Source organism: Phascolarctos cinereus, unplaced genomic scaffold (assembly GCF_003287225.1).
Source record: "Phascolarctos cinereus isolate Bilbo 61053 unplaced genomic scaffold, phaCin_HiC Scaffold_4;HRSCAF=312, whole genome shotgun sequence".
NCBI lineage: Eukaryota > Metazoa > Chordata > Mammalia > Diprotodontia > Phascolarctidae > Phascolarctos > Phascolarctos cinereus.
This window is the reverse complement of record NW_027555847.1, coordinates 39,523,520-39,595,608: the sequence shown is the minus strand read 5'-3', so window position 1 is coordinate 39,595,608 and position 72,089 is coordinate 39,523,520.

Genomic DNA, 72,089 nt, shown 5'->3' with positions numbered 1-72,089 from the left:
GATGCTCAAGGGAAGATAGGAAGTCTAAAAATTCACCAGAACCTTCCAAGCTCACAAAATCTCACTCTGGCCAGGAAGGAGAGGAGATATTCTCCTGTTCTTAAGACTTTTTTCCCTTTAGGGGAATATCTCTTTGTCCTTTCTACTACCAGACATTTGAGATCTTTCAGTTCCAAATATCTGAATGGTTTTATACGGTCCCCAGAAAGTATGCCAAGTTTCTCAGACAACCCATATAGACTTCCTATCCCTAGGAGGTAACCAGGTGTTATTTCCACCTAATGAACAATCTGCCTGTATTCTCATTTTGTAAATAGATCAGGGATTCACATGCTTTATCTCTTGCATTAGGACCCTGTCTATGGGTAGCGTTCATAGCACCAGGTTCAATCTCACTTCTTCCTAGTGCTTGAAAGAGGACTTAATCCCACCCCATCTCCCATCCCTGATAAAATTCACAGCATTTTTCGCAGTTGGCTCTCTAGTCAAAAGGTCTAATACCTCCATCCTATGGCTAGGACAGCCACCTCTTCCTTTCTTAATCCTGGTGAGACAAAACTCTTACCTGATTAAGTCCAAATGCTTTCCTCCCGTGCTGTCAGGGATACCTTGCAGCTAGATAGAATAATTTATAAGAGCACTAGATTTGGAGTCAGAAAGCCCTGGTTTTGAATACTTGTTCAGATATTTAATGGCATTGTACAATGAGCAAGTCACTTAACATCTCTCACTCTCAGTTTTCTCATCTGTAAAATGGGTATAATAATAACACTTGTCTTACAGGGTTGTTGTGCAGGTTAAGTGAAATGAAATATATAAAGTACTTTGCAAACAATGTGCTGTATAAAGGTAATATATAATAATTATAGGACAAAATGTATTATTTTAAAATTATTATTACTATTATTTGCAGCCAGATGGCACAGTGAATAGTGTTGGACTTGCAGTCAGGAAGGCTTGAGTCAGAATCTGTTCTCAGTTACCTCAGCTATGTGACCTTGAGCAAGTCATAAACTCTGCTGGCTTCAGTTTCTGCAACTGAAAAATAGAGATAATAATGGTACCTACCTAGCAGGTTTGTAAGGAGGACCAAATGACATAAATGCTAGACACTTAGTACAATGCTTAGCACATAGTAGGTGTTGAATTAGTGCTTGATTTTTAAAATTGCCACCATCATTCTCTCATTCCTATCTACCTCAGTCATCGTTCTCCCGAAGTTTCACTGTCCCTTTCACTATTTCCTATGGACCCTTATTTTGTCATGTGCCAGCTTCCCTTTGTCCTAGGGTTTCTCTATTGCAATCCTATCAAAGCAGCTAGATGGCTCAGTGGATAGAGCACTGGGTCTAGTGTCAGGAAAACTTGAGTTCAAACCCGACCTCAGATACTTACTATCTGTGTGACCATGAGCAAGTCACTTAACTTCTATTTGCCTAATCTACCAGAGAAGGAAATGGCACACTGCTCCATTATCTTTGCCAAGAAACCCTCATATGGGTCAAGAAGTGTCTGGCACAACTGAAGAACAAGAATCCTATTATATTTTGGCAGTCAGCAAGACCTGGTTCTTCCCAGGAGATACTGTATCCCTTCACTACTCAGTGTCTTCCCAGATGGTCTATTGACATTGCTCTTGCTTCACTTTCCTCTCTTCTCAATTTAAGTGAAGCCAGAGTTAACAAAGTCAAGGACAGTTAACCCATTCAACTATACACTGTCCACTCTGTGGAATCCCTCGCTCTCTTGTCCTGTCACAGTTCATCCTTTTCTATACATTAACCCTGGAGTACTGTCACTGTCCTACCTTTTCCTCTCTTCCTCCTGTGCCACTGAGCAGTCTAAAGGAAATGACACAATCATCTTGACTGGGCCCATTAAAAAAGTCATGTCCTAACCCAAACTGATACCTTCATGAAACACCCAGTCTTTTAACTTTTACCTCATTGACTCGATCACAGACTGTTCCAAAACTTTTCTTCTTTCCTCAAGTCTTCCACTCTGCCTTTTCCCCATTCCCACTCAGCAGAGGGCTTTGAGTCCTATTTTACTGAAGAGACAATTACCTAAATATCCCAACACAATAAATAGAACATTATAGGCATTGAACGATTGTTTCTCAAACTGAAATGAACGAATAAAGATCTATACATTTGCCCAAGAGAATCTAAGCTCCTTAAAGGCAGGGATTATTATGTTTTTGTCATTGAATCCCCAATGCCCAGCATAGTACTTAGAGCTTAATAAATGCTGGTGGATTTGAAACAAATTAATAATACAGAAAAATAATTTGATCCAGAGAATCTCGTGTGTTTCTAGATGTGATCCATTAGTAGGTAAGTTCTTTTCATACCACAAACTTGACAGTGGGATGAAGGTAGACTTGAGAAAGTGGGATTAATTCAAACTATCTTATATATGGAGCTTGATGCTTTTTTTCCCCCTGAAAATCTGAAGCTTGTAAAATTTAATCAATGGAGAAGCAGGAACCAGACTTCCTGACCCACCCATAAATACCCCTATTCTTTACATTGTTATATAAATGGAAACTAGTTAAGCCTTCTGAAAGAGATATGAAAAAAGAAAAGCTATTGTTTTGGCAATGTCATCGTCATCATCATCATCACCCAATGACCAGCATTTATATAGCATTTACTATATGCCAGGCATTGTGCTAAGCAACAAACATTTTCTCAGGTTGATCTTAATGCCAATCCTCAGAGGAAGGTGCAGTTATCATCATTTCTTTTTACAGATGAGGAAATTGAGGCAAACATGTTAAGAGACTTGCCCAGGGTCACACAGCTAGTGAGTGTCTGAGTCTGGAGTTGGACTCAGGTCTCCTTAACTCCAGGCCAAGCATTCTACTCACTGTACCATCCACTGTCTCAAAGTGCTTTTTATGTATATAAGTCTCAGGTTGTGCTTTAGTGTTTTAGATTTTTGTTTTGGTGGATTGTTTGCTTTTGTTTTCCAGCAACAGCTGGCAAAACCATCTCCTTCTCCTCGGCTGGCTGCCTTCCTGAGTCTCTGCACAGCTTGAGTCCTCCAAAACCTGGCAATCACCATGTACTAGGGCCAGCTCTTCACATTCTCTTCCATTAATTTACTGAAAAGGCTACAACACGAATCCAAAGAAAGAAGACTGTGATTGAAGATATTAAACCAGCTAATGACAAATGTAAGCTGGTGGTATAGGGTCAGTACCTCAATAAGGCCAAAATAGATTCTCTCTCTCTTCCCCTCCCTCCCTCCATGTATATATATGTATGTATGTATGTATGTACGTATGTATATATATGTATGTATGTATGTGTGTATATATATATATATATATATATATATATATATATAAATCCTCTTCAGGTCACATAAATATGTATATGTATATATGTGTATATAAACATATAATGTGCCATTTTGAAAAGCAAAAGCTATCAGTATGTCATTGCAATAACACTGCTGGAATTCTTTATCTTTCTATCTCAAAAAGAGGGTCTTTGAATAATATCTATTTTAGTTTTTTGTTTGTTTGGAAGTTTTAGTAGACTGACACTTAGGCTCATAAACTCACAAAATCACAGAGTTTCAGAGATGGAAAGGCCTAGAATAGCCAAATAACCCAAATTAGGTGTAGCTAAAATCAGGAAGTACTGAGTTCAAATCTAGCCTCAGACACTAATGAGCTATGTGACCCTGGGCAAGTCATTTAACCTCTTTTTGCTTCAGCCTCCACATCTGTAAAATAGAAATAATAATAGCACCTACCTCCCAGGGCTATTGTGAAGATCAAATGAAGTAATATTTTTAAAGTGCTTAGCACAGTCCCTAGCACATAGTAAGTGCTATATAAACATTTGCTATTATTATCATCTCATACCTAAAAAATCGTCTGCACAACATACACGCTAGGCCATCATCCAACTTGTACTTAATAGCTTCCAGTGGAGGAGAAAACTCTCTACTTCCCAAGATAGCTGTTGTAGACTAGGTGTGACTCAAGCAGATCTTGTACTTTGGGGTCAAATTTAAAACAGAATGGGATCCTTGCAAGCCACCTAAGTGTTACCAAGAAGATGTTTACTTAGCCACATAGTATATAAAGAATGCTAAACAATAAAATGACATTGAAATAGGTGAGTGCTACTTCCCTGCAGCAATATTGGCCATGTTGGTCTGCCTGCCAGAAGTTTGAGGGAGTAGATGATGATTCCTTATGCAGTGGCTTCCATACTCAGGCAACCATGAAATGAAATCTGTAGTTTGGTTTATTTCCATGAGTAAATTTGGTCTCACAATGGTTTCCATCCCCTTTAAGAAAAAAAAATTTATTCTAGTCTACCTGGCAGAGATTGTCCTTTCCATAGCAGTCTTTTCCAGTTCGTGATAACTTGAGTTATTAGTATGTTTTCCTTTACATTACAGCTAATTTTGCCACGTCGTAGCATCCTCCCTCCTTCACCATCTCTAGTTATCTCTTCTGCGGACAAACAGAACAAATCTAATTTTTCTCTTACATGGTAACTGTTCAAATATGTGTAGGAAACTCTCATATTTCCTGCCACCCAACACTCTTCCCCATAGCAAATATGCACAGTTTTGTTTAACTGATACTCATATGGCATTAACTTATTCGTTATACCAACCACATTTTATTGGATGTCTTCCTCAAAGGTGGCTCTCAGGGCTTAATGCTAAACTTTGTATCTTGTCTGATCGTGGGATTAGTGCTTGAAGGGACCTTAGAGATTACTTAGTCAATTTTTTTTTATTTCACAGGTGAGAAAACTGAGGCCCAGTGAAGAGGAAGTAACATGTTAAAAATTAAAGCTGAGCTGGGGCTTAAACCCAATTCCTTTAAATCTCAAGTCTAGTGCCCGTTCCACTTTATCATCCTGACCTTATTTCTTTCAGTGCGTAGGGTTAATAATCTAAACATGACCACTGATTCTGCTTTTTGGCAATCAGATCAATTTGTCCTTTTCATTCAAATAAGTGGGTAATTTCAAATGCAACATTCTACAGTCTTATCAACCATCAAGATCAGAAAACATCAGATTGACTATTGGGGGAGGTACTAATTTTTCATTTTCTGTTAGAAGCAGAGCCATTAGTAGTTATTTATTCCTTCATTTATTAAAACCTCATCTTTTATTGGAAGCCTTCCCTTACTGCTCTTAATTTTAGTGACTTCCTTCTGCTTATTTCTCATTTATCCCTGTATATAGCTTTCTTTGTATATGTTTGTTTTCAGGATGTCTCCCCCATGAGATTGTAAGCTCCTTGAGGACAGTGACTGTTTCTTGCCTCTTTTTGTAACCCCAACACTTAGCACAGTGCCTGACACATAGGAAGTATTCCCTAAATATTAATTGATTGATTGATTATTTATTTTCTTGGGCAGCACAAGCTGTTCCCAGATCAAGTGATATAAAGCATATGTAAAATGATTTGTGTAACCACCTCAGGTTATATCACAAGGTCACTCTTTGGGAGTCTACTTCAGAGAGGAGAGCAAAGCTGGCTCAGGCCAGAGAGGTGTACATGCCAGGCTGTGGCCGACAATTGGAGTTAGTAGGCTATCTGGTAGTTCCTTAATTTAGCTATTGTAATGCTTTTTGCTATCTAAGAGCTGAGCTATCTTTTTGCTATCCTAATGAAGGACTGAGTGCATTTTCTTCACCCTCAAAGGTTATTAGCCTGGGACAAAGTACTAGCAATCCCACCCAGGTTGTGTTCTGAATAAAACTTACAACCTAGGGAGAAATCAGGCTTTTCCAGTGTGAGAAAATGGGACTAATAAAGGTTCAGTAAACAAGAGCAGAATTTCACTTGGAGTACTTATCTAACTCAGCTGGAAATAGCAGCACTAAAAGTAGGCAGGAACTCAGTGTTCAAACCCCCATTTGGAAGTGGGGAGTGTTTTTTTCAGTAAATGTATGCACCTTTGGGGTCAAAAGAAGTCTGATTTCAGACTTCAGGCTGCCTTGGAAGAGGTTTGTGAGCAGTTCTTCTGGCTCTCAGATTGCTATGTGTTGTGTAAATAAAGTCTTGGTACTTTCTCTTTGCAATAATAGTGTGCTATAAGAGTTAATGGAGGGCAGAGAGGAGGGAAGTGGGAATATGTCAAAGTTAAAGAAGAAAGCAGAACAGCTAAAATAGAGAGTACACTTCAGTCCTAGAGGCCTATTCAAAATGCACCTTCAGCACCTCTTAGATTTGTTCAGGTGGGGAGAGCAGCTGGTCAAAAAAGGCAATTGAGAAAGGGCAAAATAAGCAAAGATAAAGAAAGAAAAGGGAGGAAATACAGAAGGAAGGAAGGAAAGAGGGAATGGCGAGAGAAAGGGAAGGAGAGAGGGAGGAGTAGAATGGAAGAAGAGAGGGAAGAAAGAGAGGAAAGAAAGAAGGCAAGAGGAGAAGAAGAAATGAAAAAGGAAGGAAGGAAAGAAGCAAGGAAAGGAGAGGAAAGGAAGAAGGGAGGAAAGAAGGGAAATGAAAGAAGGAAGAAGGAAAAGGATAAAAAGATGGAAGGAAGGAATGGAAGGCGGGAAGAAAGGAAGGAGAGGAGAGAGAAGATAGAAAGGGAAGGGGAAAGGGAAAGAGGGAGGGAGAAATAGAGGAAGGAATGAAGGATGGAAGGAAGGGGAGAGAAGAAGAAAGGAGAGAAGAGAGAGGGAGGAAAAGAAAGAGAGAGAAAAGAACACTGAATTTTCCTACCTTAATGTCAATGCCTTTTTTTCAGACAATTGTCTTTCATAATTGTCTAAGCCACTTACACAATATCTAATTTCCAAAACTGATCAAGAAATATTTAGTGTACACAAAGCATAAAATCTCAGAAATAAAATCATTTTTATAGGAGTAAAATGCTAAACATATTTTAAAATATACATGTATTTTAGGGAAAAAATGGGGTTGAGGACAGCAATGTGAGGACCAAACATAATAAAATGTTGATCAACTGTAATGCTTATGAATTGACGTATGCTGGCTACCTTAAGAGTTAAACAGAAAATCAATTTTGATTCAATCTTTGTCACTGGAAAAAACACTCTTTCTGAAACGATATTTTTCTATTGTCTTGGCTTAGTAAGTGAGGAATAGTAAAGGCAATTTTATCTTTGACCATTAAGGATCTGATACCATCTCAAGGTCATAGTTATAAATATCAATTCTTATCCCTCACTTCAGATATAGAAGTTATAGGAAATTGGGTTGAATGTATCTTCACCCAAGCATGTGCTCTGGAAGCTGTTTGTTTCTGTTTCATTTTTTGATTTTGTTTTAATAATTTATTGGGGTTAACTAATTTTCATAGCAATTCTCCCCCAAGAACTTCAGCGATTAGAAAAATAAAATTTAATTGAAATAGAATTTCCCTTCCTTGAGTTACAGAATTACTTATTCATTCAATAATGATCTTTTATGTGTTAAGTGCAAGACAATCTGCTAGAATTGTGGAAATATAAGCAAAGAACAGACAGAACCTTGCCCTCATGGAGCTCATGATCTCATACATAATTTACATGCTTAAACAACTAGGAAGTGCTATCTATGAGGCACAAAGTATGCTGGAGATTTAGAAGAATTCGCAGGGCTGAAGGGTATTTGCATGTTGATTGGGGACTCTGCTTGTATATCCTACCTGGAGTCAAAGAAACAAATTTCTGATGGTGTAAGCTTCAGGTCTGTGGAAAACAGTGTAAGTGGTGTAAGTACATAAGTAAGCTTACTTATAGTTGGTCACTTCCAGCATAGTTGGAAGACAAGGATATCTTTGGCCATCACCCTGCTCTAGACCATAGTATTATGCCAACAGCCCACATATGACTTTTGTCTTGCCCCCAGACTTTGATGACTGGAGGAGAGAGTGAGGCTAAGGACTTTGTGAAACTCTGCCTCATGGAAATCCAATTCATGTGCAAGTCAAAACATCACCCTCATAATGATGAATGAAGGATGAACAACTGTGACTACCAATAAACCTGCTTCTATGTCTGTAATTTCTGCTATGACCGTGCAGATTTTTTTCTGTGCTTCATTTCCCCTCAACATTGGACCTGCATTTTCTGAGCCACATTTAATTGAAACAATAGGAAATATGTGGTTTTAAAATTCCCTAGAAAACACTTTAAACAAGACACCTTTTGATGTTGATGCTTTTCCAGCTTGAGAGAAATTTCCAAAACCAGATGCCATTACCACCAACTAAAATGGTGATTCCTTCAAAGGATTAATATATTGATTTTGTGTCTGGTTGCCACACTAATGAACCAAGTCATCCAGCTTCAATCCCTTTGGGTACCAATGAACATTATCCCCTTCCAAGGCCCCATCTGTAACCAGAACTCAGCCAGTAAATTTGCCGAAGCATGTAACATTTAACTTTGACACCTGGCTGATCCTACTTATCCTTTTAAGATTAAATAGGTAATGATTATAGTCAGAATGGAAACCAGGTAAGAAAGTGTGGAGGCTAGTCTGGAATACTCTTCAGGGTGCAGAAAGACAATGTCTCTATATATAGAGGACAGCCCTCTTTGGAACTTCTTATGTGAATGAAATGAGTACATGTAACACTTGGGAAAAGCTTTATTATTTTATCTTGGAATAAAAATACAGGTGGGGGGCAGCTAGGTGGTGCAGTGAATAGAGCTCTGGCCTTGGAATCAGGAGGACCTGAGTTCAAATCCAGCCTCAGACAATGAACACTTATTAGCAAGTCACTTACCCTCGCCTCACCAAAAAAGCAAAAAAAAAAATACAGACAGGAATTATCTGAATTTGGCCAGGTGTGGGAACTTCCTCCATCAATGCATATTGCAATTTGTTTTTAACAAAGTAAATGAATCTAGTGATCTATTTGAGGTATGCAGAAATTACTGAGTTTCTTGGGGTTACATAGTTATCCAGGGTTAGAGGCTGATTTGGACCTCAGGTTTTTGTTTGTTATGTCAGTAACATAGATTCCAGTCATTGCAAGATGGACAAGTGTATTATGGTATGACAACACCACAGACTATTCATATCCTTAAGGAATAATAGACATGGTAAATTCAGAAAAATATGAGAAGACTTGAACAACATGACTCAGAGAGGTGAAAGAGGAGCCAAAAGAACAGTGTGTTATCATGACCATGAAAATGACTTAAAAGAGCAACAAAACTAAAACCAAAACCAATGGGCATTATTTGTATAAACTTATTCTAAGGAAATGCCATTTCTTCAGTGGAAGACATGGAGGGGTTAAATATCTGGCTCCCAGTCACACAACAATCACGTGATTTAAACCCAGGTCTTGCTGACTCTAAGCACTGCAGTAGTCTGTCCATTGCCTCTCTCTATCTATTTGGTTGTAATTAAAGCACACATGGTTCTTTTAATTTGTTTACTTATGGATTTAAGAAAAAAATCTGACACATGCTTAATGATATGCATAATTACTATTGTTTTGCATGATAATTATACGTGAATGATAAACAGTATACATAAATTGCTAAAATGAGTATCACTTTTCACAAACTGAAAGTTGTTTTTCTTTTCTCATTTCAAGTTCTACAATCCCTAAATTAGTGCTTATACTAAATTAGTGCCAATAAAGGCAGTTTCCCTGATCCCATGAATAGTTCCATGAATAGTTTTATCCTTATCACATCCACACAAATGCTCATACAATAAAAGTCAGCAGTCCCATTTCTGAATGTCCAACAAGCCAGGTCTGCTGTGCTAAAACTTCCACACCATGGCCAACAATGAAGTCATCGCTGCTGCTCCTTATCCCAAACCATGCTGTGTGTCACTCCAGTCAAACTCAAATAGAAAAGAGGCTAGTAAACCATGCAAAAGGATGCTTGCAGGCATATATTGACTTAGAAATCCACATATTGACATTATCTATATTTCATTGCATTTTTATTTGTTAGATGTTTCCCAGCTACATTTTGATCTGTTCCTGGCTACACTCAGGAGTGTTGTGGCTCTGTCTGATGCCTTTGCCCTAGGCCTTTCCTTTGTCTCTACTCTAATCCAAAGGACCAGTGGACAACCAGTCAAGTGGTTCTCTGCTTCCAGATCTACATATTAGAACGTTCAAACTGGCACCACAATCTCATGGATAGTCCATCCAGAGGATGGCAGCCCAGTCACCCCAGAGTGATGTTCTCAAGCCAATTCAATGACATTGGGGAGTGAAAGAAGAAGGCACCAAAATATGTCTTAAGAAATTTGCTTTTTCTTTTTTTTATATTTGGCAGATGTTTTATATGAAGCACCCACTGGGAGCTGTACAGTGTTAATGATAAATTGTAAAAATTTGTTTCCTTTCTTCCTGATTCAAATTTTAGATAAGACATAAGTCCAAGTGTGTGCATGAACCAGTTCTTACAGACTCAAAGCCAATGGTTAAATTTTCAGCATGAACCTGAGACCTCAGAAATCAGGAACTACAAATTAGCTTTGATTTATTGTTTGCTTGGTTTCTACAAGAAATTAGTGAAGAAAATATTACTAATGGAGATTAAACTTAGAAGTATGTTGTAAGTGCTTTTTTCCTCCCTGGAGAACTGGTTGTTAAACACTTACCAGCACATCCCTGAATATCTGCCTTCTCCTTTGGAAGCTTATGATCTAGTGAGGGAGGATGAAATAAACAAATACCTCTCCTACAAAAGAAGATATTGAAAATGGATAAGAGCAAGTGGTCTTCAAGACCTGTTACAAGACATCACTCCTCTCAGAAACCATTTATGGCAGGACATTGTACCCTTCACTGTGTTTTCTAAAAACAATATATTTTTTTCAAACTAAGCATTCATACTCCTGTGAAAATTTGGGGTGGTAGTGGTAGTGGTGGAATGGTGATGCACCTACATATCTCTTTATAGCCCAAGGAATTTTAAACCCTGACAAGACTGAGATATCACATTCTCAGAATGTCAGTAAGATATCTCACACAATTTGGGTATTCCACCTAACTAGCATTACTTGCTATACTGATTTTTTTTCAAATATAGATTATTTTAGATAATAATTTTCTAGATGTTTCTTTTACATTTTTTGCCATCTTTTGTATTTATCTGAAATCAATTCCCACGTAGTGAACAATCTTATGTCAAAAAGAAATTTTTATAAAAACCCAAAACATCTGATAGATAAAACTTATTTGATAATGTACGCAGTATTCTATTAGATTAGACTCTCCACTGTGAGGGACTGCTATGACGGACTAAATGTGTTTTGTTAACTTTTCTAAAGAACCTTTTTTTCTCATTTCTTAGAGCTCAGTTTTTACTGATCTTTTCATTGAAATTGTCTTCATTCTGTATATTATTCACTTGGTGCTGCTTATTTCATTTGGCATTGATTCACAAAAATCTTCCCATGTTTCTCTGAATTATTCATATTTGTCATTCCTTACTATGCAATAATATTCCATCACATTCACATATCATAATATTTAGTCATTCCCAGTTCTTTGCTACAGGGCATCCACTTTTCTTTTATGATTTAACTGGGGTTTATCTGTTGTGTCAACACAAAATGTAACCATTTTGCAAAACTATTTATAGAATTGAGGGAGACACAGACACACACGTGTAGAGACACAGAGACAGAGACAGAGAGGGACCCATTTTGATTCTTGTCTCTGACTCTAAATTTGTATTTCAGATGAACTTGGCAGCCATTTTATGATATCCTGATTGCTCTTTCTTATTCTGGAATTATGAATAAATTCTAAATTGCATTGCTCAATCCTCTGGTTTAATTTCTCCCAGACAGATTTTTATAACTGAAACATTATTTCTCAGAAAAGAAGGATGAATTCACAAATCAACCAAGAATTTGTTTGTGGCTGGCTTTCCACAGTGCCTCCAGCATTGGTTATTTCCGGCTTTTGCTGTTTTGTCCAACATATGTAACATATAGATGACAGACAGATTAATAGACATATGTTAGAGGAAGTTTAATAGCACAGTGGATCGCACTGGACCTAGAGTCAGGAAGACAAGTTCAAATCTGACCTCACATATTTAACTAGCTGTATGACCTCTTTTCCTCAGTTTTCTCATTTACAAAATGTGAATAATAACAGCACTCACCTCCCAGGGTTATTGTAAAGATTAAATGAGAAATTATTTGTAAAGCACATTAGCACAGTGCCTGGCACATAATTGGCACAATATGAAAGCTTACCTCCCCCCCAATAAATAGATAGATTAGCAAAGTTCTTTGTAACCTTTAAAGCATAATATATAACATATGTATAAAGTGTGCAACATATTATATTATTACATATTAATATTACATTATATTATTACATATTAATATCAAATTTAAAGTATTGATTAAATTAATTCTATTTATTATTTTACAATCTTTCATCAGAACAACTACATTAATAGTACTTGCTATTTATTTAAGTTAACTTATTCTTGAATGACCAAATTAATATATTAGTAATTTCTAAAAATAATTTAATAGCTTGTGTCACTGGGAAAATGTTACACGTATTGCTTAGATGTGCAAGGGACGATGGCTCTTTCATACCATTCTATTACACTGAGCTACCTTATAAAGTTATTGAGAGGAAAGCTCTCTTAGCCTGCAAAACATTATGTATATGTAATGTGTATATATTTATATAATATGTGCATATTACATGTGCATGTGTGTATAAATACACATATGTATACATTTTACACATGTATACATATATGTAAATGTAGCCCATAATATTGTGCCAATGACACTGGCACTAAATTTAAAAATAAAAAGTTCTTTAAAAAAAAGTAATGCCAATTTTTATGTATTACCTTCTAAAAAAAAAAAGCTCATATAGCATCTACCTCAGGGCTTATTTGTCCATCTGGCATTAGTAGGTTGGGTCTCTAGAGAGGTGGCTCCTACTATTTTCAGGTTTCTAAGGGTAACGTCACAGATGACTATCCTATTAACAGTAGCACATGAGCCCCTATTAGTGTGCTTTTCACTAATAATTATCCAATGGATGGTTCTTTAGCAAAGACATTTTACTCACTATAAATTACTATAATTTTTTTTGCAGGGGAGAAATGAATGTGGCCGAGGTGGGGGGGGAGTAGGCACACATTTAAGGTGAGATTGTAGTGGAGCACATGTTTAGGAAACACATATGACCAATGCAATGAACAACTCCCAAACTACAGGGCTTTAATGTCTTATCTGTCTCCAGAGGATTCGCACAGTATTTTCTAGGGGTCATGCTATAAACTGCTTGCTCCCTATAAAGTGCACTGTCTTAAATGATGTGCCGATTTACTGTCGGGCTGGGTCATACAGGCTGATTGGTAGCTGCCCTGGTTCCTTGTCAGTTTTTATCGAACACAACTGTGCGAGCTACTTTTCTAGTGGGCGGAGGCTGCCAGATAGGGCCAGGCAGACAGCTGTGCTGCTGAAGTACGAATTCTGGCCAGGAAGATTACTTGACTGCTGCACTCTCTTCAGGGTATAGGGTCTGTCCTGGACACACTGACCCACTGGACAGCCTGGGCTCACTCTTTAATAGGCAGCTTCAATCTTTTTCCATGTTCATCCCCTGGCTTTTCCAGTTGGTGCTATGTTCTCTGAAATCAGGCAAAGTGTTAAGAGTCCTCTTTTGGACTGTACTGTTATAGTTCTCTGGCAATAATCCTTAGTTTTAAGATCAACTAAAACCTCTTCCCTTTGACTCCTTCAGAGCCTAAACTCTAAGACTGTTCTTCCCTTCTAGGCAGGACATTGGAGCTGTCTTCCCTTTCAGGCCAGACAATCCTTCTGGATTCCAAAACCTCTTTCCTCAGTATGACACTCTACCTAACTGGTGACTGATTCCATTCAGTCAAGTTATACCTTTCCTCCTCCTTTGTGGATCTTAGCTAAGTGAGTGGTTCTAAACAAAGTTATAAAAGTAGTCTGGCCTCTTTAAGTGAATACTTTCTCACTGGCTTCTTCAAGTATATTGATCCATTCAAATAATAGACATCATTCCTGGGGTAGGAGATATTTATTTGCATCTGAAGGCTTTTTCTTTTACCTTTCAAAATCCCTGTCCTTTAACAATCCAGACCTTTAGCTTTTGTTATAGTATCCTAGCCACAGCCTCGTATACTTGCTTTCTTCCTTTACTCTTTTATATTTATATCTGAGGGACTAAAGGTGGCAATTGGGGAATATGAAGCTTAGAAATCATCAGACTCTCTTCCAAATTCAATAACCTCTAGAAAACTCTGCCTGGAGTGCTATGATTATTCAAGTTAGATGTCAGCAGGTTGATAGTCAAAGGATTTATCAATTTGTGAATGGCTAGTCCAATTCAGTCACTGAAGTATTAAGACTGTCCAAGAATGTGACTGAATTCACTTATTTCAATCTTGAGCCAAATAAGCTCCTTCCATTGTACAATCAACAGGTCTCTGAGGAATCAATTATGATAACAATAAAAAAAAATTTTAACCTAAAACGGTCAAATTTTCTGCTTTGTTTTGCCAAAAGTTTTTGTTAGATTATTAATTTGACTAGAAAATTGGCTTTTCTTCATGTAGTGGAAATAATAACAGATTAAGAGTTAGGAGATCTTATCCCAGTTGTGCCTATAACTCTGCATTAACAAGGCTTTTGTACACCTATAAAATAAAGGACTCTGAATGAGATAGTCCTTATAATGCTTTCTCCCTCTACTAGAATATAACATCTCTGAACCACTAGTTAACACTCGTCATAGATAGCAGAAATTTCCTAGGCAGGGTAGTATAGTCTAGAAATCCCTGAATGAAGAGTCAGAAAACCTGGGTTCATGTCCTACCTTCAGCTCTTACTTAATGTGTGACCTAAGGCAAGTCATATGATCATAGGCCTCATATCTCCCTGACTCCAGGCAGAACTTTCTATCTACTGGGTCACCTACCTGCCATCCACAAAGTTCAAGGAAAATGCATTCTAATGGTGAAAGACACAAATAGAAGATGGAAAGCGGATAGAGAAGTAGGGAGAAATTCAGAAAGTGAATGGAGCTAGGAGAGAAGTGAGCATGTCTGGGTCCATTTGAGAAATGGTTCTATGACATGTACTGTTCAGTCCAGTGACACTGACCTGCTGGTTCTTCCATGAACAAGACACTCCATCTTGCAGCCCAGAATTAAATTTCAACTTCCTTTAAAAGCCCACCTTCTCCAGAAAGCCTTTCCAAACCCTCTCTTAACTCTAGTGCCTTCTCTCTATGAATTATGTACTTTTTCTCCTGTACATGACTTGCTTTGTATTTACTTGTTTGCATGTTATCTGCCTCTTCTCCCCTGTCCTCTACCCACCCACCCCTATTATTTTGTAAGTTTCTGGAGAGCCCTGGATTATCTTTTGCCTCTTCTTGTGTCCCCAGCATTTAGCACAATTCCTGGCACATAGTAGGAACTTAAAGAATATGTATTGATTAATTAATTGATTAAAATGATGATCTGGGCTGAGAAGTCTCCATCAGGAAAACAGGCTTCAGGGTAGAAGTTTCTCCAGAGTAGGAAGATGGCTGGTGAGAAACAGAAAAATACAGAGTGAGGGAAGTTGTATGTAAGAATCCTGCATGAAAATATTTGTCTGTCAGATATTCTTTAAAGGATCAAGACTAGATTTAGAAATGAAAACCACTTCAGATGTCACCTAGGGCATCACCCCTCTCATTTTGCAGCTGACAAAAGAGAAACCCAGAAAGGTTCAATAATAAGCTTAAGGCCACACAGCCAGTAAGCAGCAAGATGAGGTCCCCTCTGACTCAATCGAGCACTTTCTCCACCGCCCCACTATGAGCTGATGTAAGACATACATAGGGCACATACCTCTGTTTGGTTATATCCAATATTTCAATGACAGATGAAACTGTCTGCCATGGGCAAATGGGCCCTAATTACATTCTAGACCTAGGCAATCCCAAAGCTCTTTACCAGGACTACTCTTCACAACAGTCTTTACTGCTTTAAAGAGGAAATGTTTTGTCTAAGTTGTCCTCGCTGCAAGCTGGCAAACAAGACTCCTAATAAGGTCACTGAGTCGCTCTCCAAAATCTCCAAGGAGCCTCCTGGCTCTCACATTCTTGGAGAGATAAAATCAAGTGCTGCCATGGGAAAGAAAAAGAGGGGAAAAAGTGGTTAAAAGGGCCATTAAGGGCAAAAGTTCCTTCTATTTGTATCAATTTCTGATTATTGTCTTGCCTACAATATACTGGCCTCTGAGCTTGACATTTGTATGTGTGTGTGTGTGTGTGCGTGTGTGCGTGCGCGCCAGTGTGCGCATGTGTGTTTGTGTGTCTGTATGTCTTCCTTCACGGGGAGTGTTTACATTGTAATGATAATTTAAACTATGTGTACTTCCCAGTGCCCTTAAGAACTTGTTATTGGAGCTAATTAAAGTCCTTGTTTGCATTCTCTCCTACACTCTCTTCTGGGTAAAGTTCTATCTCTCTTTTGCAGGCCCAAGAGGAGGGCCAAGTAATTTCTTTGTTGTACTTTTCTCCCTAATTTTGAGTTTTTTTACCATAGGGAAGTTACATTAGCATAATACTTCCCAAGTATCTTCTCTACTTGGCTATAAAAACAAAGATTTTTATAGTTTCAACCACATATATGATTTTTATAGTTTATAGTTTCAATCACATATATGAGGTTTGTTGGGTTTTTTTTTTAAATAAGACAAGAGATATTTGATTATCTAGCTGATACTATTTTTGTCCTGGGACAGATTCTGGGTCATATGGGAAAGAAATAGCGTTTGTTGAGATTAAGGACTTACTGGAAGCAGGGTGTCCAGTTCCCAAAGATTTTAGCAGAACTTATGGGTTCATAGGTAATGGATTTAGAGCTGGGGGCAGGGATCATAGAAGTCATCACCTCTATCTAGGAAATTCCAAAGACACAGAATCTTCTCTTTTAAGCAAATGAAACTTTGATTATCAACTGCACATAAAGAGATCACTGTTAGGATTCCCTGTCTCTTGTTTATGCTTCAGAAAAATGAGGAGAGGAGTAATTTCTGTTAGGATGAAAAGTGATAGCTCCACCCAATTGTCAAGACTTCTATTGTGGTTAGGGGATGAGGTTACCCACCTCATCCCACCAAGCTTCAATTGCTATTTGGAAGTCTTTCAAGGTTCTATTATCAAGTCTTTCAGACTCAATTTCTATATAGTACATTATGCATTGTTGTTCTCATTACAACTGCTGCTCAATTTTTTTTCCCTAAGAATTGGAGATAAGCTTTGAAATTACAGTTTAGTTCTGTTTCTAATTGTCGCACAACAACATTGCTGGTAAATTACAACCCAATAAAATAGGATCGCCTCAGAAATTTTCATGCAGTTAGGAGTTATGAGCAATGTTCATTAAAAGCTTTAATCAGGGGAGAAAAATGATGCACTAATGCCATTTTCTGCTCTTAAGAAAAATCTGAGAATACTTTGTAGAGCTCTTTGTGAATTAAAATGGGCTTTGACGCAGATTGTGTTTATATTTCATGATTTATTTCAATATTTGCTGGGGAACTGAGCAAGGAGGAGAGGGGAGAGACTGAGCAAGTAATCTAATTCTTGTAAGGAAATCCCAAGGCAGTGATCTTAGAGTTGCCTAGGGCATAGCTAATACATGTTAGAGGCAAGGCTTGAACCCAGGCCTTCAATCCTGACTTTCTAGTCAACACTTCCCATTTAGTGGTTTAATCCTAGAAAATTATGATTGTATTAGCCAGATAAAAACATTGACTTTTCTGTGACCTTTGGAAATTTGAAGAGCAGGAAAATGATATAAAGGACCTATTGAAAGGTCATATCTGCTTCCATCACTTGCTGAACTTAAGAAATAAAAATAATAATTCAATAGATACCCTATAATAACTTGAAAGTAACATTTCACAAGATTTTAGAATTTGAGACTCAGATGGAACCTCAGCAGCCATTTAGTTGAACCCGTATGTGAAAGGAATCCCCATTATGACATCCTGGACAAAAGGTCATCCAGCCTCTTCCTGGAGAAATCTAAAGAGGGAGAAGCCACCACTTCCTGTTTCGAGCAGCTCTCGTTTTTAGGAAGTTTCTCCTGATATTCCCCTGGCTTTTCCTTGACAAAATTGGCCTCTTTGTCATTTCTCTCCATTACTCCTTAGAGTCAAAAAGAATAAATTTAATCCCTCCTCCCCATGATAGTCCTCCAAATATTTGGAGACATCATGTCTTCCCTGAGTCGTCTTCTCTGTAGGCTAAACATGTCAAGTCACTTCAACTACTCCTTACATGCTATGTATTCAATGTTATTCACTATCCTTGCTGCCCTTCTCTAGACACTCTCTCACTTCACAGTGTTGTTCTGCATTGGGCCTGACTCAAGTCAGACCACTGGTAGTTTTTGGTTTGATATCAAAACAAAATATGATGCTTGTAGATCATTCAGCAGTTAGCAAACGGAGATTTACTTAACCATAGCAGGAGAAAAATAATGAACAGGGATATATATTGAGGACAGTTTGACTTGGTACAGTTGAGCAAAACTCACTTGATAGAGCTATCTATTGTGATCCAAAGCTAAGCATCAGAGAGTAGGCCTTGTGACTCCTTTGTACGCTGAGACCAGGGCGTGATGTCAACAACGTGAGCCTTCAGTTATCTGAACCAACAAAAATATCAACAATAATAAAATATCTTTTATGAAAAAACTCACCTAACTTACACAGGGGCAGGGCAAGGGATATTGTTGCTCCTAACACAAATATATTTCTGAAATCATGGTGCCCACAACTGGATAAAATGCTTTAAATAAGGTCTAATGATTGTGGAGTACAGTGTAAATACCGCCTCCTTTTTCTTCAATATTTCACCCCCTTAAAATCCTTACTTAATTTACTCCATGGGATTCTTGAAAGTTTCTTTGGGGTTGATTTTTCTTTGGATCTTTTTTGAGTGAAAAATTGACTTCCAATATGAAATGGAATGTAAGTCCCTCAAGGTCAAGGACTTTCATTTTTGCCTTTGCATCCATCCCCAATACCTAGCAAAGTACCCGGCATGTAGTAGGTACTTAATAAATCCTTTTTAATTAATGAATATCTATACTGCTATTAACACATGTAAGCCGGTTCTATCAACTCATAAATATCTCCTCACAAATTAGTCAAAACATACACTTGTTATTTTAGAAGCTGACCCTTTCTTGTTCTAATCATATTTCTTTGCCATCAACCTAATCCTTATCCTCTTATTCTAGGATTGCTTTCATATTACAGCCTCCTAACAGGTCTCCCTGTCTCCCTTTTCATTGCAATTCATCTTGCACATCAGTATCAGGTTGTCTTTCTGAACTTTCATGCTCATTATTTCTCTTGAGGAACTTTAATGAACCTGTGATTTTAGCAGTATTACTCACTCAGCTGATATAGATTGCAGCCCTTCAAATGCTATTATACCATGCAGTTCTTCTTCATGTTTTCCTGCAAATACTCCATAGGAGATTCATGAAATGTACTAGGGGACTTCCATAATTATTAACACTTTTTGGTGTATCAAAGGTACTGCTTTACCATTGTGAATGTCCACCTAAGATAGTTCATTCTGTTTGTGCCCCACACCCAATCCTGTTCTCAGAATGCAGAATATCATAATTTATGCTGCATAACTTTAGGTAGGTTCTCATTGAAGCTCATTCTTACTCTATTTTTATGGATTCCTAATCCACAATCTGGGCCTGCTTTAGCTGTCAAATTCTATCTCCTGAGATTCTCCGTATGAAGTTCCTATATCATTTGTCCATCTCTTCTCTGTTCCCTGATCATCTCTTTATTCATTCATAGCTCTACATTTTTTCTCACCTTTACCCTCATCATTGAATATTCCCCTACTCCTATATGTTTATCCAAATTAAGCTTAATATTACATGAAAATTTTAAATTTAGTCGATATAATAATAAGTAACTTTAAGGTTTGCAAAGAATATGTGAAGCAAAGTACCAGTTAACCCATGCTGGTTGCTGCTCTGAAGCCAGAGTCCCAGGGCCACTTAAAGATAAAACTGGAAGGACAATGGAGGTGACTCCCCCCCACTTCAAGGAGAAGGTCTTTCAAGATGTCTATGGAAAATCATATTCTTCATAATTCATTGTTTTCTTTCTAATTCTCATTATGCTGCATGAAAACATATAAATGGCCTTAATAAAAACAAAGATGGGAAAAGTAGCTGGACTAAACCAAGTTCACACTAAAGAAGTCTTTGTTGGAGGTGTCATAATTCTTAGGACACTGAGTGATTGGTTTTTAAGAAATCTGAAAAAGAAAAGGGTATCAAAGTCTTGTGGAAAATCTTCAACCTTATTACCAAACAAATGAATGAATAAATAAATAACAGCAATTACAAAACGTTTGGTGATCATTCCAATTGTTAAAGCCCTTCCTCCCAAACACTTGCATTCTCTTTATTCTGTATGTACTCATATACTTGTAGTTTGTCCTGTTAGTGTGCAAGATCTTTGAGTGCAAGGATTTTGTTCTTTGTATTTCTTCTCCCTGTCCCAATGCCTATGATAGTGCTTGAAACCTAGTAGGCACTTTAAAATTTTTTGATTGATTCAAACGTGTGCCTGCCTATATTTCTATCCTTACAAAGTATTGACCATAATAATCTATGTATACATCAAGGGAATCCTTTATGAATGTATGAAAAGGGGAGTTGGCAAGTTGATGATGTGATCTTCTTCAGAGAAGCTGTCACACTCAAGTTCCATGAGGTACCTACAAAATTCCCCAGTGTAGTCCAAAGCAGATTAAAATGTAACTGGGAAATGTTTACCAACATTGATAACATTGATATGTCATTTTATAAGCCAAAATGCTGCCTACAGGGATATGTTTCTATTTGCATTTGATATCAGTGTTCTATTGCAGTCATGCAGTTCCCTGACAGGAGTAGAGAGTACAAGATTTCTTTATGCTTATTATTTGTCGAGGAACAAAAAGGCATATAATTCAATGGGGTTAGACTCTTCTCTTATAGGACTCTTCTATACATGTATCAAAATCATACAGGGCTCATTGACAACACCTAACAGAGGTAATTTTGGTTTTAGGCCCTTTGAGGAATAACAAAGAATAGAACAGGAAGATATATGCTTGCTGAAGGTGCTTGTCACCTTCATGGAGGAGGTCCAGTGAAGACTATAAACAGAAACAGCATTCTATGCATATGGTGAGGCTCTCCAGATGCTTCTATTTCTAGACAACATTGTACTGATTTTATCAAATGAAAGAGCCATTACAGAATCCCCTATGTATAATTCATAATCACTCAAAAGAATTTGGTCCTCATATCCACACAGAAAAAAAAACAAGTGGATGAAGAATTCATACTACGTACACTGTGATGTACACTTGGATGGACAGCTCATAAAGTTGTTCCATTATACAGATCTTGGAAAAACACTGTTGATAACATTGATGTAACTACAGAATATATTCAGAGTATATCAGGACTGGCCTAGATTACCCTTGAGAAATGACATAGACCTTGTAATAACCCCAAAGATAATACTGAAACAAAGGACCATGTGTTTTCATTTGTTATTTGTTTTGTTTTGTTTTTTCTGCAAAAATATTCTGGTGATGCTACATAACTGGGAGTCATAGAATACCAGTCTCCAAAGAATTAAAGTTGAGGGTCATCAAAAAGGGGAATAGATGGAGAGGTTCATGGTGAGCATTAGTAGGCTGCAACATATTATGACCAAATGTTTCCAATGAAAGTAACGTAAAAAAAGTCATCAGGAAGATGTCTGACTAGAAAAAGAAGGGAAGCAATTATGCAGCAAAAGGGAATACAATGTGAATAGACAAAAAGGCACCCCTGTGCAGTATTTGCAGGTAGCTATGGGATTTGCATGGGCTACTATGGACTTGGAGAAAACTCTCACTCCAATGCAATGGCAGAGTCTCAAGTTGTCAAAAGAATAACACCATTTATCGAGTGACTAAAAGGACAAATGTATCAAAGAAAGCACTAATGGGGGGGGAGTAAGAACAAAGGGGAATTATCACTGCCAGATGGCCAACAGGGTTATAAAGCTTTATTTATCATAACTATGCAGTATCGGTTGAAAATAGCAATGTACTGAAGTCTAGTGAATTAGATAAACAATGACAAGGGTAAATGCATATAGGCATTTAGTGTTTGATAAACCAAAGATTACTAGGCATTGGAGGTTCCAGAGGCACTTTGTCCTAACCTTCTGCAAATACTGGAAGGGGATGGACAAAATGTTGGCTTCTGGTGAGAGGTATCAAATTCCCAGATGGTAAAACTCCTGGGAGTGGCCTGAACCAGATTAAAACATGCAATATTTAACAAAGTCAAAAATACAATACGGCATAGTATTAATTCGTGGGTTTTCTAAGACAATTTGCCCATGTATGGATCTATTTCTATTTGCTTTGTATTCCTCTGGCTTAGACCATTATCTAACTATATACCACAATAGGTTCCAAATGGATAGATGTTCTAAATATAAAAATTCAAACCATAAGCAAAATTATAGGGGAATGGAAAGTTATATCTTTTGTAGCTGATAGACAGATTTATAACCGGGCAGAGAATAGGGGCAGTTACGAAAAACAAAAGAGGAATTTTCAGTTATAAAAATTTAAAAGCCATTAAATGAACAAATGCAATAAGAAATAGAAGAAAAGAGAGTTTAGAGGAGAAAAACAATTTTGAATCAAATATCACTGGTGTCTGATGTCCAAGAGCGGAACTGATGCTAATCTGTGTGATTAATGCCATCCCCCAACAAACAAGTGACCAAAGGTTTTAAACAAATATTTATTAATAGATTCATTTTTTTTCTTCATCTGATAATTTTCTTTTCTTTTTTTGATTTTTCATTGAGCAATCTATTTTTTGTTTGGAGAACTCTAATTTCAGTCCTGAATCCTTTCTTAATTTCTTTCTTTCTTTCTTTCTTTTTTTTAAGAATAAGGATTAGGGACTAGACTTGTGATTTCATTAGCATAGGGAAGTCCCAAACAGGGAAACTTCTTGTACCAATACAGGTCCTCTCTCTCTTAAGTGAGTGTTTGAGAGTTGCCTAGCATGCTAAGAGGTTGCATGACTTGGCCAGGGTCAGACAGCAGTTATGTTTAAAAAGTGGCATGTGAAAGCAGAATTTCTTGGCTCTGAGGCCAGTTCTGTCTTTCCTGTGAAAGACAGTTAGCTGGCACAGTGGATGTCATGGAATTGGAGTCATGAAGAGCTGAGTTCAAATCCATCCTTAGATACTTACTTAGCTAGATGACCTTAAGCCTATCACATAACCTTTCTCAACCTCAGTTTCTCTCATCTGTGAAAGGGGATAATAATAGCACCTCACAGGATTGGGTGTTTTAAGGATCAAATGAAACAATCTATGAAAAGTGTTTTGCAAAACTTAAAGCTCTCTGTAAATGTTAGTTATTATTAACATTCCACCACATCCTTTTAATTTCTTCCTTTAAGAACTTTATTTCTATTTTAAGACATTCTGAGGATGTTTGTTACAGTTCCACGGTCCCCAAGAAGTCTGCTGGAGTCCTTCATTAGGCATTACTGGTGCACTTTTCTAATCATACTTTAATTTTTCCTTGTAATTTCATGCAATTTTCCTCCTGGTATTTCAGGATCCTCTCTTGGTTTATCAATATCAGTGGTGGGATTTTATTGAGGCCCTTTTGCTTCATATTTTTGGTGTTTGAACTTTCTTCTCATATTATCCATTACTCATTTGATTTATCTTGGCATGCTTAGATAGATTGCCCCAGCTGGATTTCCAGTCCCCACTCTCTCAGACCCAAAGCAGACAGATTTATTTTCGAGTGGCATTATCCCTCCCTCCACTTGTCCTTTGCTTAATGTGGTCTGAGAGAGTAGCATTAGCTGACAAATTTGATGTGGGTAGAGGAGGGAAATGCTTGACCAGACTCACTGTAGCTATGTGTATCCTTAGCTTCACTTCATCTCAGCCACAAACCTGTTACTTTGCTTCTTGTCACTACCTTGGCCAGACATATCGGTTGTTATAGTAGGAGGAGGGTGGCATTGAATAAAACTCAACGCATTAAATGTTCTTCAGTGTTAATTCACAAGATTTCCTTAGTGGGGTTACTCTGCTTTTTACCTCATGGATTTGGCTCTGATTAATGCCTTTATATCTGATAAGTAATCTCTTTGTTTAGAGGCTGAAGTGTCGCAGCAGCTAAGTAACACCACGGATAAAGTGCTAACCATGGAATAAGGAAGATCTGACCTCACATCTGGCCCATAGACCCTTACTAGCTGCATGACCTAGGGCAAGTCACTTAATCTCTGTGCCTCAATTTCCATAGCTGTAAAATGGGGATAATACTTACACTTACCTCCCAGGATTATTGTAAGGATCAAATGAGATGATATTTATAAAGCCTGGCACATAGCAGGCACTATACAAATGTTAGCTATTCCAATTGTTATTGTTGTTATTGTATGCATTAGCAGAAAATGACATGAATCAAACACTTTTAAAATGAGAAATCCAAACAATTAACATCTAAAAAACTGTTCAAAATGGTTTGAAATCACTAGTCATCAGAGATGCAAATTGAAACAAACCTTAAGTTATCTTTAAGTTGTTAAATGTTTCAAGTAGTTTTTTAGTTTATTCTCTTGGGTCCCCTATGTTATGTACCATCATATCATCTGCAAAGAGTGATAATTTTGTTATCTCAAAATATTTGTGTCTTTTCTATTTCTTTTTTCTAGTCTTATTGCTATATCTAGTGTTTCTAGTACAATATTGAATAATAGTAGTGGTATTGGACATCCTTGCTGCACTACTAATCTTATTGGGAGGATTCATGTTTATCCCCTTTACAGATAGTGCCTGATTTTGGTTTTACGTAGATACTACTTATCGTTTTAAGAAATGTTCCGTTGATCTCTATGATTTCAAGTGTTTTTTTTTTAAATAGGAATGGGTTTTGTGATGCGTCAAAGACTTTTTCTACATATATTGATATAATTATATGTTTTTATTATTTCTGCTATTGATACGGTCAATTATGCTTATAGTTTTTCTACTATTGAACCACCCCAGCATTCCTAGTAAAATTCTTATCTGGTCATAGTGTGTGATCTTTGTGATATATTGCTGTAATCTCTTTGGTAGTATTTTATTTAAATTTTGCACTGATATTCATTAAGGAAATTGGTTCTCTGTCTTCTTTCTCTGTTTATGGTCTCCCTGGTTTAGGTATGAAAACCATATTTGTGTCATAAAAGGAATTTGGTAGGGCTCCTTCTTTACCTGTTTTTTTTTTTAGATAGTTTTTATAGTATTGTGATTAATTGTTCCTTGAATGTTTGGTAGAATTCACTTGTAAATCAATCTGGTCCTGGGGCTTTTTTTCTTAGGGAGTTTACTGATAGCTTGTTCCATTTCTTTCTCTAACATACTTTAAGTGTTCTGTTTTCTCTTTTGTTAATCAGGAGAGATTTTTTTTTGGTAAATATTCATCCATTTCCCTTAGATTGTCAGTTTTACTGATATATTATTGAGCAAAATAACTCCTAATAATTGCTTTCATTTCATCTTCATTGGTGATGCATTTACCATTTTTCATTTTTGGTACTAGCAATTTGCTTTTCTTCTTTTTTAAATCTAATAAAGCAATGGTTTATCAATTTTATTCTTTTTTCCATAGCACCATCTCCTAATTTTTTTTATTAGTTTAGTGGTTTTTTACTTTAAATCTTATTCATCTCTCTTTTGATTTTCAGAATTTCCATTTTTGTTGTTTAATTGGGGGTTTTTAATTTGTTCTTTTTCTATTTTTTTAATTACATGCACAATTCATTGATCTATTCTTTCTCTCTTTTATTGATGTACACATTTAGAAATATACATTTTCCCTAAGTACTGATTTGGCTTTATCCCACAAATTTTGGAACATTGTCTCATTGTTGTCATTCTCTTTAATGAAATTATTGTTTCTGTGATTTGTTCTTTGACCCACTCATTCTTTTTTTTTTCTTTTGGCTAGGCAATAAGGTTGACTTGCCCAGGGTCACACAGCTAGTAAGTGTTATGTGTCTGAGGCCAGATTTGAACTCAGGTCCTCCTGAATCCAGGGACAGTGCTCTATCCACTGTGCCACCTAGCTACCACTGACCCACTCATTCTTTAGGATTAAAATATTTACTTTCCAATTAACTTTTAATCTATACTTCCACAGACCTTTATTAAATGAATTTTTAAAATTATTGTCTGAAAAGAGTTCATCTGATAGTTATGCTTTTATGCATTTAGTTGTGAGTTTTTATGCCTTAATACATGGTGTCCTTTTTTTCCTCATTCAATTTTCTTTTTTTTTCCTTTTTTCTTTCTTTCTTTCTTTTTTTTTTTTTGGCTAGGTGATGGGGTTAAGTGACTTGCCCAGGGTCACACAGCTAGTAATCTCTCCCTTGAGACCGAGAAGTTGACCCAGGCCAAAAGTGAGTCTATCACCTCCCTTCAAATTGAGATAGATTCTTTAGCTCAAATGGTTATGCAAAAACTCTATGGTCTTAGACTTTCTCACAATTTATTATGTTATGTGTCTGAGGCCACATTTGAACTCAGGTCCTTCTGAATTCAGGTCTGGTGCTCTATCCACTGCGCCACCTAGCTGCCACTCATTCAATTTTCTTAAGATTTTTTCTTTTCTTCCTTCCTTCCTTCCTTCCTTCCTTCCTTCCTTCCTTCCTTCCTTCCTTTTTTAGCAATTTGATTTCTTTCTTATTCATTTTATGGGTAGATTTATTTAGCTCTGAGAGGGGAAAATTGAGAGTCCCCACTAGTATAGTTTTGTGATCTATTTGCTCCTGTAATTCATTAACTTTTCCTTTAAGAATGTCCATGTTATGCCATTTGATGCATGTATGTTTACTATTTTATTGCTTCACGTCTCTGGTTCCTTTTAGCAAGATGTAGTTTTCCTGTTTATCCCTTCTAATTAGGTCTGTTTTTGCTTTTGTTTTGTCTGAGATTATGATTGCTATCCTTGCCTTTTTTTTTTTTTTACTTAAAGTGACATATAATAGATTCTGTTCCAGCTCTGTATTTTAACTCTGTGTGTCTTTCTGTTTCAAGTGTATTTCTTGTAAACAACATATTCTTGGATTCTGGTTTTTAATCCATTTTAATATGTTGTAGATGAAATTGATAAAAACTGAGGAAATAAAGTCCAAACATATTGATTTATTAAAAATGCTAGAAGTTGCATAACAAATTGGGACCAAGAGTCTTCAGTAGGCACAAGGACACTATTTGACAGTTTTCTTGTAGTCAGTGATGAGGAATCAATCAACTTATAGAATATTGAGTAACATGGACATTTTCTCTTTTTGATTAGCAAGAGTTTTAAAAATCTTGTGGTTATTTCAAAAATATCCAGGTACATTCCACTGTTATCACAAAAAAACCCCCAGCAAAACATAAGATATTTGGAACATCTTGTGGTCAGCATCTACTATCTAAATTTCCTAGAATTATTTCAATATCTCAGTTTTCTCATAATCGTGTGATTTATAGCAAAGTAAAACCTATCTCAAAAAAATGGAAAGAACCAAAAAAATAGAGTTAGTTTTGGACTCCACAAGTCCCCTCTTTGATCCTTAAGGATCTTGTTCCCCATGGGGTCATTTATACAGTATTATTTCAACCATCATCAGAATATTAAGAATCAATTTTGAGCAGGCTTTGACACAATAATCAATACAATTACCTAACACAAAGCCAAAAACAATTGAGGTGTAGGATAGTAACAGCCATTTGATTATGGTACTCAATAGTCCTCATCCTTGTAACCAGGAGAATAGCCAAGAAAATAAGGAAGAGGGATTCCACCATGGGTTTCTTCATTAGACAACTGGGTTTCTACTATAATCTGTTGGGTTTTGTAAAGATGTGTTACAATCTCATCTGATCGATTAATATGGGACCAGTAGAATTGATTGTAGCACAGGCCTTTCCTTGTGAAATTGTGAGAAAGTCTAAGACCATAGAGTTTTTGCATAACCATTTGAGCTAAAGAATCTCTCAATTTGAAGGGAGGTGATAGACTCACTTTTGGCCTGGGTCAACTTCTTGGTCTCAAGGGAGAGATTTCTAGCTTCCTGTTCTAAGTCAGCAATGCCAAGATGTGGATGTAGACCAGAAGCATTTTCTTCCTGGACTTTGTTCTAGTAAAGAGTTCACCAAGAAAACTCAGTAAACATAAACACCATAAACCTAAAGGTCAAAACAATACAATAATGATAGCCAATATTAAACATCAATTTTTCTTGTAACCTGATAACCCACTCTCAATGTTCATTTAAGCAGAATATTTCATCTTGAAGCCCAGAGGTCTCATGTTGTCATCTAATCCCTGGAAACACCTTTTTTAGACATTCCATAATAGACCTCGTTCTCTGGACAAGGTTTGAAGGGGTTCCTTCTTGAAGATCTGCTTCTCTGGTTCTATGTCATTTGTGAAGATTTCTAGGTAATTTTGCTTAAATATTCTAGTAACAAGACTCAATGCAATTGAGTACAATCTTCCAAACTAGTTATCAAAAGGCCCAATTTAGGAGATTGTACTAAGCCAGCTCAAGCCTTATGGTTCTAATCTTATTAACAACAGAGCAATAAGAACATTATAATTACTAATGCAATTTTATATGTAAAATTCTAAATCCAATTTTGAGAACTTGTTACTAAAATATACCCAAGGCCTGCATATCCTATTAGAAACATTTGGAAACCAATCGTAAAATAGTCTGATCTTGTAGCAATTTCAAAGTTTAGCACTTCATTTAATCCCCCTCCCTTTGAGAATATTATCCCCATATCACTGAAAGAATGAGATACTTTCAGAAGCTAATCTTAGAAACATGAATATATAACTATTAGCAAGTGGGTGGCAAAGTTAGGAACTCATTTATTTAGTTGCTTAGGATATGAACTCAACTGCAAATTCAGATGAAAACAGTAAGAGCTTTCATACTTGTATCCTATCATAGCAACTCAGATGCTTTAGTATTAATTTATTAATTAATAGATTTAAGTATCACAGCAACAAAACTTTCATTGTTTTCCTGCCCTGCTTTTAACAATTAGCTAAGAAAGAAAAAAGGAGGAACATGGTTATGATGATATCAATACTGTCACTTAAAGACTGCAGACTGACCTGACAAGCCATAACAGGGTAAAAACTCTTTTAGCTCTGTTTGATTCCAAGCAAGAGTAATAATGAATAGCCAATTATATGTAAAGTCACACATTATCCATGGGGTATCAAAAGCCAGGCTCAGGTTAAACAGCTGGGGAAATTTCCTGTTCAGAAAGGAAATAGCACAATTGGGGTCAAGGATCAAGAGGATCCTGCCTTTCTCTACATAAGGGCATCCCTTAACTTTTCCCTGGCACAGACATACATTTGTAGCAGTATTCAGACTGGACTCCCTTTGGACAGCACATGACATTCCTCTTGAATGGTGGACCACTGGCTGCATGACAATTCAGACAATTTGAAATCAAAACTTAGAACAATATCCAATTACAGTCCAATGAAATTTTTGCCTCAAATAGCAAAGATTCACTAATCATATCTTAAGGCCAGGATATTATCACTCCTTTCATGCTACAGTAACATACCAATGAGCACAGATGTAAAGACATTTCAATTATCTTTCATTTATGATTTAAGAATAATTAAATTCTGGAGTTTCATACAGTGAATACTGGTTCACACATACAGAGAATAGTTATATATTGAAGTTGCATTTATTTATTAATGGATACAATTTCATAATTTTTCAAATGATCTTAGATGAAACTCATTCTTTAAGTAAACATGTAAATTTCCCCATTTGTGCTGGCAGAGTTCCTCATTCTTCAAACTTCATTTTTTCAGAATTTCACAAGGTGTGGTCAGTAGGGCTGACCTTATGATCCAACTCAAGTGGAAAGTCCCAGGGAACCTTACAGACAAGGCTAACATAAGAGGACTTCGCTAATCTTTCTCCCAACAGTAAGTTATAATTATTATTATTCATTTTAGCACAAAATGTACACCATTGAATATTTAACAGTTTTCAAACATTTTTATTACCTTCTTTTAACAGTCCAATTCATAATATAGCAGCATTCAGATTCAAAGAGAAGTTGCAGTTTGCCTGTATTTCTGATACAATAGCACACCAAATTACACATTATAGGAAAATTTAGCAACACAATATCATAATTCAGTCAAATGCATTTAGCATAAAATGCTAAAAGTGATCAAATGAATACTTTATCCAAATTATTCATTTCATCAATCCCAGCATCCCACACCAATCACATCAAACCCAGTATGGTCAATTGTTAACATTTATACAGTTTACCACATGCTAGGCCTTTTCTGGTTTTTAAAGCTTAATTCAAAGAGTTTCAGAACCCTGCTCTCTATAGTACTTTAAAATATTTAGTTGTTTTTTTTTTTTAATTTCTCAGTTGTTATTTGTATAGGGCAGAAACAAGTAGTAAGGCTGAAGTTCTTTTTCCTTTATGAGGCTCAAATTTGAATGGAGTCAGTGCTCATTTAGAAAAGCACTCTTTAAGTAGCAGAACATTATCAAAGAAATATTTTGTCCAATTCAATTTTTGTAAAGTCTTGGTATTGCATTATCCACTTTCTGTACAAACGAGGTACTATGATGAGAACTTCACAATTATATGATCCTTTCAAAAACCCTGAGATTGAGGGCAATTATTATTTCCCCCTTGACAGAGTATAGAAACTGAGGTAAACAGAGGTGAGATAACTTGTTCAAGGTCACACAGCTAATACATTTCTGAGATTATATTTTAACACAGGTTTACTTGATCCATGCATTTTTCAGCATTGGGCTAAATAGCAAGTGTATTTTGTATTGAGTTCTGATTTATTACAATTTTCCTAATAGGAGAAAACATCTCACTGTATATTAGACCACATAATTTAGTTTTAAGACAAAATTTCCATCAAATTAAGTTTGGTTTTACAATCTTAAATGGTAATATTACAGCCTTAATTTCCCCAAAGGATATTTAATGTTAACATTTCATATTTCAGGGCCCCCTTTCTTTTTTTTGGTTAACACAAAAAATCACCCAATGAACCAAGTCATTTTCTTGTTTTCTTAATCAAGCCCATCCCAATGCTTTAAGGGGTTAGATAAAGTGAACATCTTATACTTTCCCATAGCATATATTGTTCTCTGCAGTTTTAACTCTTGGAAGACTTCAGCTTCAATTTTTCATCCCCCTGCCTTCTTGGCAGGACAACGTTCACTCTTTCAAGGACAGAGTATTAGCATGTACACCCAACTAATTTTATGCTGGAAATTTTTTACTTCTAATAGATCCCATTTGGTAAACTTTTTAACTTGAGAGGATATCACCTGACATTTCTGACAGGCATTTCTCTAAAAGTTTCTCAATCCTTCTTATCTCAAAGGAATCAAAAGCCTTCCTCAAATCTCCCTCTCCAAAACCCTCTATTCACCTTATTTTTATTCTACTGAATTTTTCCTTTACAATTTAGCATGTATTTTTATTACACAAATCAATTAATTACAATATTTTTACCTTTTTGGTTTCTCGTAGGCTTACATTCCAATTTCTTTAGATGGCTATGTTTCCAGTTTACCTAAACAATTAAATTCTGTCATTATCAGTCACAGAAGAAAATACATTGGCAATATAAAACATTATCTCAGATTAAATTTTACTTACTTTTCAAATTGCTCACTGAAACTACTTTCAAACTAGCTTAAGTTTCTCTTTTCTTAAAAACATTCAAACTAAGGCAGCTAGGTGGCGCAGTAGATAGAGCTCCAGCCTTGGAGTCAGGAGGGCCTGAGTTCAAATCCAGCCTCAGACACTTGAAACTACTAGGTGTGTGACCCTGGGCAAATCACTTAACCCCGATTGCCTCACCAAAAAGCAAAAATAGAAAAGATAGATAAAAATAAAAAATAAAAACATTCAAACCACAATTTGGAAATTAACAGTAGAGAATTTACATTTCAGTCACAAATTTTAATCTGTAGTTCATGATGCTATAAACTTGTACAGATTAGGAACAAAGACTCCCTTCCTTCCTTCCTATCTGAGTCTGGTCTGCCCTTCTGACTTGGCTGGAGTTAGAAAGGCCGAGAAAGAGACTTTCCTTTTTGAAGGCTTTGCAAGTTCCTCAGAAAAATACATTCTTTTCCCTTAAGCTGATCAGTCACCTGAAGAAGTTACACAGATAATACAGTATGACAGACACCTAGGTGTACTTGCTGGCAAAGTTTTTCCTTCTTATCTCCCATTGAAAGTTTAATCAAAAGCCAGCACTTACAATTTTCTAAAAACCATCTCAAAACCCTTAATTTCACAAATACATGGACCCTTAAAGGAGCAGAGGGCATCCCAGTAAACCAGTTGTTCAATGACCAATCTCAATCTTTTTAATATACAATAATCAAAGTGCCAAATTTAGGCAAGAATAATTTATCAGCTGAATCAATTTAATAGCATGGTTTTTTTTGGTCATTTCTAGTTGAACCGGAGTTTCTCCTGGTCCCAAGATACAAGAAGTTTTTCCAGGGGGTAACCTTTCAGAATTTTCTACTGTATGCTACTAGCATACCCCCTTATTCTCTTCAGTGCTTTCCTTTGATTTTATTCCCATAAGGGGTTCTCACTCTAATATGGAGGCTTACCTTAGCTCAGAAAAGTGAGATTGAGGTTGAGGCGGATGGTCCAAGCTCTGGGGAAATCTTCCATGGAGAAGTCCTTCAGTATGCTTATTTTTCCACACTGTTTCTTGATTTGGAACTTTATATTAATGTTGGGCTCTGTTCCCTGTTGGGGGTGGGGAGGCACTCTCTCAAGCTTCAAGCTTTTTCTCACTGCTGTTTTCACAACTAGTTTGGTAGTTTTCTGTGTTTACTAAGGTGTTGTGAATTGTGGAGAGATGTGGTCACTGCTTTCTTACACTCTGGTCCTTACCCAGCAAGTGCCCCTAATCCCTTGGGATTTCAAATGATACTACTCCTCAGTGCCCCTGAACCCTTGGCATGGTCCCTTATCCCTTGGGGAGAGAAATGATTCTTCCCATACTCTCTCTTGACTGAAAATACTCCTCTCTGCTCTTGAACTATGACTGAGAAGTGGGTATAGGCAATGGAGTTGCCAAACAGCACCAGTTTCTATATCTAGTGATAGTAAAAGGGTAACCTATAATTTCTTCATGACAAGTTGCCAAGTCTCCTTACTATCACTGGCTTGAGAGCTCCCAAAGCTGCTGCTGCTTCTGTAACCACCATCTAATCCCACCACTGGTATTTCATCCATGTGAGCTCCAGGCCAGCCTCCTCCCATCTGCCACATATCTCTCTTTCTTGCTTCATTTGTTGTTTTGGACTGGAAGAATGTCTTACTCTGACCTTCTGTTGGTTCTGCCACTCCAGAATTTGATTTGAGGCATTATTTTAAAGATGTTTTATGAGGAATGCTAGGAGAGTTTAGCTGAGTATGTATTCTACTCTGCCATCTTGGCTTCCCACCCCCCTAAAGACTGTGGGATATAAATGTAATGGACTAATATTATGCTATCAGGAATGATGACTATGAGGAATTTGGAGAAATATCAGAAGACATACGAACTGATGTAGAATGAAGAAAGCAATACCCAAAGAACAGTATATACCATGATTATAAAAATGTAAATGAAGACAACAAAAACAACAAATAAAACAAAACATAAAACAAAAAAAAACCTCAGATCAAATATAATGGAGAATGTCAATTCCAAGTGATTAAAGTTGAAGAAAATTTCTTCTTAAATAAAATCAAAAAATATCTATCTGAAACCAAGAGCCAACAAGGAAACAATCAAATTTAAACACCTTGAGCACATTTTTGTTTTCCCTTTGTATTCTTACTGACTTATACAGTCCCTGGAACCTATTAGCTATTTAATAAATGTTTGATTGAATGCAGTTAGAACATTCCAGCTAAAAATTCAGGGCTTTAAAAATGATGCCCACTTTCAATAATATTCTTTTACATATTATTAGAAATTCTAGTACTTGCAATAAGACCCAAAAATCACGTTAGAGGGATTAGCATTGGAATGTGAGAGTTCAAAATATCATTATATATAGATAACATGATAGTATTTCTAGAAAATACAGCTGTCTCAACCAGAGAATTAATCAAGACAAAAGATAAGGTCAGCGAGGTCTCCAGATAAAAGATTAACCCAGAAAAAAATATTCACAATCATATATTCTGGCAATAAAGAACAAGAAAATATCATTTAAAAGAAATCTCATTTATATGAATGAAAATGATTACATATTTGGCAATTAACTTATAAAGGCAGACTCATGATCTTTAAGAGGACAATTATGCAGCTAGAATGTTAGAACTAAAAGAAGACTTCCAATAACTGGAAGAACATCTAATGTTCATGGATAAATCAGATTAATATGGTAAAAATGGTGGAAAATTATAAATTTAATATTCATGTTTAAGTTTAAACACCAATGTATTTCTTTATAGAGCCGGATGAAATTATAATGATGTTTTTTCAGTCAATAAACATACATTAAACACCTTCTGCATGCCAAGTACTGTGCTAAATGCTCAGAATACAAAAAAGGCAAAAGAATCCTGCCCTCAAGGAGCTCACAATCTAATTGGGGGGAGACAACAAGGAAACAAATATGTGTAAACAAGTTACATACAGGATAAATTGGACATAATTAGGAGAGGGAATACACTAAAATGTTTTTAATTATTTATATTGATATTTTCTTTTTCTTACTATAGTTATCCCAATTATCTATCCCAGAGAGTTATCCCATATGACAAAAAATATTTTTACAGAGTAAAGAAGCCAGCACAAATGATCAATATATTAAAGAAAAAATGTATAATGTTTAGATTTCTCATTTCCATGAAGCAGTAGGTTGAGAATGTCTGCTCATATGTCTTCATTTGAGTTCTGCTTAATCTTTATAATTTTATTACATTCACCTTTTTTTTTGGCATATAGCTGCTCTTTCCATTTACATTGGTGTAGTCACTGTGTATATTGTTTTCCTTGGCTCTGCTTACTTCACCCAGCATCAGTTCAAATAGATCTTTCCATGCTTCTCTGTACTCATCATATACATCATTACTTAAAGCCCAGTAATATTCCATTACATTCATGTACCACAATTTGTTTAGCCATCATCTAGTTGAAGCGCATCCACTTTGTTTTCAATTCTGAGCTATCACAAAAGGTGATGCTATAAATATTTCAAAGTATGTGGGGATATTATTCTTATTGATGGCTTTCTTGGGGTAGAAGCCCAGTAATGGAGTCTTTGGTTCACAGGGCATGATTATTTTAGTCGCTTTATTTGCATAACTATAATTGCTTTCAAAAATACTTATGGCATTTCACAGCTCCACCAACAATGCATTAGTGTGCCTATAGAAAGACACTAGAATTAAGATGGAGTGAGAAAAGCTTGATGTAGAAAATGAGATTTTACCTGAAAGGAAGCCAGGGTGGCCAGTAGGTGAAAAATGAAAAGAAGAGCATTCCAGGCACAGAGGACAGATAGAGAAGTGCCCAGAATCAAGAAAAGAAATGAGGGTCTTGCTCATGGAATAGTGAAGAAACCATTATCATTGGATAGAAGAGCATGTGTTGGGGAGTAAGGTGTAGGAAGACTGGAAAGGTAGGAAGGAGTTAGGTTATAAAGGACTTTGGACACCAGGAAGAGCATTGTGTATTTGATTGTGGAAGTGATAGAGAGGCAGTGGAGTTTAATGTGTATGAGGAATGATAGAGTAGAACCTACACTTTAGGACAATTACTTTAGTGGCTGTGGAAGATAGATTGGAGTAGTGAGACACTTGGGACAGACTGACACACCGGTAGGCTATTGCAGGCATGAAGTGTTGACAGATTGCACAAGGGTGATGGCGGTGTTAGAGGAGGGAAGGGGCATATTTAAGAGATATTGCCAAGGTAAAATCCACAGGCCTTGGCAACAGGTTGCATGTAGAAGGTGAGAGATATTGAGGAGTTGAAGATGATATCTCACTTGTGAGCCTGAGGATCTTGGATGATGGTGTAATCCCCTACAGTAATAGGGGAAGATGGGGAGGGGGAGGATTTAAGGGAAAATATAATGAGTTCAATTTTGGACATTTTGAGTTTAAGATATTTACTGGACTTACAATTCAAGATATCTCAGAGGCAATTGGAAATGTGAAACTGGAGGTCAACTGAGAGATTAAGGGGAAATGGGTAGCTTTGAGAATCATTGGAAGAGAGATTATAATAATGAGATTGGGAAATGAATTAGTATGGAGGGAGAAGAGAAGAGGTCCTGGGACAGAATTCTGAGAAACATCTATGATTGGAGGTGTGATGTGGGTGAGGATCAAGGAAAGAAGACTGAAAAGGAGTGTTCAGATGGGTAGGTGGAACACCAAAAAAGAGTGATGTCCCAAAAATCTGGAGAGAAGAGAGCACAGAGAACAGGGTGATTAACAGTTCCAAATGCTTCAAAGAAAGGGCTCAGAATGAAACTGAGAAAAAGCCAATGGATTTAGAAATCAATAAATCTTTGGTAAGAGGGAAAGAAATAAGCATTTATATAGTGCTTACAATATGCCAGGCACTGTATTAAATGCTTCACAAATATCTCATTTAATCCTTGCAACAATCCTGTAATGCTGGTGCTGCTGTTATTCCCATTTTGCAGTTGAGAAAACTGAGGCAGACAGAGATTCAATGACTTGCCCAAAGTCAGATAGATAGTAAGTGTCTGAGGCAAGATTTGAATTCAGGTCTTCCTGATTCCAGGTCCAACATTCTGTACTCTGTGTCACTTAATTGCCTCAACTTTTGGAGAGAGGAGCAGTTTTGGTGATATGATGTGGTCAGAAGCCAAACTGTAAGGGGTTAAGAAGAGAGTGAGAGAAGCACAGGAGGAGGCATATACCGTAGATGGCTTTTTCAAGGATTTTAGCCACAAAGGGCAAAAGACAGAGGATGATAGAGAGCAGGAACAGGAGGATCGAGTGAGGACTTTCTGATGTTGAAGGAGACATGGACATGTTTATAGACTGTAGGGAAGGAGCCAGTAGATGAGGAAAGACTGAAAATAAGTGGTAGAGTGGGGACGGCGGAGAGGGCAGGATGTTGGATGAGGCAGATGAAATGGGATCACTTAAGGAGGTCAGAAGGGCTAGCCTTGGTAACAAGTGAGGCCACCTCATCATGGGAGACAGGACAGGTGAAGGAGGAGATAGTGTTTTAAAAGATAGAACATCTGAGTGATAGGAGATGGGGAAGAGGGAAGAAAAAGGAGCTCATAGCAAATGACCTCAAATTTTTCTATAAAATTTGAAACAAGAGGGGTAGGGAGCCATGAGAGATGTTAAGAAGGAGGAAAAGTTTTGGAAGAATTTCTGTGGAGAGTAGGATAGTAAGTTGATAAGGGAGGTATAGTAGGATGGTCTAGTAGCAGTGGGAGCCCGGTTGAGGCTGTGTAATGTTTATTTGTAGAGCATCCAGTCATAATGGTTGCATGATTTTCTTCACCTTCCTTCAGCAACATGTATGTAGAAGCAAAGGTGACTAATGATGGTAGTAATCCAAGGCAGAGGCTGAGAAGGGTGCAATTGGCAATATGTAAGAGGGTTAGAGATTCAAGAGAAGAGGATAGTATAGAGTTGAATTGGTTCACCAAGGGCTCAAAATGGGGAAAGAGGAGAGGGTGACCAGTGTAGGGGAAATGGCCTAGGAGTGTAATGGGTCAAGGGAATGGAGGTCACAGTATAGATTAAAGGTAAGGTTTAATAATGGAAGACTGAGGGAAAGACAATAGCATAGTCAGATAAGGGGATTTGGAATTCTTGAACATGAAGGTGATACATTTGTAGGTGAAGGCACAATCAAAAGTATGACCATCTTTTGTGTGACTAAGGTGCATAGAGGAGTGGGCCATGGGAAATGAGTGCATTGAGTAACTGAGTGATTAGGTTTGGTTAGTTTATGTTGAAGTGTTGAAGTCTCCTAGTGTAAGAGCAGGAGTTGGGAAGGAGAGAAAAATTGTGTGTGTGTGTGTGTCTGTGTGTGTGTGTGTGTGCGCGCGTGCACATATATATACCAGAATATACCAAAAACAAAACAAAAAACAAAAATAGAAATGATGAAATTGGACATGTTCCTCTATAATTCAAAATATGTTACAAAATGGTTATCATTAAAACTATTTAATAGTGTGCAGAAGATGAGAAACAGGTCAAACAGAACAGAACAAGACAATTATATGGAAAAAAATTAGTATTTGATAAGCCTACAGAAGACAAAAACTAAGGAAAAGATCTGCTATTTAATCAATGTGCTCAAGAATACCATTTGACAATATAGCAGGAAATTGATATGGCCACCATAATTAATTCCAAATAGGTCATAGATTTATATATTTGAAATTTATAAAAAAGTTTGAAGAAAATAAAATAATATATTTATCTCAGTTTTAGAGGTGAGATCAGTTTTTATATATTAGGCATGTATAAAAACATTGGGGAGATAAGATTAAAAGTCCTTAAATTATATTAAAAATAATAAACTTCTATACAATGAAAATATATAATCAAAAGAAAAAATAAAAATATATTTATGAAAATATATTTGAGACAAATATACATGTAAATTAATGAATGAATGAAATCTAACATAAAGAACTGTTGAAAACAGATTAAAACTATACCGCAATACTTGTGGAACTGGATTATGGAAGTCTATAAATAAGTAGTTTTCAAAAGAGAAAGCACAACTCTCAAATAATCACTTGGTAAAATAACAACATCAGTAATAATAATTTAAAATGCAAATTAAAGCCACTTTAAAATACCACTTTATACTTATCAAATTGGCAGCAAAAATAAGAGAGCAATGAACCTATGCCGGGAGGACGATGAAGAAACAAGTAAATATTCATTAGGAGTACAATTTCATGGAAAGCCATATGGCAAGACCTTGCAAGAGTTATAAGAATAGCCATACTTTTTGACCCAGTAATTCCATTGTTGAGAATATACCTTGAAGATGTTGACAAAAACAGAGACATTTGTTCAAAGGTTTTTATAGTGAGACTCTGTAATACAAAGGAAAAAAAAGAAGTTAGAAAAACGATTTCTCAGCAAAAATGAACAGTTAAATCATGACATATGAATGTCCTGGAATTCAATAATACAATTAAGATAGAAGTGTATGAGAAACATAAACAAACCTGGAAAGACTTGCCTTGACCTAAGGTAAGACCCTTCAGAAATAAATAAATGCATGAATGAACAAATAAGCAGAACTGAGTACACATTATAATAATATTAAAGTGAATAACATAGCCATCTTAAAACTCACCATATCTAAAACAGAACTCATTAATTTTCTTCCAAACCCTTCCTACTTCTGAATTTCCCTGTTACTGACAAAGTCACCACCGTCATCCCATTCACCCAAGCTCCCAACCTCTAGGTGTCATTTTCAACTCTTCACTATCTCTTGCCCTACCCCCTGCATCCAATCTGTTGCTAAAGCTTGTCAATTTTACCTTCGTAACACCTCTTATGTGTGCCTCTCATATGTGGCCCCTTCCTTCTTCTGACATAGCCACCACCCTGACGCAGGCCTTTGTTACCTTTTTCCTGGACTATTGCAATAGTCTGTTGGTGTATCTCCCTCCCTTAAGTCTTCCCACTCCAATCCATCCTCCACTAAGCTGTCAAACTGAGCTTCCTAAATCACAATTCCAACCACGTCACAACACATACCCTCTTCCTCCATTAAATCAACTCCAGTGGCTCTCTGTTGACATCAAGATCTAATCTGAACATTATGTTTGGCTTTTAAAGCCCTCCATAACCTGTTCCCTTTCTACCATTACAGCACACCTACACCTTTCTCACCTCCACACCTAACGCACTCCCTCCTTATTCCACTTCCTGGCTTTCCTGGCTTCCTCCAAATCCCAGCTAAAATTCCACCTTCTCTAAGAAGCCATTCCCGATCTTCCTTAATGGCAGTGTTTTGCCACTGTTGATTATCTCAAATTCATCCTGTCTCTCTCTTTTGTTTGAACAGGGTTGTTTGCATATTCTGTCCCTTGTTTGATTGTTATCTTCTTGAGAACAGGAAGTGCTTTGCCTTCTTTCTTTTTTTTTTGTATTCTCAGCACTCAGCACAGTGCCTGGCATATAGTAGACATTTAATAAGTGCTTGTAATATCACTGCAGTGGACTTAAAAATTTTGGAATAAAGATTTTGAAGCATTCGTGAAAAAAATAGGTAAATCCAATGGCCTAAATCAGCGAAAGTCAATCCAAGAGACCATGAAGGAATACTATCTAGCCCACTAAAAGCTGGTGATAACCGCTAAAAACCAAAAACAAAACAGGACTTCATTTTAGCTGTTTAGAGGACAAAGTACAGATTCAAATAGGTGGGGGCTACTGCTTGCATGCTTACCCTATGATAAACTGAGAGTGAAAAGGGACAGATCTACTCAAATCTTGATTTGCTTGTTTTCTTTTCCCAAGAGAATAATGTTTGGACTAGTGATCAGAGCCCTAGCTATAGTGGCTACCAGTGTGCTGGTATCCAGGGGTACTTTCTCCCCAGAGGGACACATACCAATAACTCAAGATAACAGATACTTCGGGCTCTGTGGCCAGCCTGTACCAAATACGGCATGGTTTTCTCTAACTAGGCCCCATGCTCAAAGTTTCATGACTATGGTATGTTTCTTGTGCCTATTCCCCATCCCCTACTCAAAGCTACAGAGGCTGTGCAGAAAGCATCTCTGTATAAGAAGTTCACTCCTTTCATGGTCCAGTAGAACCTGAGGTTGGACTATGGTCTATGACACCACCAGATCTGCTTCCATGCCCATTCCAGGTGAAAGAATTTCTAGTTAAATTTCTACTAGGGAGGAAGGAGGGAGTGGGGAACGGGAGAGAAGGTTGTCCAGGAGTAGAAACTCAAGATAATTGAGGAGATAGAAGACATGGTTTGCCAAGTCATGAGGCTAGAAAAGCACATTTTAGACTACAAAAAGAAGGTCAGATGTGATCACTTAAACACTGGCATTCATCGCTGAAGGTACCAGAGAAAGAAGAGGAGGGAGGCTTCAAAGTATAAGAGAAAGGCGAATGTCTTATTTTTTTTTTAAATTTTAGTAGTGAAAGAAGTTAGAGTACTTAGACTGTAGACCAGTGATTTTCACTTTTATTCTTGGCAAAATTCTAAAACACATTATTATATAGATGAGTTCTACATATTACGAAAAGGAATTGATGATCATTAAAAGCCAGCAGAACTTCCTTAAGAAAAGGTAGTATACCAATTTACTTTTATCCTTTTTTGACAAGGTAGCAAGATGGAAGTCTAGGAAAGTAGTCAAAGATTACTTTCTCATGTGAAAGAGAGAACTAGAATGGTGAATAGGGGCATTATATTCCTACAAAATAAGGTTACTCCTAAGATTCTGAGAGAGTTGTAGCTCATAGGTCATAAGTCTTCTTTGGGAACCTGGACCTGTCCATGTGAAAGCCAGATGGAGTGATTGAGCAAGCCCAGAGGATGAGGAGATATCCTCACACGCAGTGTGAGAGGGATGAGGTCCCACAGTTTGGGTGACTCAGTACCCAAGCATAACACATTCTATGAGGGGAGATAAAGTGTATATAATTAAGTATATTCAGAATCAATAGAAAATAAATTCAAGGTTATTTAGGAGGGTAGGTTGTAAGCAGTGGAGATAAAAGAAGGCCTCATGAAAAATGCTGTTTGAGTTGAATTTTGAAAAAAAAAAAGGAAGGATTCTATGAGGTGACAATGATACAGAGAACAATCCAGGTGTGGGGGATGATCAGTAAAAAGACATATAGATAGGAATGGAGTGTTCTATGTAAGGAACAACAAGAAGGCAAATGTGACTAAGCCACAGAGTATAGGAAGGGGAGTAATGTAGAATGAGGCTAGAAAGATTAGAACTACGTTTTGAAAGACTCACATCCTTATTTATGGACCCGGACAAAGGAACACACGATTTTTCTTATATCATGTTGACTGAATTTATTCTGTCTTAATCCCGTGGTCATGGTAAAAATCTTCTCTGGCTGGTCAGGATGACATTATATAAGCTGGTCCCTGACTAGACATACAATATAAAATCACAAAATAGAGCAGTCAATAGGCACTGGCTTGCCTTACGCTCTTTGCCAATTAATCTCTTCACAGTTGTGACTCATTTCTGAAAGCTATTTTTTCAAATCCTGAGTGTGTGCGTGTGCGTGTGTGTATATACGCATGAATAGATATATAGTATATATGCATGTATATATGCATACACATATAAAATATGTATATATACTTGCATATATACATAAAATAGACATGTGTATATATAAAATATGTGAATATATATTAATACATACATAAATATAACATTGGATATGTACACACACATTTTGTGTACATGTGTGTATTTACAAATGTATATGCATGCATATATATAAGTGGACAACTAGGTGGTGCAGTGGATAGCATGCCAGGTCTGGAGTCAGGAAGACTCATTTTCCTGCATTCAAATCTGGCCTCAGACACTTCCTACCTATGTGACCCCAAACAAGTCATTTAACCCTCTTTGCCTTACTTTCTCCATCTGTAAAATGAGTTGGAGAAGGAAATGACAAGCCATTCTAGTATCTATGCCAAGAAAACTCCACACAAGTAATGAAGAATCAGATATAATTGCAAATGACTGAACAACAAAAATATATATACATATATATACATATATAAAATATATCTGTGTATATACATATATAAAATATATCTGTGTATATACATATATAAAATAGATATATATGCCTACAAATACTTAGATATGTATATGCATTTATGCATACATAAACATAAAACATGTGAACGTATGCACATGTATATATGCTTTGCTATTTTTTTGACTATACTTTTGAATTGATACTAATACTGTGCATCATCTGAGGTTTCACAGGCAGTAATTAAATTAAAGCTTCTTCTCATTTTCCATCACCTTTGGCTATAATTGTTGACGTGTGACTTTTTACCTAAATAGCATCACATAATAAACTCCAAGTGACTGCAATTTGCCATTGGCAGACTAATTTCCTGTTTGCTCTAATAATTTAAGTTTTCCACAATTACTTCACCTGTCTCCCCACCCCGCAGTGTGATGTCGACATTGGGACAATCTCAGCATGCGCTTATCCCAGACTCTGCAAGTCCCACCAATATAATGTGTCAAAGACTCTCTCCTCCATTTCTCTGTTGATGCCAGACCACAATGGCCTTTCTCCCCTTTGGACTGAACTGGTAGTTAATCATATAATGCCTTGAGCAGAAGTATAATGAACACTTGTGGTATGTGGGGCCAAGAGAGCTAAATGTTCCCTCAAACCAAATTTGTAATTCAAATGATGCAAGAAGTAATTAAGACAAATTTACTTGCAATGGGGGGAGGGACTCCAATTCAGAGGGAGAGACCTTGGGACCACACTGTACTTCTATTGAAGGGGATGAAATTGAAGTGAATGGAAAATCAAAGAGCATGACTGGCCCTCTCAGGTAAAAATCATTATTGTAAATCACCTTAGCGAGAGCCGTTTTCACTCAAGACATTAAATTCTTAAGACGGGGTGATGGATTAACACGTATTTAGCATTTGTTAATGCTAAATGACTGAGAACAGGAAGTGCTTGTGAATCGAGAGTTGGCCTCAGAGTCAGAAAGACCTGGGTTCAAGTCTCACATCCAACACATTCTGGCTATGTGGCCCTGGACCAGTCTCTTAACCTCTGATCATCCCAGGCAACTCTCTAAGGCAATGTCACCGAACAGATATTGACCTGCTTCAGCCCAGGCACTTCCTCGTTGAAAGCTACCTCCACAAATGAAAGCAAAGGCTGGAAGGCCTTTAACAGGGTGTTCATTACATTAGGACAAATAGGGTCTCGTTTTGATGACACTTAGAACTTAGTAGTTTCCATACTTTCATGTTCTTTAAAGTAAGAAAACTCTGTCAGAATAATCTATGTTATCTAAGTCACAAGAGACGCAGGCGAGTAGGAATAAAGCAAGCTGTTCTGATCATGGATAGGAGTTGGGAAGATGAGAAGTATATTGGTAAATTCTGCTCAAAGGTGGGGGGTCCTCAAGAGTTCCACATCCCAGATTGGAGGCAGGCAAGGGTAGAAAATTTCCATTTTAGAGATATCAAGGATGGAAGAAAAGGCAAGTTCTGCTTTACAGATGGGGATGAAAGGAAATTTCATTGTACAGGGAAGACTGTGAGGGAGAAGAGTTCTACTTTAAATAGGAGAGAAGTAGGTTAAGGAAATTTTGGTTTTCTAGATGGGAAAAAAGCTCCTAAGCCATTCCATCTTATAGGTGAAGGGCAGGGATGATCAGAATCATTCTAATAGTCAGTAATGGTCAGGGGCACGTACGAGGGAAAGGAGAGAGAAAGCATTCAGCTTAACTCTACCCTACCCACACCAGCAAAGCGTCTTCTCTTTCTCCCGTGAATTCATCCAATTCCACTCAGTGACTTAATCACATGCTGCCTCACACTGTCATTTATCTTTTTATCATTCATCCCTAACCAGATTGTACAATCCTCAGGGGCATAGTTCAAGTCATATGTATCTAGAGTTCCTGCCCACCATACACACACACACACACACACACACACACACACACGAGCAGTGCTTACACATAGGTGATTGTGATATAAAGCTTTTCGACATAAGATCATGATTCTATAATTTGAGTCCATACTTGGAGTCAGGAGCACTGGTTCAAATCGGGCCTCAGACACTTACTGAGTGACTCTGGGCAAGTCACATGACCTTCATCTGACTCAATTTCTCCACCAATAAAATGGGGCTCATAATATCACTTTCCTCACAGGCTTGTTGTGAGAATCAAATGAGATAATACTTCTAAGAATGCTTAACACAATTCCTGGTATATTATAAGCGCTTAGTAAATTCCTAAATCTCACCCCCACCCCCCTTTTCTTTCATTTTTGAAATGCAGAAAACAAGAAGTAAAGAAGCCAAGTTTTCTGTCCTGAATCACACAGCTAAGAAGTATCTGAACCCACGTATTTCTGACTCCCAGTCTAGTGCCTTAGCCATTACATCCCACTGCCTTCCACGTATCTACACAAAAATCCCCCCCCCAAAACCTAACAAAACTAATCATGCAGCAAAAAATCACAAACAAAAGTTGACGTGCTACATTTGGGAGGATAGTGTGGCCTGTATTAAAGACTGTAAAAATAAACCTAGTTTCATTTTGTTTTGTTTTGCTTTTGTTTTTGTATTCCTGCTCAAAGTTGTTTTCTTTCTTTATATGTAGTAACATTCAGCCTAAGAAAATGTGCCAACAAAACAAAGCTTAAGGAAAATAGATTTCTTTAAAAAGATAAGTGAAATATATATGCATTATGTATGTGTGCATGAGTATATGTATGTTATGTATGTATGTATGTATGTGCACATGTATTTCCCAGGCCTCACAAGCTTTTTCAGAGCCAGAGAATCTTTGCCCTGCATCTGAATGCTTCTCATCACCGGCCAATGTATATCTTGGCAATATTTGCCAATACTTGGCAAAACATCTGCCAGAAGCTTAGGAGTCCAGCTCTTAGTTGGAGCATACATTCGAATTCGGGAGGGAGCTATACCAACTGTGTCTTACCAGTAGGTGTTTATTTTTATCAAAAGGCTACATTTGTTCTTTCATTATATTTTGATAATGTTATGCATCTTCCATCTCATTGACCACAATCCTCCTTCCATAAGAAGAACTCATAAAAAATTCATACCTTTTCATCTTTTGTAATACTTGCCTCTGAACTTTATGGAAATATATACTCCATTGCAGACCTACTCAACTTGTTGTAAGCATTCTTATTTTCTTCTAACATTTAAAAAATTCTAGTGTGGCCTCTGCAGTTTCTGTTATCCCTTAGACTTGTTGAATAAATGAATGACTCCTTTTGCAATCATACATGATTATTCTAATCATTTTATATCACTTTTTTTTCTTGTAAACCATCCATTTTACTATGTGGCAGCCTATTTTACCCCACTACATTGCCCTTTGGTTGCTCCAAAGTGTGATTCTTTGGAGATTATGCTCATAGCCCTATATTTAGAGCAGGAAGAAAACTTAAGCCATCCCTTCTTTATAGGCAGAAACTACAACTCAGAAGATATATTTTTTTCCAAAGTCACACAGGCAGTCGTATCAAAGCTTTGACTTTCATATCCTAACTATCTATCCCCAAAGATCTTGCCAACTGTCTACCACCATTGCCCCAGTTTTCCCCATTTAACCTATCACCTTCTGCCCTGACTCTCCCAAATTCACCCTCCCCATCCCCAAACTTCATCATGGTGAAGTTAATACATACATCTCTTGTTGTTTTTGAGTCATTCAAGTTGTGTCTGACTCTTCATGACCACATTTGGGGCTTTTTTGGGCAGAAATACTGGAGTGGTTTTCCATTTCCTTCTCCAGCTCATTTTGCAGAAGAGGAAACTGAGACAAAAAAGGGTTAAATAACTTGCCCAGGGTAACACAGCTAATGAGTATCTGAAGCCAGATTTGAATTACAAAGAGGAGTCTCCCTGGCTCTGTCCACTGTGCCACTTGGCCGCCTTGACATGTATCTTTAGACTGAGTACAAGCTTGCTTAGTCCACTATATCTAACTGTCTTGAGATCCCAGACCAAACCAAAATTTATCTTCACATCACTTTTAGGAAAACTTCTGCCCTTCACAGCAGAATTTTAATAAAAATATTTATAGGGTCATTTCTTTGGGAAAGGGCATGTCATAATTCCTATGACTCCCCAGACCAAAACTCTCTTCCCTGACTGGTTACCACTCTCCTATGTGTCCCTGGACTGGATTATAAGCTCTCTGAGGGTAAGGACTCTCTTACTTTTTCTAAGAAGATTATAAGGGTTAATATTTGTATACCACTTTAAAGTGTGCAAAACATTTTACAGATAATACCTCACTGATCTTCACAAATAAATTCATGGATGGGGGGGGAGTAGTTCTCAATATGTGGAATAAAACCAGTGGTTTTGAGCAACAACTTCTAGAAAACTTACCCATGATACGACTGAGAACCTGTCCTCAATGACTCAGTGTAGCCTATGTGCCCTGGGGTTCAAGGCTGAACCTCTACATAAAACTCCTCATTGATGAAGAAAATGATTACTTGAGGACCTCAGGCCCATGAGAGGTGGAATTGGATAGTTCATCCGTTGGCTTTTGGCCACAGAAAAAGATACACATAGCTCCAGGCCATATTCAGGGAGAAGTCCTTGGATGGAGAAAAAGACTCTGGGAAGAAGCCATCAGAGAAAGGAACTGGTGCTTCAAACATGTTCCTATTCCCAGCTTGTTACACTAGACACTTTCCACTTGGATGATATCACAAATTCTCTGTCTCTGTCTCTATCTCTGTCTCTCTGTCTCTGTCTGTCTCTCTCTATCTCTCTCTCACACACACACAGATACACAAACATATATGTGCATGTGTCTCTAGGACACTACATTTGGAGTCATAAAGAGGTGCGTTCAAATCCTACCTAAGAAACATATGAGTCACATGATCCTAGGTAAGTCAGTTAACCTCTTGATGTCTCAGTTTTATTTTAAGGTAGAAGTTCTGGGTTCAAGTCTTAGCTCTGTTACTATCTGTGTGACTATGGACAAGTGACTCAATTTTAGTGGGCTTCATTTTCCCTATTTGTAACATAAAGATGTTAGAGTGATGACCTCTGAGTTCGATTCTAGCACTAAAACTATGATTGTTTGTAATATAATTTCTTTCCACTCTAGGAATTTCATTCTCTTGACTCTAAGGGACTACCTTGGTTTCTTCTTGCACAATGAATAGTATAACCATTTTTTAGAGCCTAAGGGTTGCAGTATTAATATAAAAACAACAGCATAGATTCCTGTGGATTTTTTCCAATATCAGTTTTATTTCCTTTCTTTGAAGGTGAAGTTTCCATTCTCTTAACAAAATTAATGAATTGAAACCTCTCTCTCTCTCTCTCTCTCTCTCTCTCTCTCTCTCTCTCTCTCTCTTTTTCTCTCTTTCTCCTCTCATATAATACACTTCTGCTACTTACTGTGAAAGTAATTAAATAAGCCAAGAGATATAATTCAATGAACAGTTTATCTCTCCTACAAATGCTTTCAGCCTTACTAGAAAAGAATTGCTGGGAAAACTTTCCTATTTAACTGTGTCACGTTGCTTCTGGTAACATTTCCAGTCTGCCATACAATCCATGATAATGGCTAATTTACATTACCCCTTTTTTCATGCCAGTGGTAGTGTTAAGTCCATCTTTTAAATGTCATTGTTATAGCATCCCTCCCCTCCATGAGCCTGTCAGGTAGTATGATGCAGTGGACAGTGTCGCAAATGAATGAAAAAGCATTTATTAATAATGCTTTGTAAGTGCCAAATACTCTGATAAACACTGGGATACACATACAAAAACAGAGACAATCCTTGCCAATGAGATTACATCATAATGTGAAAGAATGTGGAAAGGGGGTGGTGGCCAGAGGGGGAAAGTTACAGGGATGGTGAGTGGAATGATGGTAGTTAGGGAGAAGAATGACAGGGATAATGACAGTTGATTTGACTGTGAATATGTAACTGGAAAAGAAGTGGAAGAGTGAAAGTGGAGCAGCCAGGAGGCTGGAAAGATGACCAGAAGTGAAGTGGAGCATGGATGAAGCTAGTCCCAGATGTAGTGGGTAACCAAGGCAACTCCCAATTAGCACTCACTCCCTGGGGTGGGAGTTCCTTGCATGAACATGGAATGGGGAAATCTTAGTTTGAAGCTTGGCCTGCCACTTACCAGCTTCATAACCTTAGACAAATAACTTAGGATGACAGAGTCTTAGATCTAGAGCTGATGAGAACTTTAGAGAACATCTAGTTAAATGTCATCATTTTACAGGTGATGAAACTGAAAGCCAAGGAGGTTAAATAACTCACAAGTAGTCACACACGTAGTAAACGTTAGAGGCAGTATTTGAGCACAGATCTTCTGAACCTCTATAAATATTTCTCCTCTTTTGTAAAATGGTGATCATCAAACTTGTGTAACATACAACAGCACTGTTGTAAGACTCAGATGAAATAATACGTATAAGCGTTATACAACATGCTATCATGAAAACTCAGAACTGGAACCCAGGAAGTCACTTTTCTCTAACAATCAGCAATATTATTACATGTACCTGATGTATTATTCTAAAGTATATCTGCCAAAATCCCCACATTCACATTCAAATTCTTTTCTTCCACTGATCTGGGAGATGTTTTGTGTAATTTTAACACAAAGGAAATCAGAAAATTCTACCTATTGAGAAAATAGTGGAATATAGTTGGGTATACATTTTCACAGTTCCACTCCATAATCGTAGTCTTTGAAACCTGTTTTCTCTAAGCTTTCTCTAAGCTTTGTCTCTTAGAATAAAGCATCATCCTCAGAGCTCCATAAAGGTGGGAATCCTTTATAACTTACATTTTTTTTTATTATTATCATGAGAATTTAGGTTTCTGTAGCCGCTAGAGCTGGAGAGTAAATTATATGACAGCAAGTTTTTCAGCTGTTCAAAGTACTTAGGTTCAACTGCCTTATTGGAACAGTCTCTCTCCTTTAATATTTATTTCTTACCAAATTCCCTTTAAGCATATTTAAGAGAGACCTAATCATTTTGTATTCTCTAGTGATAACTTGAAGAAGTCACTAATAGTTAAAATGCATAATACATGTTTGTTGAATGGAACTGAATACATCCTTGCAAAAAGAATATATCTTTTTTATCTTGGTACCTCTCACAGAGGATGGAGGATGGGGAAAGGCAGATAAGCAGGGGTTGGGTCCAATTTGGCTGAAATTTGGAGTATGTAGGGGTATCATGGCTGGAAAAGTAGGGTGATCCCAGAGAGTAGAAGATCTTACATGTCAGGCTAAGTTTGAATTTTGTTCAGTAAAGAACAGGTTAGGTTCTAAAAAGTTCTGATCCACAAGACAATATTACTACATTCATTCATTCATACATTCAAAAACTATTTATTGATAGTTATGCGCTTAGTAATATGTTAGGTGCTATGGCTGATTGAGAGTATGACACGTTCTCTGCTCTCAAGTAATTTGTACTATAGATAGGAAAATGGCCTACGCAGGCAAAAGACTTGAAAAATATACTTCAATGGATCTCTGATTTTATTAGTGTGAATATTCCTTTCCTCCGTGTAGATCATGGCCCACATGGTTCTTCTCATTACAGATAATTTGTATCTTGAATGTGCCTGTACAACCCTTAGATTATCCCACTGTCATTCTTTGCTCTTGTTATGTGACCAGCTCACCTCTTTTTCTGATCAGATATTTCTCTGATGAAGTGGCCCTTTACCACTTCATGTGTTTTATGCCATCATTCAGAAAAAATGCTGCAATCTACATAAACTTGTAATGGTTCACACCACTGACCTTTGGGAGGTCAACCACAACTTTGATTCTTTGGAGATGGTGTTATTATAAGTTTTTCAAATATACAACAGTACATGGAGAAATGTCATATGAAAAAGATGGGTCTTTGTGCTGAGAGGCAGCTGGGGAGCACTGAAAATCCTTTGAAATTTACCAATTATAATACAGCTGTCTCTTCTCCCTTTATTCACTTCAGGGCCAGATGTATTGCTTATCTGTAGAGGCATATTTTTTTTTTTACTATTATACAAACATGTGGACTTGCCACCAAATTGCAGGTCAGAATCCATTTTTTTTTTCTATTTGGATCATTAGGTTAATCTCTTTTAAATAATTATGAATGTTGGCCTTGAAATCTTAGTCTTTTTTTTTTGGTTGTGTGTGTGAGGCAATCAGGGTTAAGTGACTTGCCCCAGGGTCACACAGCTAGTAAGTCAAGTATCTGAGGTCGGATTTGAACTCAGGTCTTCCTGACTCCAAGGCCAGAGCTCTATCCACTATGCCACCTAGCTTCCCTGAAATCTTAGTCTTGATGCAATCAGAGCAACATCATTTGGAGAATAATAAGAATGATTTTATTCATTTGTTCATTTATATTTTTAAAATACTAACATTTAACATACTGGAAGACTTGACTATATATAAATAATGACTCTTCAATTTGAAGAATATCCTCCTTAGTATATTCTGCATAAAAGTGATAAATACCTTTGCCAATTATGCATCTTCATGTGTTGTCCCTCAATGGAAATTTAAAAGGTTGTTGAACAATTATCTTTGCAGTTGAATTTATCAAAGAATAAATAGCATATGATCCTAATGGATGCATGACAGTCTCTTTATTCATTTTAAACTCTTAGCACAACGTCTGGCACACTGTAGGAAGTTAATGAATGCTTGTTTACTTGACTTAAAGCTACACTTGGTTCTACTGAATTTTTTTTTAATCAACAAGCATTAAACAGAGTAAGATTGTGTTTCCTCTGCACCCTGTAGTCCATTGTCAGACTCTAAATATATGAATTGCTATAGAAAATTGCTTTCAAAAGCCTTAATGTTTATTTCTCAAGTTTGTTTTTAAATCAAGGATATCTTTAATATATGTATAGATCTTTGTGGTAAATATCTCATAAATATTCTTCAAAGGAGATATATGGGTTAATAGTTATTGATATACTCTGTCATTTTGGAGGAAGAAGATCTTTATATATATATATATTTATTTATATATATATATATATATATAAATATATATATATATATATATATATATATATATATAAGCATTGTTTTAATATTCCCTTCCCCCCCTAGTAAATGTAAAATGATGGAATGGAATTAAAAACTATTTAAGTGCCTACTATGTGCTAAGCATTGGGCTAAATGTTGAGAATATAAATAGAAAAGCAAGGCACTCCCTGCTCTTGGGGGAATTCATATTCTAGTTAGAAGAGGTAAGATACACAGGATGGCACAGCTTCAAGACACCTGGAAAGTCATGGTAGTCCTTAGAGTGTAACAGAAAGATGGATGATAAAACCCAGGACTCCTTAGAGTCTAACAGCAGGTAATATGACAATATTCAGACGTCCAGAGGACATAGCTATAGGACAGATGAAAAGGCCCTTTGGATCTTAGGAAGCAATGGCAGGGCCAACAATAAGACCCAGTGGTCATTTTTTCATTGGACTGCAAGGATTATAATTTGTGACTGCTTGCTCATCCACATGGTATTAAAGGGAATCCTTCTGAGGATCTGAGTGTTACAGAGTTCTTGGTTAACTCCAGAAGGGCAGGCATTTGGAGGTGGAGGGTTTAGCATTCATCCTGGAAGGGATATCCGCCAAATGAGAACTGTTGGACAATGGGGGCTGAGATGAGAAAGAGGAAGCTTTCCCTATGTCCTTGGGAGACTTCTGGTATCTGAGTAACCGTAGTTGGATTGGGGCTATGGAGGGGGAAATCCCTGGTGTCTTCCCCATGGCATCTTCCCCTTGAGCCCACAGCTGAGACTGGACAGCTGTGGAAGTCTAGAGTGGAGGGATTGTTGATATTAACAACATTAGTTGATATTTTAATTCTCTTTTATATTGGGGCCTGCCTGTGGTGTTAGAAGCCAAATAGTTCCACTGTTATTAATGGTGAAATTATATCTTAGGAATACTAATAAAACTTTTTCTTTTCAATGTTCATGTATGTGTTGTCAACCTGCTAGTTTATTCTTTTTTTAAATTTTTTATTCATTTTAAACTTAAATACAAAGCAAAAGAAAAAGAAAAAGAAAAAAAAGATCATTTCCATGTACACAGCAAAACATGAGAGGATTCAATATAAAACAATAACTTACCATAGTTTATTCTTTAAATGTTTATGAGATGATGTTACTTGGCTGGGACTTAGGACAAGCTTTCCTTTCTTTGCTTCCATATCTTTCCATTGTCTCAGGAGATTATGATGCTCATAATGTTTCTGCTGACTTCTTCTATATTTGTGGGGTTTTTAAAAATATAATTGAGATTGTACTGTATACTGGAGTTACTCTTGTTACCATGTCCCTTCCTGTCAGCTTCACCAAGTGCATATTTACTAAAGCAGTTTCTGAATTCCTTTGGCTTCCCCATTTCTTAATTCCTTTATGTTGGTTAAGGGTTTACTGGACATCACAAAAGCCAAGCTGAAAATCTTTCACTTTTTTCCTTTTACCACATTTTGTCACTGTTAGCTTGGCCTATTTGTGTAGGACAAAATAGTAGAAAGAACTTCATGATTAAACATAACCCCCCCCCCAGTAATTCATACTATACTAGATAGAATAGCACAATACTGATGTAACTTGGGACAGGGAGCAATCACTATGAGCTAACACCAAGGGAAATATTCCCCTTGTTGATTCTTGGTAGATATGGTTCTGAAAAAAAAAATAATGAATCTGAGCATATTGCCTTGGATCAGCTTTACCATTAGCATTTTTCTAAACTATATTTTTATTACTAATAGTATTTATTAATCATCACTAACATTAAGCCTTTGGGTACAACAGATCCAATCTGATTATTGTAGATATCCTAGTACAAAATTTACCAAAAGAATACAAGCATTTTGATGAGTGCTATTATTTTATTACTATTAAAAATGGACAGATTGTGATGTGACCTTCACCTTGTTATGGGGTTTTATTCCAGCAGAAGAAGGTGCCGTATGTAAGATTCACACTTGAATAAGCCAATGACAACTATGGAAACATTCTTAATGACCTATAAGAAATGCCAGTACAAAGCCAAGATGGGGAAAAGACCAGAGGAAATGTGGTGTGAAACAGGATTTATAAGTTCAGTCTTAAAAGAGAATTTGCTATACTGTACTGTGCTGAAGTTTGACAGCTTGGTTGTGATACTTCCTCCCCCTTTCCATATCCTCACCTCCATGTTCAGCTGCCTGTACCCCCAAAAAAAAAAACAAATACAGTAAAGCTAAATGTTGCTGCATAAGGAGGAAAGTATTGAAAGAACATCATAAAATCAAGAAGCAATAAAAATGAACTAAATATGATATTTTAATTGGTGCAACAGCTGACACTATATATGTAGAATCCTCTAAGAACAAGGTGATGATATGAAGTGATAAGATAAGTGATAAGGGGTCACATTCCTTGAATTTATCCATTCCTCTGTCCCCCCCAGAAAATAGCTGTTTAATAATGATAAATATTCAATATACCTGAGGTTAAGAAAAGAGAAAAGAAATGATCTGATACCATCTACCTAAGTATTGTAATACGGATGTCTGTAAAACTATTAGTCTTCTTCCCAAAAATCTTAGTGCCATTTTTAGCTATTAAAGCCTGCAAAGCCTAGCTATTAAAGTTTAGTACTACACTAAGACTTTGGGACAGCCTGTCTATTTTTTGAAATTCACAATTAATATTGATCTAATTTAACAAGAAAAATGAGAGCCTATGTGGTATCATGGATAAAGGTCTTCTCTCTGCCTCGGAGTCACAAAGACCTGGGTGACAGGTGCTGACTGTGTGATCCTGGGCACACCACTTAAACAACTTTCATTGCCCTGTGCAATTCTCTAAGATTACAATTTGCAGAGAAAGTGATGATCTGAACTGGTAGAAGGATTGTCTTTTAATGTTGTTGTTGTTGTCATCATCATTGTCATCATCACCATGATTATTTGGAAGGTTGGGGTCTGGACCTCTGATGTCATTGGTATAGGGAATTTATAGGCTCAGAGATTTAGATGTCAATGAGATCTTAGAGGCTGCTGAGTCCAGCATCTTTATATTATAGATGATGAAACTGATTCTGAGAGTCCAATGGTCTAGTTATCGTTCCCTATAGGAAGGTCCATGTATCAGTGAAATCACAAATCTGGTTTAAAAAAAAATAGGAGAGACATTTTCTACCAATAATGAATAAGTCCTTCCAGACTTGTGCACATACAAGTGAATACCAATTAAATGTAGTCAGCATTATGCTTTCCACTTCAGGGAATAGAAAAGAAGAAATAATAGTCCTTACCGTAAAAGAACTTGCAATTTAGCTGGAGACAGACTGACATACAGGAGGAAATAATTAGAAAGCAATTAAATGATAAATTGTATGATAACATCAGCAACACTATCATTATCATCTTAACATAGGCTTATAGAACAGTACCAAGGATGATAAACCAATTTAGAAAGTATTCAAACAAAAACATGATATGCTATCAGTGAAATGCAGGTCCGTGACCCCAAGGAAATCATAGAAAGGTTAGTACTTCCTCATCAAAAAGGTGGATGAGCGTTGATTCTCAGAAGACATGATAAAATGTAAAGACTTGCAGAAATACTTTTGAAACAGACATATCACAGGGAAAGAATACACTGTCAATAGATATATGCTACTGGATTTGTCTAATATGACCCAAGGACATTGACCTCATGGGAAGCATTCACATGAATCTACCCAACAGTATGTTAACCAAGAAGATTCATATGACCTTGTTTGCAGAAATGGAAGATTTATGATAACTATTCAAGAGCAAGTCAAGAGAAATTATGGTTAGGTTACCCTTCGGAAGTTCCTAGGGAATGGCACTAACTACAGATGGCAAAAAATTTAGCACCTGCCAAATGCCTAGAAGTACAAGATTGGGTGGGCAGCATTATTCACTGGCTTTTGTGAATTAACAGATAACAAATTCCTGTGTTATAAATACCAATGTCAAAATATCCTCAAGAATTCAACAAGTAAACTGACCATGGGGCAAAAATCAGAAGCAAAAGGTAGGCATTAAAAAATGCAACTTTAGTCTCAATGACAGGAAAAACTTCTTAAAAGTACAAGCTGTCCAAATTTCGAAAGGTCTGCGTGGAGAACTTCTGTATTTACCCTCTTTGGAGGTCTTTGAGCAGAGGCCGGATGACAATCTGTTGGATGTATCATAGGCATTTCTTTTGTATCTGGGTGGGACTGGACTATTACTTATCATTCCCATCAGATTTTCTACCACTGGAATTATTCTCAGACAGTTTACTGAAAATAAACTTGGATCCCAACACTTTTATCCATTTTAGGCAGAGAAGGGATCTCATGAACAAGAATGTAGAAATGAATACAATGGTTAAATGAAATGATGAGGAGACCTACCTCACTGGACTGGAAGTTTCATGTTGAAAAGAAGAAAAAAAAGTCAAAGTCAGCTGAGTGCAGTCTCTCATTTAAAATGCCATGTTCATGTGCAAATTCAATGGAGGATCAAAAAAAACCAGTTGACCGGATACAAGTTTCACCACTGTCTCCCTCTTTACTATCTTCTGGTCCCTTTCTTAGGTCTTTGGAGGGGGGATATTACCCATATTATAGAACTCACAGATCCATGGGAGTACTTGAGTACTTTAAAGAATGGGATTTCCGGTGGTACAGATACTTCATCCTCTATTGCAAACCATAGCCCCGCAATAAATTAGGATAGGATTTTCAAAAGGACTACAGGGGGGAAAAATCTATCACCCTAAAGCCAATCTATTAATGAGCCTCTATGAACTTATCTCTAGGCTTGTCCTTGGATAACATATATGCAGTCCATCAGCAGGTTTATACTGGTGTATGGGGTGTTCAGGGAGGACTAGCACGAGGCTTGCTGAGCACTTTTCAGGGCTGCTCATCCACCTTTTGTCTCCACCTTTCACTCAGTTGTCACTTTTAACTCCAAGAAACTGTAGCATGCCCAGTAGCTACATGCTGGTAAAATCATCTTGGCATATGGGTTAAACCCAATTGAGGGTAGCCTCAAACGCATTAGTGAGTTAGGGGATGTCTAACCCAAGCATGTGAAAACTTCCCCTGATGGGATGGGTAGATAAGAACAATTTGTTCCAATAATCATGAAGGCAGCTGAAGCAGGAATTGTGAAGAGCTTAAAGTTTGGTCAGACACCAAAATACCAAGATCATTCACTGCATCTTGAGCCATAGCCAGGATGTCTTTCCATTGAACTTCTATGACTCTGGAAAAGGGAGTGAGGTCGATGACTTTTGTAACTCTGACTCACTTAAGTCCATTTCACACACAAATCAAGACATCACCCTATGATATCATTGGTCCTCTTCAAAAATAAAGGACAAACAAAACCCTTTCAGCCTGATAGAACCTGCCAGACATTGCACTATGATAACATAACGTTTGAGAAATCGGCACCACTTCCACATTGCAATAGAGAACCAGAGAAGGATTTTAGGGAGGATGCTTTCAAAGATCTATAGATATAGATCTATATCTATAAATACATACATATATATATATATATATATATATATATATATATATATATAGAGAGAGAGAGAGAGAGAGAGAGAGAGAGAGAGAGAGATGAGAGATATACAGATAACTAGATATAGAGATATATGTAAGTAGGTACATTGTGTGTGTGTGTGTTGAGAGGTGGAGAGAGAGAGAGAGAGAGAGAGAGAGAGAGAGAGAGAGAAAATCTAGCACAGTTTCTAGCATGTAGAAGTTATTTAGTAAATGCTTACTGAAAGAGAAATACCTATATGTATAGACACATAGATTGATAGATCAATAGATATGTATATAAAGAAGCTACTTATTTTCAGTGTTGAAATTTAATGTGCAGTGTATGAGACAATATATTCCTTGCATGGTTAATCGTAAAACGTAATCATGAGTTTATATTCTTTAGTCCTTAAATTGTCTGTTTCTGTTACACTAATAGATTTATGAATAGACAAATCTTTTAGTTAATATAAAAAAGAGATTTGAATATCTGCAATTTTGAAAGATACACAAATATGTGCACTATAAATTATAAGTACAGTTGACTTGTAGAATTCACAGCCATGAAATACTGCATTTTTAAAAGTTGACTTTCTATCCAATTATTTCTCAGAGGCAAGTAGAAATATAGTAGCTCTTTGTCTGCAAGAGAATGTGAAAAGCCACCATGTCCTATCCCAACAATCACAATACTATCCATGGCGGGGGGGGGGGTGGAGGGGAGAAGGGAGGTTTGTAGCAACTTAGAAATACACAGCAGCAGTGAACCATCAATCTTCACAAACCAAATTAAAGGCTCTTACCTCTGCTTAACAATAATTGCCCCACCTGGATTCAAAAGTGATCAGGAGGATTGATGGGAAAGAAAGAAAAGAGAAAATAGCCTGAGCTCATAACCTTGCTTCAATAATGCGATCCAATCACCAAGCCAGAAAAAGCACTTTGAAAAACACAGTTTCATGTTCAGGCTGAAAATACTTTAGAAGGTTAAGGGTTGCCCAGCTTTTAACAAGCAGAGTGGGTGGGGAAAACCATTCAATGAAAAAGGACAAATTTGCCCACCTTTAATAGCCAGCTCAAATAGATGCAGAAGCTCAAGGGGAAGGCTACTATTTGGGTAAAATCACCAGCTAATTAAATTATGAAACCAATGATAATCCTCCTAGTTACACTATGTGGAAAATAGAATGACAAGGTCATGATCATCCTAGGCATTATCTTTAAAGGACCAGGAACAGAGCTAAGTGAGTTATGCCTGGCTGAAGAAGCAAAATGGTGCGAGGACATTTCAATGGGCATAGTTCATTAAGCTGCCCGGGTTATTGAGAAAATTGTGTGCAGTAGCGTCTAGCTCATTTAATACCTCAAGGAGACCATTTGGATGGTTAAACAAATGAGATTCTACACGAGCCTTACAACCCCGTAATCCACATCCCATTGGCTCTTTCCTGTGGATTAGTATCTGCTCCTATGCACATGCACTCACAGACACACACGGCAAGAAGAAAATGACGATGAACTGCCCTAGCCAAGAACATGTGAAAGAGAGTCTCCATTAGCTGACATGCTTATGCTGTCCAGGCATCTCCGTAACGGACATCAGTAGATTTCGGGACTTCGTGGAAGGTTCCAGCTTTTAGAAAACCTTTCCTAATCTCTGATTAAGTTAAAGAGAGCAAAATGATGAGGGATGGGGGGTGTTTTTTCTGAACCTAAACTCTGTATTCTTGAAAATTCAAGAGGTTGCAGTATGGAAGCCTAATTCAGCAAAATATTGCTTCACACATATTGAACTCTCATCTATATGAAAGCGTCTGGTATTTGTGATAACCATATATGTGCTGACTGTACAGACCATTCATAGGCTCCTGAATGACACGGTGTGAAAATATCAAACATTATCATTGTTCCCCGGGAGGTGCTGACACTGAAATACAGCTGATTTCAAGCCTTTCCCTCCCAGAAGAGACTGATGTCAGATTTCTAAGCAGCTCTCATTTGTCCCAAAGCCTATTAAAGCTTTAGAGACACTATGATTCTGACTCTTGTAAATTTTAATCAGCTCCTTTTGGTTCTACAGAATATTTGGCCAGGTCAAATGGCATTTGAATTGAATAATAAATTGTATGAGGAAATAACTTTTTAAAGAGACCTTTTAGGGGCAGCTAGGTGGTGCAGTGGATAGAGCACTGGCCCTGAAGTCAGGAGGACCCAAGTTCAAATCTGGTCTTATACCAGACACTTAACACTTACTAGCTGTGTAACCCTGGGCAAGTCACTTAACCCCAACTGCCTCACTAAAAAAAAAAGATTTTTCACTGTTTTTTCACTTAATAGAGAGGTGTGGGTATTCTTCAGGGACCTATTAACTTATAGATATCCAAACTTGACTACTCATGAATCCCCCAAAAGTGACTAAGAAATTTTTTTCCCCACTGAGGTCCTATGATCAAAGATTTAGGTCAGGAAAGGATCTCCTGTGTCATCTTGTCTAAACTGCTCAATTTACAGATGAGAAAACTAAGACCCAGAGAGGATGAGTGTTTCCCTCAGTCTTCCAGGTAGGAAGTAGAATCCTACAATTGTAGACAGAGAACTAGAGGAGATCTTAGAAGTCCTTTAGTTCAATTCTCTCATTTTACAAGGGTAGACATAGACGTTCAGGGAAGATAAGTCAATTGTCCAAAATCACACAGTGGCAGAATCAAAGTGGCAGAATCAGGATTCAAATGGAAATCTTGTGACTCCAAGTTCCATGGTCTTCCTATTGGACCACACTGCCCCTTAAAATGGCAGAAACAAGACTTGATTCCAGGTCTTTTGACTCTAAATCTAGTGCTCTATCCATTGTGCAAAATGAAGATTCAACCAGAAGCTTAAAAATATGGGTACCATCCAAAGGTATGCTGGTAAATGTTTAACAACTGGCTCTCCCCAAAAAAGTGTTCATGGCACACTTTTAAGTTTAATCTGTATTATGAATTTTATCCATTACTTTCTTAAATCTAGACAATCAATAAAATGATCAGTCAAGACCTGGCGTATAGCACCTACCAACATCTCAGAAGTAAACGCCACACTGAAAATTTAACAATTGGCTCTCCTGAGCTGGTTCAAATTGGCTCCAGCACAACACTGGTTCTATATCCCAGCTCTGCTACCTACTAGTTATACAACCATAGGGAACTCATTTAATCATTTTTAGTCTCAATTTTGTTCATCTGCAAAATGGGGATAGCTGTCTTGATTTTCTCCCTGAGCTGTTGGAAGGACCTTCTTAGAAAATCAGTCTAAATCCATATTTAAAGCTTCTAGAGGGCAGCAAGTTTGTCTGGATTATCTTTGCCTTTTATCCTCCTAGTACCAAGCACAAACTCTTAATGAGTATAGGTACAATGAATGATTATATGTGACAGCACTTAGCTAATTATAAGATGCTTTTACAAATGTCAGGTACTTTTATTTATTGAGAGTCATTCCTGCCACCACCAAATCACAATAGCCTAATAAACTCTACTCACTTCTAACTTTGAAGAGCACTTTGAAATTTCAGCTAATATGTAGTGAAGTACCTCACCTTCCTTAAGAAGATCACATGAACTATATTACTAAAATTACCTTGCAGTGTCAAAGTTCATAGGGTCAAAGGATAGTATACTTAGAACCAGAAGGGGTGCTCTCAGTCATTTAATCCAGCCCCCTCATTTTATGGGGCAATGGGTGGTATGGTAGATAAGAGAGCTGGGCCTGGACTCAGGAAGACCTGAGTTCAAATCTGGCCTCAGGCATTTACTAGCGATGTAACCCTGAGCAAGTCACTTAACCCTGTTTACCTCAGTTCCTCTTCTGTAAAATGAGCTGGAAAAGGAAATGGTGAATCACTTTGTTTGGTTGATTGCTGTCCTTCATTCTCGAAGAGGACCAAGTGACATCACTATGTTGAAGCCAAGGTAAAGTGTGTCTGCATATGGCTTATCAGAACAATACAAGCTTGGAAGGTGCTGCCAAAGGTCAGGCACAAATAGTCCACAGGAACATTTAGAGTGGAGACTCCCTAAATTTGCACACCTCACATTTCTTTTGAGCTGCTGCAATTCTGCTTTGCTCATGTAGCATAGAGACCTCTTTGATTAGGGATGCCATCCTGAGTGGTCTTTTGCCAGTCTCTCGTGACACACAATTGATTCCAGAGTTCTTCAGAAAGACCTTGAGAGTGTCCTTGTATCACTTCTTCTGACTTATACATAAGCATTTGTGTTGTGTGAGTTTTCCATAAAATAGTCTTTCAGGCAAATGAACATTTGTCATTCAAACAACATGGTCAGCCCATCGAAGTCGTGCTCTCTGTGGTAGAATTTGAATACTTGGCAGTTTAGCTCAAGAAAGAACCTCAGTGTCTGGTACTTTATCTTGCCAGGTGCTCTTCAGAATCTTCCTAGACAATTCAGATGGAAGCGATTCAGTTTCCTGGCATGTTGCTAGTATACTGGGCAGTACCTTGGCCCAGAAAACTCCAAATGGGATCACAAAGAGTCAGACATGACTGAAACAGCTGAACAAGTAACAACCATCTCATTTTATAGTTGAATCACTTGCTGCCAAGAAGATAAGGTAATTTTCTGAGTGACAGAGGGTGTAAGTAGGTAGCAGAGCCAGTCTCTGACTCCAAATCCCACATTCTTCCCATGGCAACATGGCTCCTCCCCATTAGCAGTAGATATGTAAGGGGACTTAGAGATCTCTGACCCAATCTCTTCATTTAACAAATGAGGAAACTGAGGTTCAGAAAAGTGAGCTTATCAAAGTTCACACTTTGATAAGTTGGTTGAAAGAAAGTTAGTTGAAAAGTCAAGGCCAGAAGCTAAGTCTTCTGAACTTCATTCCATTTTTTTTTGTAATTTCCTGCTGATGATGCTGTCATCACGGTAATAAACAAAACTGTCAAAGTAACTAGAGAGTTCTGAGTTCTGATCTCACAAGGCCACTGTATTATTGGTCTCTAGCACAATAGCCTGATAAAGATGTACTATAAATAGGAAAAAAAATTGAAAGAATTATCTATGTGTTTTCCATAGGATTAAAACTTTCAGCATATTCTATATAGCAACTACTACATTTGATAGAAAATGAAATTTCTTGCGAAATGCCAATTGTTCCTGAAATAACAGACTTGAGCAGACTCTATTTTAATAACTCACATTTAAATCATGCTTTGAGGTTCACAAAGGCCTTCCTTACAATAATCCCATGCGGGAGAAAGTGCATGAATTATTATCCTCATTTTAGAGCTAAAGAAACTGAAGTTCCGAAAAGCAAGGGAGGATCTGCCCCCTGGCAACTGGTTTATGTATCCTTTCAATTCCAGGGCTCCTGACTCTAAGAGAAGCAGAATGAAATGTTCGCTAACATGCTTATCTTTAAACTAGGAAGATGTGTACTCAACTCCTACCTTAAATATTTCCCACCAAGGTGATCCAGGACAAAACCCTTCCTTCTCTGTGCCTCACTTTTCTCATCTGTAAAATGGGAGGTTTGCCCTCCATGGCCTTTAAGGTCCCTTTGAGCTCTGATTCTAGTATCCTATGACCTATGTAAGTCCAACACTGTCTGCACTTACCTATGTGAAATCAATCCCTGGAGATGTTGCTGTTCCAGCTATCTCGGTATGAACACATTTTCTTCAACCGTTGAAAATTGAGTCTGTTTGCAGCCATTCCTTCCCAAATCTCTTTTACCACCTTCTCTTACCCCTTTCACACATCTACCTATAAAAGTGATTTTTCACATCTTCCCTGTCCTTTGATCTTTGAAATTAGCTTACAAATGCTGCTTGGGGTTCCTAAGAATTTTACTATTAACAATTATAGGGAAACATGCAGAGATTTGAAATCACAAGTCAAAGTTAAAAGCTATGTCTTATGAAATTAACAGAAGTGAGTTGTTCTGGACTGGAATGCAGGTCTAATTCAAAGCTTTTGGTCTCCCTTTCCTTCTTCTCTTCAATGATTGATTCTCCTTCTCCTAGCTCTCCCAGGTGTCAGTGAGTCCCAATTTTCTATGGATCAGCAGTTAGTACGAGCTTCCCCGCCTGAGGTCATTCTACCCTGTCTAATGCTTTAGGGAACATCCTAGGGATGTGGAGGTTTGAACAAACATCTAACCCAGATGGGATCAGGGTTCAGCAACTGAACTCAAAAGGAGGTAACATTGACAAGACTGGGAAGATTCTCTACTGTTTTAGAATCTGCTTTTTGAGTCTTAAGTCCCTGGCAAGACCCTTGACTTGAGGAAGGTATTTTCATAGCTGGCCTCTAAAAATCTCTGCTTCGCCAATGACCTCCAATCAAGTGGCCTTTTTTGTAGTCCTCTTCTTGACCTTTTGTGATATGGTGCTCTTTCTTTTCCTCCTCCTTCTCTGAGCTCTTCAAGGTCTTGCAAGATTTTGCAGCTTTCTTCCTCATCTTCTGTTCTACTGGCCTTCAATATCCTCTGAGGAATTGGGCATGTGCTCTGGGCCCTTTTCTGTGGCACCTGAACTCTAACATTTTGCTAAAAAGTGTGTGTGTGACCCAGCAGCTCTAGATTGATTGGTTTCTTGGTATCAATGACTGGGATTGCATAAAAAAAAAGATGAGAAACAGTTAAGCAAGATTCCACCTCACTCCTTTGAGTGTGTCATTTTGGACTCTGCCAACTCTCCCTTGAACTTTCAGTGAGAAGAAATGAGGGAATTCCTCTCTCTCTGGTGGAAGTGGGGGTTATGAGCACGTGGCAGCAGCAACATAGGAGGTGTCCCAGTCCAGCAGACCAAAAACAGAATAGCTACCCTAATTTGCCAGCATCATTCACAGCAACCATGAACAAATTCTATCAACACTAGAGAAACTGTATTTCAGCAAAAATGTCTTCCAGATTGTCTCCCATTATTTGTATATTTTTATATATTGACAGTCCTGACTTTTTACCAAATAATGCTCCTGAAAACTGAAGCAAATGGTGACATGAATGGTCTTTCCCCATATGTGCAATGTTATAATTGATGACCAGAACCTTGGCCTTTAACACAATGGAGCTATAATCAATAACATGGAGACAGCATGGTGGACGAAGTCCTTGGCTTTAAATCAGGGAGACAAGGGTGCAAATTCCTCCTCTGACAATTTCTAAGCCTCTGGACAAGTCACTTAACCTTTATATGCCTCAGCAATTCCTTAATATTAGAGAACCCAAATTTATATGCTGGCTTTATTACTTACTGTCGGTATGACCTTCAGTAAGTTACTTCCACTTTCTGGTCCTTAGATTCCTAATCTGTAAATTGGCAAAGCTGATACAGAAGATGTCTGAGATTCCTCCTAGATCTGAATTTGTGCCCTTAGAAAGGTTCTGATGGTTCCAGTCTATGACATCAAAGATTGGTTGCAATCCTGACCTGATGGAAGGAGTTTCCCCTACTAATCAAATCATAGATCCTTCCCATATTTCATCACCAGCAACATGTCATAAACAAAGATACAACTACAACTCTATAAATGTTGAAAATACTAAAGTCTTCTCCTGTCATATAACATTCGACTCATTTTAAAAAGTATGTGTTATATGAATAGATGTGAAAGTTCTTTGAAAATGTTAAGGCAATTTTATAAATGCAAGGAACTATTATTGAAAGTTATTCCTGACACAACTAGATTGGAAAATTGTAATAAACTCTACCTACTTCTAACTTTGAAGATCACTTAAAAGTTTCAGGTAATTTACAATGAAACAGCTTCGCTTCCTTGAGAGAATTATCATAATCATGTAACTTCACACTCTGCAAGCAAAAGTGTCTCCATATCATTCAACTCAGTTCAACAAGCATTTATTAACCATGTGTTATATGTCAGCCACTGTGATAGGTGCTGGGGGCATGAAGTAGAAAAGAATACAAATCCATCCCTGCCCCTAAGAAGCTTATATTTACTAAAGGAAAATAGCATGTACACAGATAAAATATAGAATTCGTGCCAAATAAATACATTGTTATTTTAGAGGGTGGTGGTCCAAGCAACTGGAGAGATCAAGCTAGACTTCTTTCTACAGGAAACCCAACTGGAAAGATATGGATAGACTTCTTTCAACAGGAAGCCTTGAACTATTCAATGCTTATCAATAGAACCAAAAAGGAGTCAGGTAGGTGGATAGAGTCCACGGCCTTGAGTCAGGAAGTCCTGAATTCAAATCTTGCCTCTGACACTTAATAGCTATGTGACCTTGGTCAAGTTTCTTAACCTCTTCTTGCCCCAGTTTCCTCTTTTGTAAAAGGGGTATAATTACAGTACCTACCTCCCAGGATTTTTGGGAGGATCAAATGAGATATTTGTACACTGCCTAGCATATAGTAAGTACCTTCTATATGTAAACATTTTTAATTATTATGAAGGACTTACTATGTGCTTAGCATAGTGATTCCTAGCACTAGACTGAGTGCTATGAATAGAAAAAGGGAAATGAGGCAGTTCTTTTTCTCATAAAGCTCACATTCTAATTAGGGGAAAACAAGGCAAATAGAAGAAGAATTCAGCTGCAGAGTAAAGGGAAAGGCCCACTGGTCCTTGGGGCTCAGAGTCTTTAGTTTCCATAGTTGGGAAAAAGACATCCAGTTGGAATCTGTATGAACAGGTTTCTAAGTAGCACCACTGGGGGAAAGAGTTATTGAAATGAAGCCATAGAAAGTATTTTTGTTAAATTTGTGAATGACTTATTTTGGGACAGAATAGCTCCAAAATTGGATAATGGTGAATGGGTCTCTCAAGAGCTCAGGATGAACACAGTAAGATGGAATTTATTAGGTACAAATGTAACGTACTTTGCTTCAGTTCAAAAATCAACCTTGCAAGCACAGGATGAAGGAGGTACAGTCAGACAAGATTTGGGGTAAAAATTATGGAGCTTTTCAAGATCTGTATTTTCCATGTGACTAAAGATTGTGACAAGATAGCCAGAAAATCTAACCCTATCCTAGGCTAAATTAAGGTATGCTTTGTGTCTAGAACAAGCCAGATGTTCTCTGTCCTGCTCTGAGCACTTCTGGAATGCTATGTTCAATCCTGGGGGCCGCTTTTCAGGAAGGATATAGACGAGTTGGGAAACCATCTACATGAGAATGATCAGGATGGTGAGAAGGCTTGAGACTTTACCATATGAAATTTAATTAAACAAATGGAAATTTTTAGTATGAGAAAGAGAAGATTATTTTTTTTTCTGAAGTGGGGAAGAGATGAGGATGGACTTCATGAATTGGAAAAGTTGTTATAAAGAAGAATTAAACTGGGTTTGTTTATATTCAAAGGTCAGAAATAGGATCAATGAGTCAAATTTGTTGAGAGAAAGATTTAGGCTCAGAGTAAGCATGCATTTTTTAGTGATTAGAGCTAGATTGAATGTATCTTGAAATGGTGAGCCCTCTATCACTCGAAGCCTTCAAGCAAGGCACCAATGTCAGTGATATTGTATGTAGAACTCCTGTTCAGTTATTAACAGGACTTCATGATATCTTTCAACCAGAAGACTATGATTTGTGAAAGTCAAACAGTCTGGCTGCAACAAGAGTCTGTATCTACTCACTCAGTCTAGCTCTTAGTTGCTGTCATTGAAAGAAAAAAAAAGGCATCACCTAGTGACCAACCTTCTACAGATTAACTTATCTGAATTTGGGCTTGTTCTCAGCCAGCAGAATCCCTGTGCCCATATTCAAAGCATTTCTATTTAGAAATTTCCCAGACTTACGTGCTGCTGATATGGCCTTTAAAACCGACAATTACCCCACACCACAACAAAGCATGAGTAGGACTTCAGTAGAACATTGAATTTTTAGGTGACCAGAATCAGAAAAGCAAGACATTGAAGGAGGGAGCATTCACTTTGAGCCTGACAAACCAGTGAATGCTTTATACAGAAGGCTGTGTAGGAGCTGGATCCTGAAAGAAGAAAAAGATTGAATAAGTGAAGATGTTGGGAGAATAGATTCCATTCATGTGTGGGAGCTACAGATGCCAAGAGGTGGTAATGAAGAGGGAAAGCATTCCAGGCATTGGGTGGAAGGAAGCCTGGGACAAAAGCACTAAAAACTGAACTGTGGGTATTAATTAGGAGAATGACACAGGGGAAAGTATGCTTTCTTGGAGTCAGAAGTCCTAGGAGACATGGCTTGAATGCATATTATCTGTGAGACCACAAGGATGTTATTTAATCTCTGTTCTTCATCCGTAAATATGGGGTTATTAACATTTGCTCTATCTTCCTCTTATGGTCATTGTGAAGAAAGTGCTTTGCAGACCTTAAAGTACTCTATAAACGTGAGTGATTACTAAATCTGCAGAGCAACAAACATAGAAACAAGGGCTGCCCATATCTTTAAAGAATGGAAACTATACAACCACTCTTCCTCATACCACTGAAGTACATTTCTTTATTAGGAAGAAATATTCCTGCATCCACGAGTATTAAAAGAAGGGGAAGAGAAGATTTCAGGACATCAATAAAGTATAGTTAATAGCATGTCTTACATAAAGAAAGTGACTCAAAATTTCATCAATTTAGAAGGTTTTTTTTTCAATTTACACTTCAATGGTACATATTTATCATCTATTCTCATGTTGTTGTTGTTTTTATTGTTTTTAATCTAGACCTGTGACTTCACTGGTATGGGGAGATTCCAGTAAAGAAAATCCCTCTACCAATGTAGTTTGGCAACTTTTCTACAATGTAGAATTGCTTGGAGGCACTTAGAGTTAAGTGACTTGCCTAGGTTACAGAGCTAGTAGGTGCAAGAGAAAGGATTTGAACCCAAGTCTTCTTGATTCTGAGACTAGATCTCTTATAATCTATGACGTGTTGCCTGTCTACATGGGTTATATTGAGGTATAATAGTGAAATTTGATCTCCATGTCTATTAACATTACTATAAAATGTTAAGTATTAAGTCATCATGCTTGGAGAAGTTTTGAGTGTATAAACATGATGATTTACATTCTGTGTTCTCTTATGTGGTATGAACACCTTTGAATGTGTTAAAAAGTGAATAGCTGATTGGCTAACTAAACAAGCTAAGCATGTCTCCCTGGGGGCTTAGAATAAGGAGATAATTTAGAAGTTGACTCAGTTAAACAGTAGGCCAGTCAAGTGGTGAACCAGAGAAATGAAGTCAAGACCCTCAGAGGAAATCACCTTAGGGGTTGGAGAACAGGAGGAGAGTGTCTCCCATCTCCACTTTTCCCATTGCTACAATGACCACGTAGTTGGAGTATTTGAACCAGGAGGACACAATGCATCCAGCTGGAGATAGAAACATTCACCAAAGACTCACACAGGACAAATGTGAACAAATGTAGATGTTGCCAAAGAAATGAAGGAGATTCACACAACATGACCTTTTGCACCAGAGAAGAATGCTCTCTATGGATGCAAGAAGGGATTTGAGGCCATAAAATGCTGGGAGTTGTGAGTTATCCGCTTACCACATGTACATTATATGTGTGTGTATTACTACAATTATATTTTAATAAAGTGCTCACTCTCCTCACGTAATCTATGTGTATTTGTGGAAGAATATCCCCCAGATCTGGGTGATAGAGGTAAAATATCTTGTACCAACTGTTGTTACTATACCACAATAATAAATATCCTTTGTACAAGGCTAATTGATTTCTACTGGCTGATTGAAATTGAAAGCATGTCAATGGATGCTCATGAGAGACAGTTCTAAAAACCTAGGACTCTGAGAAAAATAGTAGTTGGTCACCCTCTGGTGCTCTAACCTGAGAGTCTGAGTCAGAATTGGAGGAGTGAACCCAGAGAGGGAACGATATAGGGAAAAAGTATTTTGGTTTTATGAAAGGAAATTACAGATTTATGAGATGATATATAATTGCCCTTTTAAATTCATCTGCACTACTAGATTCCACTTTTGATTACAGATTGAAGAAGAATTAATATATTGCCTTCTTAGGCTAACTGGAACTATATATCAAGATAGCAAAGATAGGAATGCTAGGCTCAGCCTCCTTCTAGAAACCCCTGTTGACATAAATCCTATAAAATCATCTTGGGGCATGTTAATTGTAGACCTGAATTTCAAATTCCTACTTCATAAGCTTATTTTCTGTGGGACAATAATTCCTTTAGACTCTAAACCATTTTATCAGAGTTAGGTTGGTTAGGTAGATACACCATCAGAGGGTAGAAAGAAATTCTGTTATTTTTTTTTTACCTTGCAGCCGAAATAATTTAATGCTTGCATATTTGTGTTAATTCACACAGTATGACCTGTGGTAGCTGAACTCTTTAATCACCGTGACAGAAGTTGCCATGTAAAGAATAATTTTTACTCTGATTTAATGTTAGTCATGAAATCTATGTTATCATTTTCCCCTGAGTTTTGGCTTAAATCAGATTCAACTTTGTCTTCTCAGCAGGAGTGATAATGCCGACAGGTCTAAAATGCCTTTTCAGCAAAGTTTTCACTCATTTGAAACAAGTAGGACCTTTCTAAGGCTGCTGTTACTTATTTCTAATCCACGTGATGTTTTTAACTAGTGGGCTCTTTAACCTAAACTCCATTTTTTGGTGTCTTTTAGGATTGACTCTGTTCTGGCCCACATGTACCAACACCATCCAGTCAGTTCTGCCTCAGGGAGCTTACACCACGTGACACATACCTACCCTATTACAGCCACTTTCTCTGAGAATTTGAATCAATCTTTATTACCATTGACTCTGAAAAGGCTAAGTAAACTGCCCTGGGGATTTCCCAGAGCAAACACCCTTACCTAGCCTTCCATTCCTCTATTATTTCCTCACGTTAGAATGTAAGCTTCTTGAAGGCAGAGGCTGTCTCATTTTTGTACTTTTATTCCCAGTGCTTATTATATTATAGGTAATAAATGCTTTCCCATAATTCAATTTTTCTTTTAGGATGGCAATGAAAGTGACCAAACCCTAATGGTCAAAGTCACCTTAGATGTAAGTGATGCTCTCAGAAGAACAAATTCATTTCCTTTTGCTCTTTGAGATAGCTGGGAACTGGATAGAGAACTAGGCCTGGACTCAGAAAGACCTAAGTTCAAATCTAGCCTCAGATACTTACTAGCTGTATGACCTGGGTATGTCACTTACCTTCTGTCAGCCTCAGCTTCCTCATTTATAAAATGGGGATAATAACACCTAGCTCTCAGAGTTGTTGTGAAGATAAAATGAGATAATCTTAGTAAAATGTGTTGCAAACCTTAAAGCATGATATAAATGTTAACTATCTATTATAGACTAGGATGATAACCTGTTGATATATTTTCTCTGAACAGTAAGTAGCAGATCATAGGATACAGCCAGTGAATTTAAGTAAACCCTATCAGATTCCCAGTGATGATGGAGTATCCAGTACTGGGGCAGAGGGAAGAAGTAGATGCAGAGCTCACAGGGGCCCCATAATTTCCTTATTTTTTTCTAAGAAAGTTCCAAATGATTGACAGTCTTACCAAAAGTCAGTCTTCAAAAGGAGAAATGAGTTGTTGTGATCCCCACTCCTAGAATGCCCACCCTTCTCTTCGATACCTTTTAGAATCCTAGCGTACTTCAATGGCACCTCACACAACAGACTTGTCCTCATCATTGCATTTGATTCTTTTCTCTTGTCTGAAAACTTACCTTTTGTTCACTTTGTAAATATTATGTAGTTAATTATCTGCATACATGTAATTTCCCTCAGAATATAATCTCCTAAGGAGATGTCTTATTTTTGTCATGACATTTCTAGTGCCTACAAAATGTGAATGAGAGAGAGATGGCCTGGACCATTGACCTCACTGTTATAAGGAACTCCTTAGTGAGAAAACTGCCTCTATACATGTAAGACAGCACACCTTCAATTCATCATTTTAAAGGGTTGCCTAGAGCCCGGAGAGGTTAAGTAAAGTACTCAGGATCACACAATTTGCATGTGATCAGAGGCAGGATTTCAATCCAAGTCTCAGTCATTCTGAAGTCAGTTCTCTGTTCATGATGCCAATACTGGATAGCCTCAGTTGTGCCCTACTTTTGAAGAGACACATTCACAGGCAATCCACTATCTTTTCACAAAATGCAGCCCTGAATTACACTTAAAAAAAACACATGAAGTGCTATTTTAACATGATAAAAATTTGTATATAAATTCAAGAGTTGGTATTATTTGGTTGATTGGGGAGGAAGGGGAATTGTCATGAGCCAAGCACAGTGCTAAACTCTGGAGAGGCAAATGCAAAAAAGACTCTACCAATTGTGTGTAAATGTTTAACAACTGGCTTTCTGGAAATTTACATCCAACACAGTTTTAGGTTTATCTGAATTTACTATTTTCTCCACCTCTCTCTTATAAGTCTAGAAATCAACAAAACAATAAATCAAGTCCTGATTTGTAAAGTTTGCTGATTTCCAAGATGTAAGGACTCACACTGAAAGTTTAACCGTTCAGTCTTACAAGCCTGTACCAGCAGGTTGCAGCATAACCTTGATCTCTCCCATTAAGAATCTTGTGTTATAACAGAA